Here is a 72,089-nt window from a genome sequence, read left to right as displayed (position 1 = left end):
CATCCCCTTGTCATCAGCCCCCCCCCCTTCATCATCACCACATGTCAATGTCTGATACAGTGGTCTTCAACCTGCGGACCGCCAGATGTTTCAAAACTACAACTCCCAGCAAGCCCAGACAGCCATCGGCTGTCCGGGCTTGCTGGGAGTTGTAGTTTTGAAACATCTGGAGGTCCGCAGGTTGAAGACCACTGCAGCCTTCGACATCATCCAGCCCCCCACTTACCCCCTTTAGTTCTGTACTCACCTCCGCTCGGCGGGACGCTAGGGTGCGCTGGTCCGGGCCATCTATGCTGCAGGACCATCCGGTGGGGAGGGATAGTTGTTCCGGTCTGTCCATCTTCACCGGGGGGCCTCTTCTCCACGCTTTGGGCCCGGAATAGAGGCGTTGCCTTGACGACAACGCACAGGGACGTTGCTAATGAACTGTGCGTCGTCGTCAAGGCAACGTGACTATTCCGGGGCCGGGCCCGAAGTGCGGAGAAGAGGCCCCCCCGGTGAAGATGGTCAGCCCGGAACGACTATCCCTCCCCACCGGACGGTCCTGCAGCACCGGACCAGCACAGCCTAACGTCCTGCCGAGCGGAGGTGAGTACAAAACTAAAGGGGGTGAGAGGGTGTGCGTGTGGGGGGGGGGGGGGGGGGAGGGTGGCTGGATGATGTAGAAGGCCGCAGTGGTCTTCAACCTGCGAACCTCCAGAGGTTTCAAAACTACAACTCCCAGCAAGCCCGGACAGCCGATGGCTGCCCGGCTTGCTGGGAGTTGTAGTTTTGAAACATCTGGAGGTCCGCAGGTTGAAGACCATTGAGGGCGGAGAGTTCACTCGAGTATAAGCCGAGGGGGGTGTTTTCAGCACGAAAAATCGTGTTGAAAAACTCGGCTTATACTCGAGTATATACGGTAATCTCTATTTAAATCAATATGCAACCGTAGGGCCCTGCGGCTGCATTTCTTTTGATTTATTTTTCACAATTTTAACATTGTCTAATCTTTTAGTATTAAAGAATTTTAATTATTATATTGGTCTGGAAGTTTACAATTCTTTCCCATACTAGACCACATATCCACTGTACAGTCTTTTTTGGAGTGGTTATGCTGATGACTGAGTAATCATTTTTTGGCATAATTTACAAATCTGTTACAAATCTTTCTGGCACCAGTGCTCGCTCACCCGGGGATCTGGGACAAGTGTCCTTGATCCCCATTAGTGGAGCAAGCGCCTCTCCGACCGGAGCAAGCCCCGCGTGCCACTCAAAAGCACCCCGCGTGCCATGAGTGCCATGCGTGCCGGGGGTTGCCAACCCCTGGTCTAATCCAAAATCATTTTAACAAAAGCATATGACTCAAGAAGTGTACTAGTCTAAAATTAAATGTAACATCTCTACCCTTCAAAATTTTACATTTTGCAAAGGATAGTGGATAGTTCTCAAAATGTACGGTACTTTAATTTTCATGAAAAATAATGCAAAATCTTTTGGCAGAAAATAGCATTTTCTAATTTTAACATATTACTTCTCGGTTATCTCTCGGAATCACTCGGAGTTTGTGTGACACAATTGAATAGTGCGACAGAAAAAAAAATGCGACAGATTAGTAAATAAGCCAGAATAAAAAGACGAGTGATATTGAAATCACTCCAGAATAAACACTCCACTTTTAGTAAATCGGGGCCAATGTTTCCCAACCAGTGTTCCTCCAGTTGTTGAAAAACTACAACTCCCAGCATGCCCAGACAGCCGAAGAGCATGTTAGGAGTTGTAGTTATGCAACAACTGGAGGAGAACAGTTTGGAGACCACTGTGTAGTGGTCTTCAAACTGTAGCCCTCCAGATGTTGCAAAACTTCAACTACAAGCATGCCCAGACTGCCCAGGCATGCTGGGAGTTGTAGTTTGGCAACATCTGAAGGGCCAGATGTTACAGAACTACAACTCCCAGCATGCCTGGCAACATCTGGAAGGGCACTCATTGGAAACCCCTGCACAGTGGTGTCCAAACCGTGGCCCTCAGGATGTTGCTAAACTACCACTCCCAGCATGCCCAGACAGCCAAAGACTGGAGTTGTAGTTTTGAAATTCCTAGAAGCAGCAGTGAAGATCACTTCACAGCGATGTTCACTGCTGCCTCTGACATTGCCGCCGCTGCATCCACTTGCCTGCACCTACTTTCTGCTGCCGGTCCCCAGTCCAGGTATCTGCCACCAGTCCCCCCCCGCATCAACGGCTTCCGCAGCCATCGCCCCCAACTTCCCCCACTCTGCCCGAACTTCTAGGGGTGGGCAGAGTGGGGGAAATGAATTTTAACCCCCCCCCGCACATGCCCTGCGATTCGCAGCACATAGGAGGAGGGGACACCCCTGCCACCTCGCTCCTATCCTTTAGGATCCCTATTTTTCGGGCGATCGGGTCACCAGAGACCTGATCAGCCCAGAATCGCCGCAAACCGCTGACCTGACTTGATCGGCAATTTGTGGCGATCACCGACATGGGGGGGTCTCAGGACCCCCAGGGGTTTGCATGGGTTGCCTGCTGAACGATTTCAGCAGGCATCTCGGTCCAGTCCCCGCCCGGCAAGCGGCGGGGACCAGAATTCCAATGAGTGTACAGGTATGCCCTGGGTCCTTAAGGGGTTAAAACTAGGTATAAAAGGGAGCCCACTTTAGCTCGGGCACTCAAGCCTGACTTAAAGATGCAGATGGTATAGGGGATAGTCATAGAACATGTATATAAAACAATATTTATTGGCAGTTAAAATAGCTTGAATACGTGGAAATTTAGGTCTGTACATGGAACAATAGAGCTTCTCAGCCTCCTGTCCAGACATAATTCCCCCTCTTTTCTTCAGTCATGGGTGCAAAATCTAGGAACAACACAGGAAAGCCAAATTTCATGAATTGCAGCTGGAAAGTTACATTTAAGAACATAATATTGGTCTGTGGTCCCAAGGAATAATTCTAAATAATTGCAGTGATCTGCAGTTGATTTATGGGTTAATTAATATTATCCTCCCTGACCTGTGAATATTTTGGAATATACAAGTTATTATATAATTTCTGTGATTATGACTATGACTATGTTCAGTTAGAAATTAGGACTTTTTCAGACATATTTGGACATTATCTCAGTATATCTAGGCCAAAACCAGGAGTGGGGATCCCAAACACAGAAGTAAATGTGTTAATAACATTGTTCTTTTTGTGTTCTAGTGGGACTGAAGGGAGTCATAATAATATCTGTAAAGGTCTTATGTGGTAAAAGGATTAATTTGGGATGAACGAATCGAATCGTTACGAATTTCAGGAAAAATTTGATTTGCAACAAATGCGAATGTCACCGCAATTCGATTGCGGGAATCGCTTCATTAAACTCCATTTAGTGTAGTCAAGGCTCCAGGGCATCTAAAATGGTGGATCCACATGTTAGGATATGGGGCAAGGAATCCTGGGAAGGTGGGAACAAGGGTAGGCGGGATGACCCTGAATCACATACAGCATGTCATCCCTGTGATGTCACAGCCCTATGTAATTGGCAGCCATCTTGTGGCCAGTCACTTCATCCTTTAATTGCAGAGAGAGAACAGCGCTCTGTGTTGCACAGAAAGGATTTTTCCAGCAGCGATTCCCCTCCCAGTCACATCAGCGTTCTGTTGCACAAAGAGAGGGACAGAGAGCTGTGTGTGTTTCACAGAAAGCATTTTTACAGCAGCGATTCCCCTCCCAGTCACTACAGCGTTCCATTGCAGAGAGGGACAGAGAGCAGTGTGTTGCACAGAACAGCAGCGATACACCTCAAGCCCAAATCCTGCCTAGAAGCACTGATAGGGAAGGGAGTGAGACTGAGAAATAAAATGAAATTTTGGGTGTAGTACACAGCGACTGTGTGCTGCAACACTGGTGTGTACTGCTTGTGTTGTACACAAATACTTTTTAAGTGTTCTGGAGCACATTTTTCTCCACTCATAAGTGCATACCACATACGTACATTTAAGTGGTGTACTATTTTGTTCCTGTTAAAGTCTTAACGGCCTAGATGCTGTGAAAAGTCAGCCAAAAGTACACACCGACTGGTGTTGTTCACAAATACTTTTTTAAGCTTACCGGAGCGCATTGTCCTCCCTTCATCAGTGCAAACCCCGTACGAACATCTAAGTGGTGTACTATTTTGTTCCAGTTAAAGTCTTAAGGGCCTAGATACTGTGAAAGGCCAGGCAAAAGTACACACCGGCTGGTATTGTACACAAATACTGATTTAAGCGTACTGGAGTGCATTGTCCTCCCCATAAGTGCATACCACATACGTACATCTAAATGGTGTACTATTTTGTTCCTGTTAAAGTCTTAAGGGCCTAGATACTGTGAAAGGCCAGCAAAAAGTACACACGGCTGGTGTTGTACACAAATACTATTTTAAGCGTTGTGGAGCGATTTGTACTCCCCTCGTATATGCACTAAGTATGTCGTGCAGAGAAGTGCCAGGACGTGCACAGCGGAGGCCTAAATTCATCAGACAAAAGTCGCAGCAGACTAGGGGCGAGTGGCAGCAGGAATCTCAGTGAGAGGCCTGAGCTCCTGGTATCAGCTAGCGGTCGTGTCTCGACCAGCAGCCTATCAGCCATCATCGGTTGGTTAACACGGTCATCCACTTCATCACAAGTGACATCTGACACCCCCAGTCAACAGTCGGTGGGTTCCTCAGACACAACCCTCAGTTGGTATGGCCCGGGAGCAATCCCTGTCCTCCCATTACCTCTGTCCTTTGCTGTACCCTCCCCCACAGTAGTATCTTATGCTGTGGGTTCAGCTCCAATATTTAGTGAGGATGATCTAAAGGACAGTCAGCAGCTAATGTCGCTCCAGATACTCCTGCTCCTTATACTTCGAGTCAGTCATTCCACCAGCAATCCATCGGCAAAGCCATGTCCAAGAGACAACAGTATGCACCCACTCATCCAACGGCGCAGAAGCTGAATGTGCTCCTGTCTAAGTCGCTCGTGCTGAAGTCTCTCCCTTTTCAAGTGGTGGACTCTGCACCTTTCAGAGAACTGATGGCCTGTGCCGAGCCGAGGTGGAGAGTCCCAAGCCGTCATTTCTTTGTGAAGAAGGCAGTACCAGCCCTGCACAATTTTGTGGAACAGAAGGTGGGGCAGTCCTTGAGCCTGTCGGTGTGTACCAAAGTGCACTGCAGCGCCGACATGTGGAGCTGTAACTACTGTCAGGGACAATACATGTCCTTTATGGCCCACTGGGTGAATGTGGTTTCTGCACAGCCACAACACCAACTTGGACAGGTCACGTCACTTCCACCTCCACGCTCTCAGGCCGTTGGTCCTGTGACTGTGTGAGTGTGCGACTCCACCTTCTCATCCTCCACCGTGTCCTCAGCTTCCACTGCACGACAAGTCTCAGTGCCCCTCCAGCATACCATGTGTGCAGGGCACGGCGGTGTCATGCTGTTCTTCACATGGTTTGCCTTGGCGAATGGAGTCACACAGTGGTGGAACTGTTAAAAGTCATTCATGAAGAAATCGAATCATGGCTTACTCCATGAAAACTGGAAATGGGAACCATGGTGACTGACAATGGGAAGAACATCTTGTCTGCGCTGCGACAAGGAAGCCTGAGACATGCGCACTGTATGGCACACGTGTTTAATCTGGTTGTCAAGTGGTTCATGAAGTGTTCCCCCCATCTGCAAGACATCCTAACAATGGGAAGGAAACTTTGAGCTGCAGCGACAGAATGGCATCCCCCAACATAGTCTGATTTGCGATGTTTCCTCACGTTGGAATTCCACCCTCCATATGTTGGACCGACAATACGAACAGAGAAAAGCCATCACAGATTTCTTGATGATCCAAGGGGGGATTCCCCTGTGTAACTTCAAACTTAACCAGTGGCAGCTCATACGTGACACCTGTCGTTTGCTCTGGTCGTTTGAGGAAGCCACCTTATTAGTCACCAGGATTACGGGATGAACACCGTCATTCCACTGCTTCATTTACTACAACACATGTTGGAAACGATGGCTGGTCAGGGTACTGGAGACATGGTGCCTACATCTCATGGCCACATGAGCGATGTGGGGGCTGAACTGGAGGAGGAGGAGGAGGGGGAGGGGCACAGTTGAGCACAGATTTCGCGAGATGGGCGGTTTTTCCAGTCATCTGACAGGAGAGGAGTAGGAGCGGCTAGAGGAGCTAGAGGGTTATGAGGAAGGCGAGACAGAGGACCCAGACACACCGTGGCAGTATGCAGTGGAGATGGAGGCAGGGAGTCCCTTCGAGTCACTTGCACAAATGGCATGATGCATGTTCACTTGCTTGCGTAGTGACCAATGAATTGTCACCATTCTGTCATTGACTTCTGGCTCTCCACCGTATTGGACCCACGCTACCGGCACAAAATTGGGGCCTTTTTTACAGCCACTGAGAGGGAGGGCAAACTGACCTACTACAGAGACATCCTACGTAGTCAGTTGGCTGATGCCTATCTGCGCCATCGTCCATTCTCTTGCTGGTCTGACTCAGGGGGCCCTCTGCGCTCACCTTCCACTGCCATGGCTGCTGGAGAGGGGTGGGGTGGCAGGAGCAGTACCAGCTCCATCAACAGCAGCCTGAGTCTACAGTCGCTGAGGAGTAGCTTTCTTCACCCGCATAATGAAGCAACTCATCCACAGCAGGTAGACCTGGAGCAGGACCTGAACCAGCAGGTGGTGGCATACCTTGACATGACCGTGCCAACACACCTTCAAGATCCGCTGGACATCTGGGCAGCCAAACTTAATTTGTGGCCGCAACTAGCAGAGTTTGCCCTAGAAAAGCTGTCCTGCCCTGCCAGTAGTGTGCCATCAGAGTGGGTGTTTAGTGCAGCAGGGGCCATAGTAACCCCAAGGAGAACTCATCTGTCCACAAAAAATGTGGAGAGACTGACCTTTGTGAAGATGAATCAGGGATGGATCAGCCAGGATTTTCACCCAGCAATTCCTGATGCATCAGAGTAGACTGACCATGGTGCCACACCAACACTTCACAAATGTGGATAGTGCTAAACATATTTAAGGCTGCTCCCCAGGTACAGACATTACTCCACATCAGACCACAAGTAAGTATTGAGGATATGCATTATGTAAAACGTAACTTTTAATAATATGCTTAGGATAAAATATATGGACTCAAATTTTTTTTTTTAAACAAACAAAAGGTAAGGTGTGCAAAAATACCATGTGCCACCTACACCACCAAGTATTGATGTGATGCAAAGACCTCTAAAAGGTGGAAGGGAACAACCTATGCTCCATAGTAACCGGTGGGGGTAAAAACTTCCTCTGTAAGGCCCTACTCTCGCATTATTAATTCCGTTCTTGGCAAGTGTTACTCGCCCTAAAAAGGGCGTCACCACACAGGAACCTCCCCCTATTTCCCCATACAAACACTGCCATTTCCCAGTTTTTTTTGGTGGAAATAGAGTTTCCCATGTGGGGCCGCCCTTTTTGAGTAACAATTGCCAAGAAGGGAATTAATAGGCCTTACAAGGCAAGTTTTTACTCCCACCTGTTGCAATGGACAATACATTGCTCCCTTCCACCTTTTCTAGGAAAGTGTTACTCGTCTTAAAAAGTACGGTCCCACACAGGAACCAATCCCTATTTCTATCTAAAAACCCTGGGAAATGGCAGTGTTTGTAGGTGTAAATAGGATGAGGTTCCTGTGTGGGGTCGCCCTTTTTAGGGTGAGTAACACTTGCCAAGAAGGGAATTAATAATGCGAGAGTAGGGCCTTACAGGGGAAGTTTTTACCCCTACCGGTTACAATGGACCATTTGTTGTTCCCTTCCACCTTTTAGAGGTCTTTGCATCACATCAATGCTTGGTGGTGTAGGTGCCACATGGTGTTTTTTGCACACCTTTTCTTTTGTTTGATTAAAAAATATATATTTGGGTTCATATATTGTATTCGAAACATATTATTAAAAGTTAAGTTTTACGTAATGCATATCCTCAATAGTTACTTTTGCACACTAACACTTTTATAAAAGAGACTATTTTCTTCTGCCTACCTGCCTCAGCTATTATTCTGATCCTGCCACTGGCCTGATGCCACACATCTGATGCCAAGTTCTCCTTTTTTCACCCACCTTTGTCACCGAATAACCCACCTTTGTCACCCACTTTTGTCACCGGTGCTACCCACTGCACCACTCTGTCACTGGGTCACTTTCAGGACTCCTGATGCTGTTGCTGCCACCTCCAGGCTGTCTCATTCTGCCACCATATGTTCTCCTCATGCTGATGCCAGCTCCAGGCTGTCTCATTCTGCCACCAAATGTTCTCCTCATGCTGCTGCCACCTCCAGGCAGTGTCATTCTGCCACTATATGGTCTCCTCATGCTGCTGCCACCTCTACGCTGTGTCATTCAGCCGCTATATGGTCTCCTCATGCTTCCGCCACCTCCAGGCTGTGTCATACAGCCATTATATGTTATGCAGGCTGTGTCATTAAGCCACTATATGGTCTCCTCATGCTGCTACCAACTCAAGCCTGTGTCATTAAGCCACTATATGGTCTCTTCATGCTGCCACCAACTCCAGGATGTGTCAATCAGCCACTATATGGTGTCCTCATGCTGCTGCCACCTCTACGCTGTGTCATTCAGCCGCTATATGGTCTCTTCATGCTTCCGCCACCTCCAGGCTGTGTCATACAGCCATTATATGTTATCCAGGCTTTGTCATTAAGCCACTATATGGTCTCTTCATGCTGCCACCCACTCCAGGCTGTGTGATTCAGCCACTATATGGTAACCTCCAGGCTGTGTCATTCTGCCACTATATGGTCTCCTCATCTTGCCGCCACCTCCATGCTGTTTCATTCTGCCACTATAGGGTCTCCTCATGCTGCCGCCACCTCCATGCTGTGTCATTCAGCCACTATATGGTCTCCTCATGCTTCTGCCACCTCCAGGCTGTGCCATTCAGCCACTATATGTTCTCCAGGCTGTGTCATTAAGCCCCTATATGGTCTCCTTATGCTGCCGCCAACTCCAGGCTGTGTTATTCAGCCACTATATGGTCTCCTCATGCTGCTGCCAACTCCAGGCTGTGTTATTCAGCCACTATATGGTCTCCTCATGCTGCCGCCACCTCCATGTTGTGTCATTCAGCAACTATATGATCTCCTCATGCTGCTGCCACCACCACACTGTGTCATTCATTATGCTTACGGCACTCCAGGCTGTGTCATTCAGCCACTATATGGTCTCCTCATGCTGCTGCCAACTCCAGGATGTTTCATTCAGCCACTATATGTTCTCCCCATGCTGCTGCCACCTCCATGTTGTGTCATTCAGCAACTATAGGATCTCCTCATGCTGCTGCCACCTCCACACTGTGTCATTCCTTATGCTTACGGCACTACATGCTGTGTTATTCAGCCACTATATGGTCTCCTCATGCTGCCGCCAACTCCAGGCTGTGTTATTCAGCCACTATATGGTCTCCTCATGCTGCCGCCACCTCCATGTTGTGTCCTTCAGCAACTATATGATCTCCTCATGCTGCTGCCGCCACCACACTGTGTCATTCATTATGCTTACGGCACTCCAGGCTGTGTCAATCAGCCACTATATGGTCTCCTCATGCTGCCGCCAACTCCAGGATGTGTCATTCAGCCACTATATGTTCTCCACATGCTGCTGCCACCTCCATGTTGTGTAATTCAGCGACTATATGATCTCCTCTTGCTGCTTCCACTTCCATACTGTGTCATTCCTTATGCTTCTGCCACTCCAGACTGTGTCATTAAGCCACTATATGGTCTCCTTATGCTGCTGCCAACTCCAGGATGTTTCATTCAGCAACTATATGTTCTCCCCATGTGGCCGCCACATCCATGTTGTGTCATTCAGCAACTATATGATCTCCTCATGCTGCTGCCACCTCCACACTGTGTCATTCCTTATGCTTCCGCCACTCCAGGCTGTGTCATTCAGCCACTAGATGTTCTCCTCATGCTCCCGACAACACCAGGCTTTGTCATTCAGCCGCTATATGGTCTCCTCATGCTGCCGCCAACTCCAGAATGTGTCATTCAGCCACTATTTGTTCTCCCCATGCTGCCGCCACCTTCATGTTTTGTCATTCGGCGACTATATGATCTCCTATGCTGTTGCCACCTCCACACTGTGTCATTCCTTATGCTTCCGCCACTCCAAGCTCTGTCACTCAGCCATAATATGTTCTCCTTATGCTGCCGCCAGCTCCAAGCTGTGTTATTCAGCCACTATATGGTTTCCTCATGCTGCCACCACCTCCATGCTGTGTCATTCAGCTACTATATGCTCTCCTCATGCTTCCGCCACCTCCAGGCTGTGTCATTCAGACACTATATGCTCTCCAGGCTATGTCATTAAGCCACTATATGGTCTCCTCATGCTGCCGCCAACTCCAGGCTGTGTCATTCAGCCACTGCATGGTCTCCTCATGCTGCCACCAACTCCAGGCTGTGTCATTCAGCCACTATATGGACTCCTCAAGCTGCCGACAACTCCAGGCTGTGTCATTCAGCCACTATATGTTCTCCTCATACTGCTGGTCAACTCCAAGCTGTGTGATTAAGCCACTATATGGTGTCCTCATGCTGCCTCCTACTCCAGGCTGTGTCATTAAGCCATTATATGTTCCCCCATGCTGCTGCCACCTCCACACTGTGTCATTCAGCCACTATATTTTCTCCTCATGCTGCGGCCACCTCCACGCTGTGTCATTCCTCATGCTTCTGTAACTTCAGGCTGTGTCATTCAGCCACTATATAGTCTCCTCTTGTTGCCGCCACCTCCAGGCTGTGTCATTCAGCCACTATATGTTCTCCTCATGCTGCCACCAACTCCTGGCTGTGTCATTTAGCCAGTATATGGTCTCCTCATGCTTCCGCCACCTCCAGGCTGTGTCCTTCTTTTTATAAAAATGTATTGCAGCCAGCCTTTTTATGCGCACTATTATGTATTCTATGTGCACCGAGTGGCACCGCTTACACCATGCGATATTTCAGGAGTCCCGGCTCCATCTAATAGCATCCTAGTTTGCTTAATTATTTAGAAGCTCTATCTGTTGAACTAAAGTATTCATGTGCACTTATCATTTTTCCAAGTTATTATTGTCATTATTTATCTCTTTGAAAGTACCCTATTCCTTGTGCGCATAAGGACTTTTAACTAATTTGACAGCAGAATATTAGAATGTATCATGTATCTTGCACATATTCGACTTATCGTTCTTAGCATGAAATCCAATATATTTTATCTTATTGTCACTCTATGTGCACATATAGATATACGTCTTACTGCTACATTGAGCACACGAACCTCTTAAATGGAATGACGCATCCTAGACATTAATATATCCTGTGCTAAATCTGCATACATGTTAATGCTGTATATATGTTAATTTTGGATTTTTGATTTTCACTGTATTCTATAGGTCTTTCATGTCATTACTACATTCTGCCCTTTTTAAGCATATCGTATGTGTATCAATGCGGTCTTATAGCAGCATAAATAGCCTTTTGCATGCTACCGCACATACACTGCTCCCACTATGCGTTCTTCTCTTACCTTTTCAAATTGAGGATGTACAGGATAGCCCTTGTTCAGTCCGTGTTTTACTGGTGATCCTATGTCCAGCTCACGGTTTACTGATGACTCTACCTATCTCCACTACCGCAAATCTGACCACTGTCACTTTAAGCATTAATAACTGCTTTTACTTATAAATAAAGCTTTTACTTATAAATTTGATTCTGAGATTGTTTTTTTCATGACATATTCTACTTTATGGTAGTGGTAAATTTTCGTCAATACTTGTATCATTTCTTGGTGAAAATTCAAAAATTTGATGAAAAATTAGAAAATTTTGCATTTTTCTAACTTTGAAGCTCTCTGCTTGTAAGGAATATAGACATTCCAAATAAATTATATATTGATTCACATATACAATATGTCTACTTTATATTTGTATCATAAAGTTGACATGTTTTTACTTTTGGAAGACATCAGAGGGCTTCAAAGTTCAGCAGCAATTTTCCAATTTTTCACAAAATTTTCAAAATCGGAATTTTTCAGGGAACAGTTCAGTTTTGAAGTGGATTTGAAGGGCCTTCATATTAGAAATACCCCACAAATTAACCAATTATTAAATCTGCACCCCTCAAAGTATCCAAAATGACATTCAGTAAGTGTGTTAACCCTTTAGGTGTTTCACAGGAATGGCAGCAAAGCGAAGCAGAAAATTCAAAATCTTCATTTTTTACACTCGCATGTTCTTGTAGGCCCAGTTTTTGAATTTTTACAAGGGGTAATAGGAGAAAAAGCTCCCCAAAATTTGTAACCCAATTTCTCTCGAGTAAGGAAATACCTCATATGTGTATGTCAAGTGTTTGGCGGGCGCAGTAGAGGGCTTAGAAGGGAAGGAGCAACAATGGGATTTTGGAGAGTGAATTATGCTGAAATGGTTTTTGGGGGGCAGGTCACATTTAGAAAGCCCCTATGATGCCAGAACAGCAGAAACCCCCACATGGCATACCATTATGGAAACTACACCCCTCAAGGCACGTAACAAGGGGTCCAGTGAGCCTTAACACCCCACAGATGTTTGACGACTTTTCATTAAAATCGGATGTGTAAATGAAAAAAAAAAATTTTCACTAAAGTGCATTTTTCCCCTCAAATTTACCATTTTTAAAAAGGGTAATGGGAGAAAATGCCCCCAAAATTTGTAACCCCATCTCTTCTGAGTATGGAAATACCCCATGTTAGGACGTAAAATGCTCTGTGGGCGAACTACAATGCTCAGAAGAGAAGGAGCGCCATTGAGCTTTTGGAAAGAAAATTCATTTGGAATGGTAGTCAGGGGCCATGTGCGTTTACAAAGCCCCCCGTGGTGCCAGAACAGTGGACCCCCCCCCACATGTGACCCCATTTTGGAAACTACACCCCTCACAGAATTTAATAAGGGGTGCAGTGAGTATTTACACCCCACTGGCGTTTGACAGATCTTTGGAACAGTGGGCTGTGCAAATGCAAAATTAAATTTTTCATTTTCACGGACCACTGTTCCAAAAATCTGTCAGACACCTGTGGGGCGTAAATGCTCACTACACCCCTTAATACATTACATGAGGGGTGTAGTTTCCAAAATGGGGTCACATGGGTGGGGGTCAATTGTTCTGGCACTATGGGGGCTTTGTAAACTTGGCATTCAATTCCGGACAAATTTTCTCTTCAAAATCCCAATGGCGCTCCTTCTCTTCTGAGCATTGTAGTTCGCCCGCAGAGCACTTTACATCCACATATGGGGTATGTTCTTACTCAGAAGAAATTACGTCCACATATTGGGTATTTCCGTACTCAGGAGAAATTACAAATTACAAATTTTGGGGGTCTTTTTTTCCTATTACTGCTTGTGAAAATCAAAAGTATGGGGCCACACGAGCATGTTAGTGTAAATGTTTTTTATTTTTTCATAAGGGGTAAAAGGAGAAAAAGCCCCCCAAAATTTGTAGTGCAATCTCTCCTGAGTACGGAAATATCCGATATGTAGCCCTAAACAGTTTCCTTGAAATACGACAGGGCTCCGAAATGAGAGAGCGCCATGCGCATTTGAGGATTAGATTAGGGATTGCATAGGGGTGGACGCAGGGCCGGATTAACGTAGGGGCTGATGGAGCTGCAGCTCCAGGCCCCTACAGTAAAATAGGCCCAGCCAGCCGCCAAAAAGGCCGCCGAGGAGCGGCCCCCCTCCCTGCCTCTACACTATGCTACATGCTGCAGCAACAGGCAGGGACCTCGGGCGCGGCCTGGGCCCGCCGCTGCCAGCACTATTACCTTCAAATGGCGCGGGCTCTTTAAAAATAATTTCCGGGTTGGATTGACATGCTGCTCTTGTCACTCTCGCGTTGCAGGGGTCAGAGGCTGTGACACGTCATACAGAGGCTTGGCGCAGACGTGCGTGCCTACACGGTGCACGTCTACTCCCATAAGCCCCTGGCCTGTCAATCCAACCCAGAAATGATTTTTAAAGAGCCCGTGCCGTTTGCAGGTAATAGTGCTGGCAGCGGCGGGCCCTTTAAAAATAATTTCCGTGTTGGATTGACAGGCCAGGGGCACCGCGTAGGCACGCACGATTGCGGCAAGCCTCTGTCTGACGTGCCACAGCCTCTGACCCCTGCAACGCGAGAGTGACACGAGCAGCAGCCTTCCTCGCATCCTCACACTGCAGCACCGCCGATCTCCATGAAGGTAAGGAGATCGAGGATCGGGTGCAGGAGAATGAGGACAGGGAACGGGGGGGGGGGGATTGCATTGATGATGAGGTGGAGGGGTGTGCTGGGGGGGCAGTTGCAATGATGAGGAGACTGAGGATGGGGCTGGGGGGGTTGCAATGATGAGGAGACTGAGGATGGGGCTGGGGGGTGGTTGCAATGATGAGGAGACTGAGGATGGGGTGGGGGGGATGCGATGATGAGGAAGAGGGGATGCTGGAGGGTGCAATGATGAGGAGGAGGGTGGAATGATGAGGAGACTGAGGATGGGGTGTGTGTGGGGGGTGCAATGATGATCATGAGGAGGAGGAGGGTGGAATGATGAGGAGACCGATGATGGGGTGTTGGGGGGGGATGGAATGATAATGAGGAGGAGGAGGAGGGGAAGCTGGGGGGCGTGCAATGATGAGGAGACTGAGGATGGGGTGGGGGGGTGCAATGATGATGATAATGATGAGGGGGGAATGATGAGGAGACTGAGGATGGGGTGTGTGGGGGTTGCAATGATGATGATGATGAGGAGGAGGAGGGTGGAATGATGAGGAGACTGAGGATGGGGTGTGGGGGGGGTGCAATGATGATGATGAGGAGGAGGAGGAGGATGAGGAGGAGGGTGGAATGATGAGGAAACTGAGGATGGGGTGTGGGGGGGGGGTGCAATGATGATGATGATGAGGGTGGAATGATGAGGAGACTGAGGATGGGGTATGGGGGGTTCAATGATGATGACGAAGAGTCTGAGGATGAGGTGCGGGGGGGGGGTTTGCAATGATGAGACTGAGGATGGGGGGTTGTGTGGCAGTATTATATGCAGGGGGTACAGTGTGTGGCAGCATTATATTCAGAGGGTACAATGTGTGGCAGTATTATGTTCAGACGTACAGTGTGTGGCAGTATTATATTCAGGGGTACAGTGTGTGGCAGTATTATATTCAGGGGTACAGGGTGTGGCATTAATATATTTAGAGGGTACAGTGTGTGGCAGTATTCTATTCAGGAGGTACAGTGTATGGCAGTAATATATTAAGGGGGTACAGTATGTGGCAATAATATATTTAGAGGGTACAGTGCATGGCAGTATTATATTCAGGGGGTACAGTGTGTGGCAATAATATATTTAGAGGGTACAGTGTATGGCAGTATTATATTCAGGGGGTACAGTGTGTGGAAATATTATATTTAGAGGGTACAGTGGTAGGCAGTATTATATTCAGGGGGTAGAGTGTGTTGCAATAATATATTTAGAGGGTACAGTGCGTGGCAGTATTATATTCAGGTGGTACAGTGTGTGGTAGTATTATATTCAGGGGTACAGTGAGTGGCAATAATATATTTAGAGGGTACAGTGGTAGGCAGTATTATATTCAGGTGGTACAGTATTTGGCAGAATTATAATGTGTTATTATGAATATTGTCTTTATATAGAGGATGAGGATCTGCTGACAATGTAAGGAGCCTATGATGTCCGGGCATCAGACTCTGCAGAGAAGATGGAGCTGGAAGAAGTCCTGGCGTCTGGACCAGATAAAGAAGGAAAGGAAAGACAACAGAGAAGACATCACTCAGGTCACTGATATAATTTTGTGTTCTCCTGACAGTCCCATCAGCTCTGGAGTCACTTGTAAGTTCCGTAGTGATGATGGTTGACAATTTACCCCATTCTGTGGCTCTGCAGCTGTTTCAAAACGGCAACTTCCTTAATTCCTGAGTCTCTTCAGACATGATGGGAGTTGCAGCTTAGCAACAGCTCGAGAGCCACTTGAACCGAGGGGATTGGTGGGGGTCCCAGCAGTCTGACCCCCACCATAAAAATGGGCTGCTTATTTTAAAATGCCCGGGCCTATTTTTGGTCCCTGTCCAGCCCTGCCTGTCAGTCACTTTAATCCCTGTGTATTCTCCTGACTGTGTCCCATCAGTGCTGTAGTCCCTGATATCTTTGTGCGGCCGAGTAATAAAATTGCTTTGCGTTTTCATTTTATATATTATGTAAATATTTTCATAAAAAGGCCCAGAAAAATTCTCAGCACCAGGCCCATGATGCTCTTAATCCGGCCCTGGGTGGACGTAGGGGTATTCTACGCCAGTGATTCTCAAACAGGGTGCCTCCAGCTGTTGCTAAACTCCCAGCATGCCTGGACAGTCAGTGGCTGTCCAGAAATGCTGGGAGTTGTTGTTTTGCAACAGCTGGAGGCTCCATTTTGGAAACACGGCCGTACAATATGTTTTTAATTTTTATTTGGGGGGACAATGTAAGGGGGTGTTTATGTAGTGTTGTACCCTGTATTTTGTGTTTGTGTAGTGTAATATTTTTAGGGTACATTCACACTGGCGTGTTATGGTGAATTTCCCGCTAGGAGTTTGCGCTGCGGTGAAATATTTGCCGCAGCCCAAACTTGAAACAGGAAATTTACTGTAAACCTGACTGTGTGAATGTACCCTGTACATTCACATGGGGGGGCAAACCTCCAGCTGTTTCAAAACTACAACTCCCAGCATGTACTGACAGACCGTGCATGCTGGGAGTTGTACTTTTGCAACAGCTGGAGGCACACTGGTTGGAAAACCTTCAGTTAGGTTCTGTTACCTAACTCAGTATTTTCCAACCAGTGTGCCTCCAGCTGTTGCAAAACTACAACTCCCAGCATGTACTGATTGCCGAGGGGCATGCTGGGAGATGTAGTTATGCAACAGCTGGAGGTACGCAACTACAACTCCCAGCATGCCGAGACAGCTGTTTGCTGTTTGGGCATGCTGGGATTTGCAGTTTTGACATCGCCGCCCGTCGACATCGCCGCCCGCCGATCACCGTCAACCGCTGCCTCCGGATGGGTAGGTGGATCTTCTGCCGTTGGTCCTCTTCGGTTTCCCCGTTCTGCCCCAGCTATTGTGGGTGGGCAGGACGGGGAAAACGAAAATATATCCCCCCGCCCCCCGTCCCCGATCTGCTATTGGTCGTCTCTTCTGACGACCAAAAGCAGGGATAGGAGGGGTGGCACCCCTGCCACCTCACTCCTATCCCTTCAGGGGGATCGTAGGTGTCTTAGACAACCGCGATCCCCCTTATATTCCGGGTTACCATTGATCCCGTATGACCCGGAATCGGCATTTGCGATTTGCGCCGATCGCCGACATGGGGGGGGGGGGGGGTTCTGATGACCCCCCTGGGCATTTGCGCGGGGTGCCTGCTGATCGATATCAGCAGTCACCCCGGTCTGGTCCCCCCACGGGTGTATGCATACGCCCTTCATCCCCAACAGGTTAAGAGATTCCATTAAAGCCTGAATTTTAACAGTTTTCCTTGCTGAGAAGCTGGACCTACCATTGTTTGTTACATGATCCGTACAGGGAGGCGGCCCGCTTTGTCCGAGCTCCAACGCTTCAAAATTTGAGCAAGTCTGTATATCATTATATATCTATCGTTAGCAATATCTATTGTTTCTGTTTCATTCAGCGACTATATGTTTTCCAGCCTGTGTCATTAAGCCACTATATGGTCTCCTCATGCTGCCGCCAACTCCAGGCTCTGTCATTCAGCCATTATATGGTCTCCTCATGCTGCCGCCAACTCCAGGCTGTGTCATTCAGCCACCATATCGTCTCCTCATGCTGCTGCCAACTCCAGGCTGTGTCATTAAGCCACTTTATAGTCTCCTCATGCTGCCGCCAACTCCAGGCTGTGTCATTCAGCTACTATATGGTCACATTCAGGCTGTCATTCTGTCACTATATGGTCTCCTCATGGTGCTGCCACCTCCGTGCTGTGTAATTCAGCCACTATATGGTCTCCTCATGCTTCCGCCATCTCCAGGCTGTGTCATTCAGCCACTATATGTTCTCCAGATTGTGTCATTATCCCCTTGGGGATGGAGGATTTTCCAGTTTTTGCACTTTCGTTTTTTCTTCCTTACCTTTTAAAAATCATAACCCTTTCAATTTTGCAGCTAAAAATCCATATGATGGCTTATTTTTTGCGCCACTAAATCTACTTTGTACTGACATCAGTCATTTTACGGAACAATCTACGGCGAAATGGGAAAAAAAATCATTGTGAGACAAAATTGAAGAAAAATGCCATTTTGTAACTTTTGGGGGCTTCCGTTTCTACACAGTACATTTTTTGGTAAAATGACACCTCATCTTTTTTTCTGTAGGTCCATACGTTTAAAATGATACCCTACTTATATAGGTTTGATTTTGTCGTACTTCTGGAAAAAATCCTAACTACATGCAGGAAAATGTATACGTTTAAAATTGTCATCTTCTGACCCCTTTAACTTTTTTATTTTTCTGCGTATGGGGCGGTATGAAGGCTAATTTTTTGTGCCGTGAACTGAAGTTTTTTGTGGTACCATTTATGTATTGATTGGACTTTTTGATCACTTTTTATAAATTTTTTTTATGATATAAAAAGTGACCAAAAATACGCTATTTTGGACTTTGGAATTTTTTTGCGCGTACGCCATTGACCGTGTGGCTTAATTAACAATATATTTTTATAACTCGGACATTTCCGCATGCAGTGATACCATATATGTTGATTTTTATTCTTATTTACACAGTTTTTTTTATTGGGAAAAGGGGGGGTGATTTCAACTTTTATTAGGGAAGAGGTTAAATGATTTTTTCCACTTTTTTTTTTGCAATGTTATAGCTCCCATAGGGACCTATAACACTGCACACACTGATCTTTTACATTGATCATTGGTTTCTCATAGAAAAGCATTGATCAATGATTCTGCCGCTTGACTGCTCATGCCTGGATCTCAGGCACTGAGCAGTCATTCGGCGATCAGACAGCACTATTTCACCGCGGCGATCCTGAACAGCACCCTGAGCTAACCGGCACTGATTTACTTTCACTTTAGACGTGGCGTTCAACTTTGAATGCCGCGTCTAAAGGGTTAATAGCGTGCGGCACCGTGATCATTGCCACGCGCTATTAGCCACGGGTCCCGACTGTTGTTAGAGGACGGGCCCGACCCGCGTGGTCACGCGTTATAGACAGGGAGCGGGCTTAGGGCGTATAGGTACGCCCTCCGTCCCCAAGGAGTTAAGCCACTATATGGTCTCCTCATGATGCTGCTAACTCCAGGCTGTGTCATTCTGCCACTATATGGTCTCCTTATGCTTCCGCCACCTCCAGGCTGTGTCATTTAGCCACTATAGGTCCTCCTTATGCTGCCGCCAACTCCAGGATGTGTCATTAAGCCACTATATGGTCTCCTCATGCTGCTGCTAACTCCAGACTGTGTCATTCAGCCACTATATTGTCTCCTCTTGCTGCCGCCACCTCCACGGTGTGTCATTCCTCATGCTTCCACCACTCAAGACTGCGTCATTCAGCCACTATATGTTCTCCTCATGCTGTCGCCAAGTCCAGGCTATGTCATTAAGCCACTATATGGTCTCTTAAAAAAGGTTAGAATCTGTGTAGCTCACTTAGCATTAGTAGATATACCCGAGGTGAACTGGTGTTACCTTCACCCAAAGGTCTAACATGTATTAAATAGTAAAGTTGAAGAATCAACTGTGAACCAGTCCTCAGGGTATATTGGATGTAAATAGAAAAAAAGAGAGAAAAAAAGAGATGGAAAAAGGAGTGATCCTGATATAAATAAATATTTATTATATGTTAATTAATCACTGATAATCGCTGTCCCTGCAGGGCCCTAGCATGGGACATAGAAGTCAGCGACAATAAAAATAAAACTTCAATTAAAAATGACATTAATAAAAATGAGATAAAACTTGCAACTAAATGGGTGATGTATGGAATAGTCAATATTGCGCTATAAAAATAGCAGAGTTCTGTATTTATTCAATAGCTGGAAAGTTCCGAATTCAAAATGTAACAGTGTTTGTAATTCCAATAGCTAGGTAGTAACACAGTTCAGCAGAGTTCCGATGTATCAATCTTAATAATAGTCATTGGTGGTACAATGTAGCAAGTTATCACTTCAAGTTATTACTTCAGAACACTTAGTATACTGAATGGATACGACGTCTGATGCACAGCACCACTCACCGCTCCTGACGCCGTCTATGGTAGCTGGCTGGACGGGCTGGTGTGGAGTTGTCAACCTCCGGCGATGCCCGATGTCTGTGCGGATCTCCTTCTCCTTTGGTCCTCGGCTGGCACGGATAGCACCGGCCTTTCAGGTGTGCTGTGGATCGTGAGTTGGTCCGGGGAGACAGCAGTGGTGGCAGAAAATGGAAATGCAGCAGCAGCAGTGGCGATGTAGTGGCGGCAGTGAGGGTAGGTGCGGTGAGCCTCGTGTGAACTGAGCGCTGTGCACGCGTAGTGCAGCATGGTCCCGAAACTAGGGACTTCCAGCAGTTGCAAGGAGATTGTTCAATAGCGCTATATTGATGGATTCAGATGAATTTAGGTATATGCAAGTCTATGGCTAGATTGTAGACGCGTTTCAATGCCTCGGGCATTTTCCTCAGTAGAAATATAGTTGCATCTATATTTCTACTGAGGAAAATGCCCGAGGCATTGAAACGCGTCTAGAATCTAGCCATAGACTTGCATATGCCTAAATTCATCTGAATACATCACCCATTTAGTTGCAAGTTTTATCTAATTTTTATCAATGTAATTTTTAATTGAATTTTTATTTTTATTGTCGCTGACTTCTATGTCCCATGCTAGGGCCCTGCAGGGACAGCGATTATCAGTGATTAATTAACATATAATAAATATTTATTTATATCAGGATCACTCCTTTTTCCATCTCTTTTTTTTTCTCTCTTTTTTCTATTTACATCCAATATACCCTGAGGACTGGTTCACAGTTGATTCTTCAACTTTACTATTTAACACTATATGGTCTCCTCATGCTGCCGCCAACTCCAGGCTACGTCATTCAGCCTCTATATGGTCTCCTCATGCTGCCGCAAACTCCAGGCTGTGTCATTCAGCCACTATTTGGTCTCATCATGCTGCCGCCACCTCCACGCTGTGTCATTCAGCCACTATATGGTCTCCTCATGCTTCCGCCACGACCAGGCTGTGTCATTCAGCCACTATATGTTCTCCTCATGCTGGCACCACCTCCACGCTGTGTCATTCACCCACTATGTGGTCTTCTCAAGCTGCTGCCACCTCCACGCTGTGTCATTCCCCCACTATATGGTCTCCTCATACTGATGCCTCCTCCAGGCTCTGTCATTGTACCGCTCTGCGACAGTGATTCTAATAGTGATGCCTCTGATCTGCATGTCATACAGTATTATTTCACTAACTCAGCACACACCCTATGCGTGTTACAGCAAGGCATAGTGTTCTACACCCCTATTGTGGCTCTCTGCAGGCCAGAAATAGCCGTTTTTAATAGCGGACCGAAACTAATTTTTTGTAAAAATTTGCCGAATCGGCCAAATTAAATTTTTCAAAAAATTTGTTCATCTCTACATAGAATGTGTCGGCAGATAAGAACCATTTGGCCCATCTAGTCCGCCCAATAAACTGAATCCTATCAATAGTCCTTCACTGTATTTGTAGCTACCACTTCTGCAGGAAGGCTATTCCATGCATCCACTACTCTCTCAGTTAAGTAATACTTCCGGATATTACTGCATAAACCTTTGCCCCTCTAATTTAAAACTATGTCCTTTTGTGGTAGTTTTTCTTTTTTTAAATATACTCTCCTCCTTTACTGTGTTTATTCCCTTAATGTATTTAAAAGTTTCTATCATATTCCCTCTGTCTCTTCTTTCTTCCAAGCTATACATGTTAAGGTCCTTTAACCTTTCCTGGTAAGAGAGTTCTGACCATTCTTCTAGTTTTCCTAAATCCTTTTCCATTTGGCGTATCCCTCCAGAAACATCAACCCTCTTACATATCTTTGTGTCATCAGCAAAAAGACACACCTCACCATTGAGACCTTTTGCAATTTCCCTAATGAAGATATTAATCAAAATTGGTCCCAGTACAGATCCCTGAGGTACCCCACTGGTAACAAGACCTTGCTCTGAATATTCCCCATTGACTACAACCCTCTGTTGTCTGTCACTCAGCCACTGCCTAATCCACTCAACAATATCAGAGTCAAAGCTCAATGACTGCATTCTATTGATAAGTCTTCTATGTGGGACAGTGTCAAAAATCAAGATATGCAATTTCTACTGCCCCTACACGATCTATTATTTTTGTCACCCAATCAAAAAAATCAATAAGATTTGTTTGACATGATCTCCCTGAAGTAAACTCATGTTGTTTTTTATCTTGCAAACCATGGGATTTTAGATGTTCCACAATCCTATGCTTTAGTAGGGTTTCCATAAATGTTCCCACTATTGATGTCAGACTTACTGGCACATAGTTGCTTAATTTTTCCCTACTAACTTTCACGTGAGTGGGTACGACATTTGCTAATTTCCAATCCTCCAGGACGACTCCTGTTACCACTGATTGGTTAAATAAATCTGTTAATGGTTTTGCTAGTTCTCCACTAAGCTCTTTTAATAATTTTGGGTATATCCCATCAGGCCCCTGTGACTTACTTGATGCACAACTAAACTAATAAAGGGCATGGAACATGATCTACCGGATATGTCTATAATATCCGCAACATCCAAAGATATGATTCTGCAAATTAATATTTCTACATGCAGCTGAGTGATTGCTTTAGTAATATTTATATACCGTATTTATCGGCGTATAACACGCACCCCCATTTTAACGGGAAATTTAAGTAAAAAAAAAAAAAAGTAAAATAAATGACTTGGACTAAATGCCACATCATCCCTCCAACTTCGTTTTCTTCTGCACTTCAGTTCGGTCCCATCCCCTCCAGTGCCACATCATTCCTTCCCTTTTATCAGTCCCTATGCCACATTTACCCCTCTCATCGCCACCCCCCATGTCTCATCATTTCCCCCTGTCATAGACCACCACTAGCCATACAGATATTAAGCATTTAGTGCCTCCCCCACCATCATTACCCCCTGTCTCATCATCCCCCACCCTGTCTCATCATGTCCCCCATCATTACCCCCTCATCATTTCCCCCTGCCTCATCATCCCCCACCCTGTCTCATCATGTCCCCCATCATTCCCCCCCTCATCATTTCCCCCTGTCTCATCATCCCCCACCCTGTCTCATCATGTCCCCCATCATTCCCCCCTCATCATTTCCCGCTGTCTCATCATCTCCCCACGCTGTCTCATCATGTCCCCCCCTTATAATTTCCCCCTGTCTCATCATGTCCCCCCATCATTCCCCCCCTCATCATTTCCCCTTGTCTCATCATCCCCCACCCTGTCTCATCATGCCCCCCACCCTGTTTCATCATGCCCCCATCATTCCCCCCCCCTCATCATTTCCCCCTGTCTCATAGTGTCCCCCATCATTATCCCCCACACCCTGTCTCATCATGTCCCCATCATTTCCTCCTCCTCATCCCTCACCCTGTCTCATCACCCCCCCCTCAACATTTCCCCCTGTCTCATCCCCCCCATCATTCCCCCCCCCCCTCATCATTTACCATCGCATCATCCCCCCAGTGGTCTTCAACCTGCGGACCTCCAGATGTTGCAAAACTAGAACTCCCAGCATGTCCGGACAGCAGTTGGCTGTCCGGGCATGCAGGGAGTTGTAGTTTTGCAACATCTGGAGGTCCGCAGGTTGAAGACCACTCTTCCCCTTTCCTTACCTGTCTGCACTTCGGCAGGTCAGGTCAGGCGGGGGGGTCTTGCGGGCTGCGGTCAGTGAAGCTGATGATTGACTTGCCGGCTTCTCTGCGCGCCGCGCCATCACGGATCTCACTTTTCGGCGGCAACTACAGGAAATGAAAAGTGAGATCCGTGATGCCGTGCAGAGAAGCCGGCAGAGGACGTCACTCATCAGCTTCACTGACCGCAGCCTGCAAGACCCTCCCGCCTGACCTGTCCTGACCCACCGAAGCACAGACAGGTAAGGAAAATAAACAAATCTATAAAAAGCAGGCAAAAGGGGGAATGATGAGGGAGGGGGGAGGTAGGGAAAAGGGGGAATGAAAAGTGAAACTCACTTGTTTCCTCCCGCACTATCCACAGGTACTGGTGTGGTGAATAGTGCGGGAGACGCTGATTAAAATGTAGGGCAGATCCGGACAAGGTAGGGCTCAGCGTCTTCCACACTATCCACCACACCAGTACCTGTGGATAGTGCGGGAGAAAACAAGTGACAGTGCGGGGAGGAGACGCCGCTGGTCACTGATTTAAAGTGGCCGCGGCAGTGCTGTTAAAGGGGTAGTCCAGTGGGGAAAAACGTATCCCCTATCCTCTCCGCCAAGATAGCGGGTGTCGACCTCCGCACGAAGTGGCGGCCGACACGCCCCCTCAATACATCTCTATGGCAGAGCCGGAGATTGCCGAAGGCAGCGCTTCGGCTCTGCCATAGAGTTGTATTGAGGGGGCGTGTCGGCTGCCGCCTCGTGCGGAGGTCGACACGCCCCCTTCCCGCGGGCTGTCGGGGCTCCGTACAGGAGATCGCGGGGGGCCCCAGCGGTCGGACCCCCCGCGATCTGCAACTTATCCCCTATCCTTAGGATAGGGGATAAGTTGCTCACCACTGTGTCACCACTGGACTACTCCTTTAATACTTAACAAGCAGCCGCTGCTGCGGCCTCTTTAAATCAGTGACCAGAATACTTATCAGCGTATAACACGCAGGCAGACTTATTGCCTTAAATTTAAGTTTTAAAAGTGCGTGTTATACGCCGATAAATACGGTAACTGTGTTTTATTTGTTATGTATTGTTCCTTGGCCACGTTGTTTTTCTTTGACCAATCTTTCCTTTGTTGTAAATTTCTCAAAAATAAACCAATAAAAATGATTTAAACCAAAATAAGTGCATTTAGTTTTTAGTCTGATAAATCATGAGAAAAGTGAAACATAATCAACTTGTTTATAATACAAATGCACTTTTCAAAACATATTTGGAAAAATAGTTCTAGGTAAAACCCCCTCAAAAGATAAAGGGGCACTCCCTCTGTCGAGAGAAAAAAGGTTTAATCTCCAGGGGTGACAGGCCTTCCTTACCATAAGAACTGTGAATTTTATGGAAAAGGCTACCTGAGGAACTGGTCACAGCAAATACAGTTGGTGGCTATAAAACACACTTAGATACAGTGTTAGAACAATATAACATTAATAAGCTTGTAGAAATATAGAATGGCATCCCCGCCTCTTCATAAACTCATACACCTTCTATTTATCTTCTCCCCTTCTTGGTTGAACTTGATGAACCTGTGTCATTTTTCAACCATACTATGTAACCTGTTCTGTCTAAACTGTCTGTGCATACACCTTGTTCCAAATTATTATGCAAATTCTATGTTTCTCATTTACCTAAATAATTGATGTAAATAACACTCAGCATAATTCTCATGTTATGAACTATTAAGAGTACAATTCAAATTTTATTGAACAAACCTCCTAATGATAACAGTATTTTTTTTAAACATATAAAACTTACAATGCACTGTTCCAGGGGCGGACACAGACAACAGAGGGCCCCTGTGCAAAGAATATGCCTAGGCCCCCCCCCCACCCAGGTAATATGTTTGCTAGGTAAGCAGGTAGTACGTTTGCAAGTAGTAAATTAGGTAAGTAGAACATTCTCTAAGTAGGTAGGCAAGTAGTAAGTTTGCAAGTTATTTAGGCAGGTTGTAAGTTCAGTTGGTAGGAAGGCAAGTAAAAGGTTTGCCGCTAGGTAGGTAGGTTACCGTATATACTTGAGTATAAGCCGACCCGAATATAAGCCGAGGCCCCTAATTTCACCCCAAAATCCCAGGAAAAGTTATTGACTCGAGTATAAGCCTAGGGTGGGAAATACATTATCCCCCCTGTCATCATCCAGACCCCCATCATTAACACCCTCATCATCATCACCCTGTCATCATCACCCTGTCATCATCCCCCCTTCATCATCATCCCCTTCATCATCACCGCCTGTCATCATCCCCCCTTCATCATCGCACACCCCCCTTCATCATCCCCTTGTCATCATCCCCTTGTCATCATCCCACACCCCCCCTTCATCATCCCCTTGTCATCATCCCCACCCCCCTTCATCGTCCCCTTGTCATCATCCCACACACCCCCTTCATCATCCCCTTGTCATCATCCCCTTGTCATCATCCCACACCCCCCCCCCTTCATCATCCCCTTGTCATCATCCCCACCCCCTTCATCATCCCCTTGTCATCATCCCACACACCCCCTTCATCATCCCCTTGTCATCATCCCCTTGTCATCATCCCCACCCCCCTTCATCATCCCCTTGTCATCATCCTCTTGTCATCATCCTCCTGTCATCATCCCACACCCCCCTTCATCATCCCCTTGTCATAATCCCACACCCCCCCCCCCTTCATCATCCCCTTGTCATCATCACCACATGTCATCATCATCACCGCTTGTCAATGTCTGATACAGTGGTCTTCAACCTGCGGACCTCCAGATGTTTCAAAACTACAACTCCCAGCAAGCCCGGGCAGCCATCAGCTGTCCGGGCTTGCTGGGAGTTGTAGTTTTGAAACCTGAAGACCACTGCAGCCTTCGATATCATCGTCGTCCGGTGGGATAGTGGTTCCGGGCTGCCATCTTCACCGGGGGGGCCTCTTTTCCGCGCTTCGGGTCCGGAATAGAGGCATTGCCTTGACGATGACGCAGAGGGACGTTGGTAATGAACGTACCTCTGCGTCGTCGTCAAGGCAACGTGACTATTCCGGGGCCAGGCCCGAAGCGAGGAGAAGAGGACCCCCCGATGAAGATGGCAGCCCAGAACCACTATCCCACCGGACGACCTCCCCACCAGACAGTCCTGCAGCACCGGACCAGCGCCGAGAGGATATGAGTACAGAACTAAAGGGGGTGAGAGGGGCTGGATGATGTCGAAGGCCGCAGTGGTCTTCAACCTGCGGACCTCCAGAGGTTTCAAAACTACAACTCCCAGCAAGCCCGGACAGCCGATGGCTGCCCGGGCTTGCTGGGAGTTGTAGTTTTGAAACCTATGGAGGTCCGCAGGTTGAAGACCACTGAGGGTGGAGAGTTCACTCGAGTATGAGCCGAGGGGGGTGTTTTCAGCACGAAAAATCGTGCTGAAAAACTCGGCTTATACTCAAGTATATACGGTATACGTTTGTTAGGTAGGCAGGAAAAGCATTTGCTAGGTAGGTAATATGTTTGGTTGGTAGGTGGGTGGCCACGTTACATTTGGTAGGTAGGCCCTTAGTCCAGTGTTTTCCAAACAGGCTTTGGCTGTTTGGGCATGCTGGGAGTTGTAGTTTTGCAACAGCTGGAGGCACTCAGGTTGGGAAACACTGGACTAAGGGCCCAACTACCCACCAAAATGCCACCTTCTGCTGCAAAACTCTAACTTCCAGCTTAAGACTGTCCGAGCATGCTGGGAGTTGTAGTTTTGCAACAGATGGAGAGACAATGTTTCGAAAACACTGCCGTAGTTAGTGTTTCCCAACCTGGGGGCCTCCAGCTGTTGCAAAACTACAACTCCCAGCATGCCCGGACAGTCTTAAGCTGGGAGTTAGAGTTTTTCAACAGCTGGAGGCACCCAGGTTGGAAAACAATGGACTAAGGACCTACCTACCAAACCTGAGTGTTTCCAGCTGTTGCAGAACTATAGCTCCCAGCATGCCTGGACAGCTTAAGACTGTCAGGGGAATGCTGGGAGTTGTAGTTTTGCAACAGCTGGAAGTCCCCAGGTTGGAAAATACTGACTAAAGCAGTGTTTTCAAAACAGTGTCTCTCCAGGTGGTCCAAAACTACAACTCCCAGCATTCCCGGACAGTCTCTAGCTGTCAAGGCATGCTGGAAGTTATAGTTTTGCAACAGCTGGAGGCACACTTATTTGTAAACACTGGTGTAACACTGGAGGCACACTGATTTGTAAAACTGGTGCTGAAACAATGATGACACTGAGCGCACCGTGATTTACTGACCTGCAGGAAAAGCAGAAGGCGGCGAACAGAGAACGGGACACCAATATTGGAGCAACGGGGGAGCATAGACAGTTGAGTTAGTTTCTTTTGGAATAATTTTCATCCCTGGCACAGTGGATAAAACTAAACTAAAATACTAAAAAAGCCAGCAAGTAGAAGTAAAACGTCCGTCTTTATTCAGGTTTCTTCCTTAAAAGCCTTCACGGTGGCAGACAAACCATGAACATATCAAAAATATGAAATATTGCACAAACAGAGGGGGGTCCCAAGCATGGCTGACGCGTTTCTGATCTATCGATCCTTACTCATAGCCTGTAGATCCTCAAATGAGGCACCCTTATATACTCCAGGGCTTATTCCCCATTCCCACAGGAAGGGGAGGGACAGGTCCACATCACATGTGCGTGTGATTAAAACAAAAACATGGGACCAAACACAGATGTTACGCCGAGCGCTCCGGGTCCCTGCTCCTCCCCGGAGCGCTCACGGCGTCTCTCTCCCTGCAGCGCCCCGGTCAGTCCCGCTGACTGGGAGCGCTGCACTGACATGGCCGTCGGGGATGCGATTCGCACAGCGGGACGCGCCCGCTCGCGAATCGCATCCCAAGTCACTTACCCGTCCCGGTCCCCGGCTGTCATGTGCTGGCACGCGCGGCTCCGCTCTCTAGGGCGCGCGCGCGCCAGCTCTCTGAGACTTAAAGGGCCAGTGCACCAATGATTGGTGCCTGGCCCAATTAGCTTAATTGGCTTCCACCTGCTCCCTGGCTATATCACATCACTTCCCCTGCACTCCCTGGCCGGATCTTGTTGCCTTGTGCCAGTGAAAGCGTTTAGTGTTGTCCAAAGCCTGTGTTACCTGAACTCCTGCTATCCATCTTGACTACGAACCTTGCCGCCTGCCCCGACCTTCTGCTACGTCTGACCTTGCCTCTGCCTAGTCCTTCTGTCCCACGCCTTCGCAGCAGTCAGCGAGGTTGAGCCGTTGCTAGTGGATACGACCTGGTTGCTACTGCCGCAGCAAGACCATCCCGCTTTGCGGCGGGCTCTGGTGAACACCAGTAGCCTCTTAGAACCGGTCCACCAGCACGGTCCACGCCAATCCCTCGCTGACACAGAGGATCCACAACCTGTAAGCCGAATCGTGACAACAGATAAATTATTCGGAGACATATCAGTAATGTAATATTAAATCTGTTTTGCTATTTAGACCATGGGGTTGAATGCAATTCAAAAGATAAATCCACATGATTTCCCTATTGTGGAGGGATCGAATATGGTCACCTCCCCTTTTATTTAGGTTCACCTTCTCAATGCCTGAGAACCTGAGGGAAGTGGTGTCTGAATTATGATATATTAGAAAATGTTTAGATACATTAGAAATGTTCGAGCTTAAAGGGCCAGCAGCATGTCCAATGTGCTCTTTCATGCGTTTTTTAAGGGACCTTTTGGTGGAACCCACATATGTTAAGTGACATTGTGTGCACATGATTTTATATACAACAAAAGTGCTATCACAGTTTATAAAGTTGTGAATGACATGGCATTTGCCATCCACCGTACCTTCTTTTTCTGGCATTTTTCGGCAAAGGGACATACCACACACCGCGATTTACCGCACTTGTGGAAGCCCTTGGTGCTAATCCACTGGGTGGTAACACTAGCCGTGTCCACCATACTGGGAACAAGGAGATTGGATAGAGTAGGTGCCCGCCTCGCTGCAAATCTCACACCTGACTTTATAATCTCCCCTATCGTGGGATCTGTTGATAGCAAAGGTAAGTGTTTAATTACAATGCGTTTGATGTCATTAAATTCTGGGCTGTACGTGGTGACAAATGTAGGACAATCTTGTGATTCAGTTGGTTGCTTACTTGTAAAAAGGGATTTTCGATCCATAGGATCCACTCTCGACCGAGCTTTTTTCAAGAGCCATCCAGGGTAACCTCGAGCCGCCAGGCGTGTGCATGCTGCATCAGCTTCCCTGCGGTACACCTCGGCGGAAGAATTGTTCCGCTTAATTCGTATAAGTTCACCTACTGGTATGGCTCTTACTGTTTGTTTGGAATGGCATGAATTCGCCCTTCGGATGGTATTGCCTGATATCTTTTTTCTGTAAGGATCAACCTCAATTTTATTTGTATCAGGGTTGCCACGTAATATGACATCCAAAAAGGGGGTTTCACTTTTACACCCTATGTGGGTAAACGTAAGATTGAACCGATTATTATTGATATATGTCATGAATGCATCAACGGTCAGATGGTCGGACGACCAAATGATGAACACATCGTCTACATACCTCCCATAGCATGCGAGGCATGTGGAAAATGGATTGGTGTCACAAAAAATGCTCCTCCCACCAAAAAACAAAAAGCTTAGCCCGAGCTGGTGATGACTTTGCTCCCATTGAAGTACCCGTGCGCTGCAAATAAAAATTGTTACCAAACATAAAATAATTGTGTTTTAACACAAAATCTACCACCTCAATAATGTAATGTCTCAAATCCACAGAATATTTAGAAAATCTCATCAGTATATCCGAGATAGCTGATAATGCCAGGTTTTGCGGAATACTGGAATAGAGCGATTCAATGTCGCAAGTAAGCCACGACAGAGAATCGGTCCATGTGAATTCATCCTTGATTTTTAGCAAGTGCTTAGTGTCCTTGATATAACTTGGGCATTGCATAACCAGAGGTTGCAGTACTGAGTCCAACCACTCGCATAGGTGCTCGTTATGGGATCCGATCCCCGCCACGATCGGACGCATCGGCGGCGGGAATCGGTCCTTATGCAGCTTGGGTAGCGAGTGGAAGATAGGAATAATTGGAGCAGGCACAAAAATATAATACACTTCTTTTTGGGTCAAAATAGATCTGGCTTTCCCCTCTTCCAACAGAGTCAACAGTTCTTTTTTAAAAGGTTCAGTGGGGTCCCCACAAAGTTTAAGGTAAGTTTTATCATCAGATAGTAGATTTTCATTTAAATTGATATACAGTCCCGTGTCCATACATACTACCGCCTTTATCGGCGGATCGGATCGTCAAATTTTTGTTTTTCTTTAATTTCTTTATGGCAGCAGCCTCCTTTTTATTCAAATTAGGACGAGCTGTATTGGACATTACTTTTGATTGTAGATTAACCAAATCTTTCATGATAAGGTCCTGGAACCAATCAAAAATTGCTGGTCTGGTCTGTATGGGGTAAAAATTTAGGTTTTTAGTGGAAAAGGTATGTGCAGTATTCACTTCATCACAAATTGATATCCCACTATTTTCAAGGAGACAGAGATCTCTAAAAGCAATTTGTTCTGCTAACGTATGCATTAGTGGTAAATCAGGGTTTATAGAAAGTTGAGGTGGATCCGATGGTTCATCAGCATTTTCCACAAAAAAATGTTTCTTAACTGTTAAAGTTCTCACAGATTTATTTATATCCAAAATTGTCCGGTAAACATCAAAATGATGTGTAGGAGAGAAACCCAGTCCTTTCCACAGGACCGAGGTTTCTTCATCTGTAATGATTTGTGCAGAAATGTTAATGACTTGAAAATCCTCTTTTATTACTTTTTCTGTTTGTCCTTGTTACGCTCCGAAGCTCTTCTTCCTATGTTTTCTGCCACCGCGCCTTCCTCGTTTTTTGACTGTCTTCTCGCATTGCGATTCTTGTGAGTGTTCACATATTGCGGTTCTGAGTCCCCGCTAGTGTCCGTGGTATCTGAACAATCTGAATTTTCAGTAAACTCCTGGTCAGAAGAACTAAATTCACATGGAGCGATTCTCTGTCGTGGCTTACTTGTGACATTGAATCGCTCTATTCCAGTATTCCGAAAAACCTGGCATTATCAGCTATCTCGGATATACTGATGAGATTTTCTAAATATTCTGTGGATTTGAGACATTACATTATTGAGGTGATAGATTTTGTGTTAAAACACAATTATTTTATGTTTGGTAACAATTTTTATTTGCAGCGCACGGGTACTTCAATGGGAGCAAAGTCATCACCAGCTCGGGCTAAGCTTTTTGTTTTTTGGTGGGAGGAGCAGTTTATTTTTTCTGACACCAATCCATTTTCCACATGCCTTGCATGGTATGGGAGGTATGTATAAGATGTGGTCATCATTTGGTCGTCCGACCATCTGACCGTTGATGGATTCATGACATATATCAATAATAATCGGTTCAATCTTAAAGGGGTATTCCAGGCAAAAACTTTTATATATATATATATATATATATATATATATATATATATATATATATATCAACTGGCTCCAGAAAGTTAAACAGATTTGTAAATTACTTCTATTAAAAAATCTTAACCCTTTCAGTACTTATGAGCTTCTGAAGTTAAGGTTGCTATTTTCTGTCTAAGTGCTCTCTGATGACACCTGTCTCGGGAAACGCCCAGTTTAGAAGAGGTTTGCTATGGGGATTTGCTTCTAAACTGGGCGTTGCCCGAGACAGGTGTCATCAGAGAGCACTTAGACAGAAAAAAACAACCTTAACTTCAGAAGGTCATAAGTACTGAAAGGATTAAGATTTTTTAATAGAAGTAATTTACAAATCTGTTTAACTTTCTGGAGCCAGTTGATATATAAAAAAAAGTTTTGGCCTGGAATACCCCTTTAAGTCCCAGGATACCCTTGGTCCTAGTGGGGTTAAAAGGTCAAAAGATTAAAATATATAAACTAAGAAGACACTGTAAAGTACGGGGATATACTCGGCAGGCCTGGAGAAATATTTTTCTAAAAGATGTTTTTATGTACTTGATGTATTTCTAGGTGTATATTAATATATATACATATATATATATATATATATATATATATATATATATATATATATGTCAAAGAAGAAAGCAGCACTCCTAAAGCGTGAGTAGCTGCCTCCGGCTAGGGTCCGTGTCCAGGATTCTGCATACGTAGTTCCAAGGAAAATCCTGTGGCACTCAAGGTATGGTGAAAAAATGAAAACTATTTATTCATCCCAAATGTGCAAAGAGCAACGTTTCAATGGTCTCACACCATCATTATCAAGCCACTTGATAATGATGGTGTGAGACCATTGAAACGTTGCTCTTTGCACATTTGGGATGAATAAATAGTTTTCATTTTTTCACCATACCTTGAGTGCCACAGGATTTTCCTTGGAACTACGTATGCAGAATCCTGGACACGGACCCTAGCTAGAGGCACCTACTCACGCTTGGAACTATATATATATATATATATATATATATATATATATATATATACACACAAATCAAAAAATATGTTGCAGTCTCTTGTAATACCTTTTTTATTGGACTAACAGAATTTTGTAGAGACAAGCTTTCAGGATTCTTCCCTTTATCAAGTCCAATAGACAAGGACTAATGATCAAAGGACTTTCTAAATTATCAGGGAGGAATCCCGAAAGTTTGTCTCTACAAAATTCTGTTAGTCCAATAAAAAAGGTATTACAATCTGCATCACTGGACTAATACGGCTACTCACATTTACTATACAGATATACACATACCTGAAGATGGTTTAGAACCCTGTGATGTCACACATGCTTGTGATGATGTCACCGTAAGCTGTACAAGGAGGTGCGCGCCGGCTGCAGTCTCTTCAGTGTGTTTTGCAATCACAACCTGTGGTGCAAAGTGTTTGTTAGAGAGTTTCTATTTGCGATAGAGAATTCAAGATTTTGACTGTTCCTTGTCTGAAGAGAGAACCACAAGGTAAGTCTCAGCCTCTTCTATTCATACATACACAGGGCTTTTTGTTTGACAGTTTTTTTTTTATTGCTGTTGCTTTTTTTTTTAGCAAAAAAAACCAAGAAATTAATTTCCAAAAGAAATAACAAAAGTTATATTTCTCATAACATTGTGACAATACTTGGCTTAGGCATTAAACATAATAAAACGCACAGATAGTATCATGACCAGAGCTTTTTCTTGCAAAACTGCTAAAATGCAATTATGCCCAAAAAAGCCCCTAAGAAAAAGAGTCCTAATTCATGAAGTTCTAAAAGATATAAGTCTATGAGAAAGATTTGGTGGTGTAGTAAAAGAATAACAGAAAGATTAGGGCAGAAATATAAGATTACCGTATTTTTCGCCATATAAGACGCTCCGGCATATAAGACGCACCCAATTTTAAAGGAGGAAAATCTAGAAAAAAAAGATTCTGAACCAAATACTGTAGTAAAATATTTTATATCAGTATAGCTCCCTCACAATAGTTGTCAGTATAGTTCCCCCACAATAGTTGGCAGCTCCTCCCCCCTCCCCCCCACAATAGTTGGCAGTATAGTTCCCCCACAATGGTAGGCAGCTCCTCCCCCCTGCCCCCCACAATGGTTGGCAGTATAGTTCCCCCACAATAGTTGGCAGTATAGTTCCCCCACAATGGTAGGCAACTCCTCCCCCCTCCCCCCCACAATGGTTGGCAGTATAGTTCCCCCACAATAGTTGGCAGTATAGTTCCCCCACAATGGTTGGCACTATAGTTTCCCCACAATAGTTGGCAGTATAGTTCCCCCACAATGGTAGACAGCTCCCCCCCCCCTCCACAATGGTTGGCAGTATAGTTCCCCCACAATAGTTGGCAGTATAGTTCCCCCACAATGGTTGGCAGTATAGTTCCCCCACAATAGTTGGCAGTATAGTTCCCCCACAATAGTTGGCAGTATAGTTCCCCCACAATGGTAGGCAGCTCCTCCCCCCCCCCACAATAGTTGGCAGTATAGTTCCCCCACAATGGTAGGCAGCTCCCCCCCACAGACATACAGCTTCCAGCCATATACAGTGTATGGCTGGAGGCTGTATGTCTGTACTGCTGCCCCCACAGTGTTCCAGTCACCGCTCCTCTGGCCCGGGGTCACATCTACTGCCATGGCCTATGGACCATAGCAGTAGGTGCCGGGACCGGAGGAGCGGTGACCGGAACGCTGAAGATTACACACCGCCGGTCACTCACCAGGCCCCGGTCGGCGCGCGTCTTCCTCCGATCCTCCGGCGCCTCTATGGTTGTACGCACAGGACGTCACTGAGGTCCCGTGCGTACAACCATAGAGAGGCGGAGGATCGCAGTAAGACCGCAGGAGGACCGGAGGAGGGCGCGCATCGGCCGGGGAATGGTTAGTGACCCGCGGACATCCTTATGTCCCGAAAAGATTTTCTGGGACACAGGGATGTCCGGCATAGGAATACCTATGATTTTATCTGCCCGGGCCGGCTCCTGTGTGCGGCTGCAGACGGGGGCCGGCCAGAGCAGGTAAAAACTAATACTGTATATTAAAAACCAGGGGGCCTCCAGCTGTTGTGAAACTACAACTACCAGCATGCCCAGACAGCCTTTGCCGGTCCGGGCATGCTGGGAGTTGTAGTTTCAGAACAGCTGGAGGCACCCTGGTTTTTAGTATACAGTTATTAGTAATTCACCTGCCCGGCACCCTGAACTGTATGTTCCAGGCGTAGGGTAATAAACATAGCCGGTGTGAGGGGAAAAATTCACCGGCGGTCATGAGGCTGCTGCGGGTGGGGAGCGGGTAGTCAGCGCTGTACCGCACCGCAACAGCCTCTGTACTTACCGCTGACTTCCCACTCTCACCCGCAGCAGCCTCAGGCGTATATTCGCCGTATAAGACGCACCAACTTTTCCCCCCACGTTTTGTTGAAGAAAAAGTGCATCTTATATGGCGAAAAAATATGGTATATAATAGAATTCTGTGTGTACTAACAAAAGAAATACTCCGGGTACTCCGAAAGGGAAAATTTTCAAATCAACTAGTGGCAGAAAGTCATATAGGGGACGGATAGATCCCAATGAGGTGGGGTAGGTTCATTATTAGTAAATGTATATAGCAGGATAGCCCAATTGTATCTACAGTATGAAGTTCACATGGCCCAGTGACCATACAGCCAAGCCCTTATAATCCACCATTACTGGGACAGGTTCAGGGTTATCAGATATTACTAGGACCGGAGAGGTTTAGGGTTATCAGATATTACTAGGACCGGACAGGTTCAGGGTTATCAGATATTACTAGGACCGGACAGGTTCAGGGTTATCAGATATTACTAGGACCGGACAGGTTCAGGGTTATCAGATATTACTAGGACCGGACAGGTTCAGGGTTATCAGATATTACTAGGACCGGACAGGTTCGGGGTTATCAGATATTACTATGACCGGAGAGGTTCAGGTTTATCAGATATTACTAGGACCGGACAGGTTCAGGGTTATCAGATATTACTAGGACCGGACAGGTTCAGGGTTATCAGATATTACTAGGACCGGACAGGTTCAGGGTTATCAGATATTACTAGGACCGGACAGGTTCAGGGTTATCAGATATTACTAGGACCGGACAGGTTCAGGGTTATCAGATATTACTAGGACCGGACAGGTTCAGGGTTATCAGACATTGGTAACCTCAGGGAAGACATCTCCATATAAAACACTTATAGAGAAGCGTCTTCTTCTGAGGCTGCGATGGTCTTAGTGTTATCTTGTGGTTCTGTGCTGGACATTTCTGCTCTGTATGAAGGATCTATTGTATAATGACAGGAATGATGACAAGTTGTCTAATGTGTTCACTTATCTCTCTCTCTCTAGTGTTTTCAGGCTCTGACCTGTGACCATGGCCTCTCCACAAGACCCATTGCTGAAGGAGGAGGAAGAAGCAATGGAGGACCATAGTGATATGGATGTAGAAAAGGGCGATATCCCTGAGAGGCAGAACCTGCCATCTCTAAGCGTGATGTCCACCGCACGTTCCATCATCACCGTAGTGATCCTCGCCTTTGTTAATTTGCTCATCTATGCAAATCGCTCCAGCGTGGCGGGGGTGCTGCCTTATATACAGAAAGCATATGACACCAATGCTAGTCTGTCCGGCTTATTGAATACATTGTTCATTGGAAGCTACGTGCTGGTCGCACCAATTGCCGGATATTTGGGCGACCACTGTAATAAGAAATATACTGTTTGCGCAGGAGTCATCGTTTGGCTGAGCATGACATTTACCCTGTCATTCATCCCTGACGGGTACTTCCTGCTCTTCCTGCTGACAAGTGGACTGGTTGGGGCCGGAGAGGCGACTTTCTGCACCATCGCCCCCTCCATCATTGCAGACCTTTTTACAAGTGACCAGCGGACCCGCATGCTGAACGTGTTTTACTCCGTCATACCTGTAGGCTGCGGACTAGGATACGTCATCGGGCCCAAAGTGACTGATGCAGCAAGGGGCGATTGGCACTGGGCATTTCGGGTCACCCCTGGCCTGGGCCTCATAGCTGTGGCTTTGATGATTTTGGTCACAAAGGAGCTTCCAAGAACGACTACAAACGGGAAGAAGAACAACAAATCCCAGAAGTTTGCCAAATGGGCGACAGATCTGAAAAAACTATTTAAAAATCGAAGCTTCATGTTAACCACCATGGGATCGACGGCTGTATCCTTCATAGTGGGAGCCATAGGTGTATGGGGTCCGTCATACCTGACCCATGCACGAACACTCCTACAAGAGAAGGACCCTTGCCGTGCTGAACCGTGTGACTATCACGACATCTTAATATTTGGTGTGGTTACAGTCGTTTCCGGCATTCTGGGAGTTGTAGCAGGGACGGAGATAAGTAAAAGATATCGCAAATCAACCCACGGGCAGACCCGCTTGTGTGTGGATGTGCGATGATGCTCTCCGCCCCTTTTCTTCTGTTGGCATTGACTTTTGGCAACATCAGCCTCGTTGCCACCAACATCTTCATCTTCATCGGAGAGACGCTTCTGTCAGTAAATTTCACCCTCATATCTGACATTATACTAAAAGTAGTAACTCCGTGGAGGAGATCTTCAGCTCTGGCTGTGCAGATGACAATCTATCACCTCCTAGGTGATGCCGGCAGCCCGTACCTCATCGGCCTGATATCTGACACCTACGAACGAGGATATGCCAAATCCCCTCTTCTGAAGTACCGCAGCCTGGAGTATGCCCTCATGACCTGCACCATAATGGCAGTCATCGGAGGGGCCTTCTTCATGGCCACGGCCCTATATATAGAGAGGGACGAAAAAGAAGCAGAGATGGAATCAGAACCTCCGTCATCCTCCTCCTCCTCACTGCTTCCTGCCGATGAGGACCGCGCTTCAGACTGAGGAAAAGGCATTGCTTACCTTTATCTCGTTTACTTCATTAAAAAAAATTAAGAAAAAAATAACTGCATTTGTTCTATGTTCCACTTTACCCCTTATTCTCTACCCAGGGGCGGACACAGACAGCAGAGGGCCCTTGTGCAAAGAATGTGCCTGTGCCCCCCCCCCCCTACATCAATTGTTCAGCACCCCCCCTCCATGTGTCACTTACTCAGGTGGACCCCCATATGTCACTTGCTGTATAAGTTTCTAATTATTTATTAAGGCCTCCCATATGCCGCAGCTCATTCAAGCCCCCCACATTAGGTAGCATAGATTCCCAACATTAGGTAGAATAGATTCCCCACATTAGGTAGCATAGTTTCCTCACATTAGGTAGCATAGTTTCCCCACATTAGGTAGCATAGATTCCCTACAATAGGTAGCACAGATTCCCCACATTAGGTAACATAGTTTCCCCACATTAGGTAGCATAGTTTCCCCACATTAGGTAGCACAGATTCCCCACATTAGGTAACATAGTTTCCCCACATTAGGTAGCATAGTTTCCCCACATTAGGTAGCACAGATTCCCCATATCAGGTAACATAGTTTCCCCACATTAGGTAACATAGTTTCCCCACATTAGGTAGCATAGTTTGCCCACATTAGGTAGCACAGATTCCCCACATTAGGTAACATAGTTTCCCCACATTAGGTAGCATAGTTTCCCCACATTAGGTAGCACAGATTCCCCACATTAAGTAACATAGTTTCCCCACATTAGGTAGCATAGCTTCCCCACATTAGGTAGCATACTTTCCCCACATTAGGTAGCATAGTTTCCCCACATTAGGTAGCACAGATTCCCCACATTAGGTAGCATAGATTCCTCACATTAGGTAGCCATAGCCTCCCCAAACACACAGACAGACACAGACACACACAGAGACACACTTACCTGCCCTGCACAGCACTTCTCCTCTCCGGCAGCGGCCTGACGAGTGACGTCACTGATGTCCTCCTGAGCGGGTCTGCAGAAATACGTCACTTGTGGGACGTCCCTCGTCAGACCCCGGTCGGCCGGAGGCAGACTCACTGTCTAAAGTGCCCGCTGCGCTATTATACCCCGCAGCTGCTTTAGAACAGTGAGCAGAGGCGGCGCCAACCCTACCATGAACCTACTAGGCACAAAAAAAAAAGGGGGCAGCAAAATGCCGCCCCTGAAAAGTGCCACCTGGGACTTATGGTCCCACCGGGTCCCATGGTAGGGCCGACCAGAGGCGGCTCTAGACTTTGTGAGGCCTTAGGCGAAACATGAACATGAGCCCCTGCTTTATTTTCTGCTGAAATTACATGGTGGTCCGGCTGTGAGATGGTTATACTGTGACATCACTGTGTATTATCCCTGTACTGTGACATCACTGTGTATTATCTCTGTATTGTGCCATCACTCTGTGTATTATCCCTGTAATGTGACATCACTGTGTATTAACTATGTACTGTGCCATCACTGTGTATTATCCCTGTACTGTGACGTCACTGTGTATTATCTCTGTACTGTGCCATCACTCTGTGTATTATCCCTGTACTGTGACATCACTGTGTGTATTATCCCTGTACTGTGACATCACTGTGTATTATCCCTGTACTGTGACATCACTGTGTGTATTATCCCTGTACTGTGACATCACTGTGTATTATCTCTGTACTGTGCCATCACTCTGTGTATTATCCCTGTAATGTGACATCACTGTGTATTAACTCTGTACTGTGCCATCACTGTGTATTATCCCTGTACTGTGACGTCACTGTGTATTATCTCTGTACTGTGCCATCACTCTGTGTATTATCCCTGTACTGTGACATCACTGTGTGTATTATCCCTGTACTGTGACATCACTGTGTATTATCCCTGTACTGTGACCTCACTGTGTATTATCTCTGTACTGTGACATCACTGTGTATTGTCCCTGTACTGTGACATCACTGTGTGTATTATCCCTGCACTGTGACATCACTCTGTATATTATCCCTGTACTGTGACATCACTCTGTATATTATCCCTGTACTGTGACATCACTCTGTATATTATCCCTGTACTGTGACATCACTGTGTGTATTGTCCCTGTACTGTGACATCACTGTGTATTATCCCTGTACTGTGACATCACTGTGTATGATCTCTGTACTGTGACATCACTGTGTATTATCCCTGTACTGTGACATCACTCTGTATATTATCCCTGTACTGTGACATCACTCTGTATATTATCCCTGTACTGTGACATCACTGTGTATTATTCCTGTACTGTGACATCACTGTGTATTATTCCTGTACTGTGACATCACTGTGTATTATCCCTGTACTGTGACGTCACTGTGTATTATCCCTGTACTGTGACGTCACTGTGTATTATCCCTGTACTATGACATCACTGTGTATATTATCCCTCCCTGTACTGTGACATCACTGTGTGTATTATCTCTGTACTGTGACATCACTGTGTATTATCCCTGTACTGTGACATCACTGTGTATTATCTCTGTACTGTGACATCACTGTGTATTATCCCTGTACTGTGACATCACTCTGTATATTATCCCTGTACTGTGACATCACTCTGTATATTATCCCTGTACTGTGACATCACTGTGTATTATTCCTGTACTGTGACATCACTGTGTATTATTCCTGTACTGTGACATCACTGTGTATTATCCCTGTACTGTGACGTCACTGTGTATTATCCCTGTACTGTGACGTCACTGTGTATTATCCCTGTACTATGACATCACTGTGTATATTATCCCTCCCTGTACTGTGAGATCACTGTGTGTATTATCTCTGTACTGTGACATCACTGTGTATTATCCCTGTACTGTGACATCGCTGTGTGTATTATCTCTGTACTGTGACATCACTGTGTATTATCCCTGTACTGTGACATCACTGTGTGTATTAGCTCTGTACTGTGACATCACTGTGTGTATTATCTCTGTACTGTGACATCACTGTGTGTATTATCCCTGTACTGTGACATCACTGTGTATTATCCCTGTACTGTGACATCACTGTGTATTATCCCTGTACTGTGACATCACTGTGTATATTATCCCTGTACTGTGACATCACTGTGTATATTATCCCTGTACTGTGACATCACTGTGTGTATTATCCCTGTACTGTGACATCACTGTGTATATTATCCCTGTACTGTGACATCACTGTGTGTATTATCCCTGTACTGTGACATCACTGTGTATATTATCCCAGTACTGTGACATCACTGTGTGTATTATCCCTGTACTGTGACCTCACTGTGTGTATTATCCCTGTACTGTGACATCACTGTGTGTATTATCTCTGTACTGTGACATCACTGTGTGTATTATCCCTGTACTGTGACATCACTGTGTATTATCCCTGTACTGTGACATCACTCTGTATATTATCCCTGTACTGTGACATCACTCTGTATATTATACCTGTACTGTGACATCACTCTGTATTTTTCCTGTACTGTGACATCACTGTGTATTATCCCTGTACTGTGACGTCACTGTGTATTATTCCTGTACTGTGACATCACTGTGTATTATCCCTGTACTGTGACATCACTCTGTATATTATACCTGTACTGTGACATCACTGTGTATTTTTCCTGTACTGTGACATCACTGTGTATTATTCCTGTACTGTGACATCACTGTGTATTATCCCTGTACTGTGACATCACTCTGTATATTATCCCTGTACTGTGACATCACTCTGTATATTATACCTGTACTGTGACATCACTCTGTATATTATACCTGTACTGTGACATCACTGTGTATTTTTCCTGTACTGTGACATCACTGTGTATTATTCCTGTACTGTGACATCACTGTGTATTATTCCTGTACTGTGACATCACTGTGTGTATTATCCCTGTACTGTAACATCACTGTGTATTATCCCTGTACTGTGACATCACTGTGTATTATCCCTGTACTGTGACATCACTGTGTGTATTATCCCTGTACTGTGACATCACTGTGTATGTTATCCCTGTACTGTGACATCACTGTGTGTATTATCCCTGTACTGTGACCTCACTGTGTGTATTATCTCTGTACTGTGACATCACTGTGTGTATTATCCCTGTACTGTGACATCACTGTGTATTATCCCTGTACTGTGACATCACTCTGTATATTATCCCTGTACTGTGACATCACTCTGTATATTATACCTGTACTGTGACATCACTGTGTATTTTTCCTGTACTGTGACATCACTGTGTATTATTCCTGTACTGTGACATCACTGTGTATTATCCCTGTACTGTGACATCACTCTGTATATTATCCCTGTACTGTGACATCACTCTGTATATTATACCTGTACTGTGACATCACTGTGTATTTTTCCTGTACTGTGACATCACTGTGTATTATTCCTGTACTGTGACATCACTGTGTATTATTCCTGTACTGTGACATCACTGTGTATTATTCCTGTACTGTGACATCACGGTGTGTATTATCCCTGTACTGTGAAGTCACTGTGTATTATCTCTGTACTATGACATCACTGTGTATATTATCCCTCCCTGTACTGTGACATCACTGTGTGTATTATCTCTGTACTGTGACATCACTGTGTATTATCCCTGTACTGTGACATCACTGTGTGTATTATCTCTGTACTGTGACATCACTGTGTGTATTATCTCTGTACTGTGACATCACTGTGTGTATTATCCCTGTACTGTGACATCACTGTGTATATTATCCCTGTACTGTGACATCACTGTGTGTATTATCCCTGTACTGTGACATCACTGTGTATGTTATCCCTGTACTGTGACATCACTGTGTGTATTATCCCTGTACTGTGACATCACTGTGTATATTATCCCAGTACTGTGACATCACTGTGTGTATTATCCCTGTACTGTGACCTCACTGTGTGTATTATCTCTGTACTGTGACATCACTGTGTGTATTATCCCTGTACTGTGACATCACTGTGTATTATCCCTGTACTGTGACATCACTCTGTATATTATCCCTGTACTGTGACATCACTCTGTATATTATACCTGTACTGTGACATCACTGTGTATTTTTCCTGTACTGTGACATCACTGTGTATTATTCCTGTACTGTGACATCACTGTGTATTATTCCTGTACTGTGACATCACTGTGTATTATTCCTGTACTGTGACATCACTGTGTGTATTATCCCTGTACTGTGACGTCACTGTGTATTATCTCTGTACTATGACATCACTGTGTATATTATCCCTCCCTGTACTGTGACATCACTGTGTGTATTATCTCTGTACTGTGACATCACTGTGTATTATCCCTGTACTGTGACATCACTGTGTGTATTATCTCTGTACTGTGACATCACTGTGTGTATTATCTCTGTACTGTGACATCACTGTGTGTATTATCCCTGTACTGTGACATCACTGTGTATTATCCCTGTACTGTGACATCACTGTGTATTATCCCTGTACTGTGACATCACTGTGTATATTAACCCTGTACTGTGACATCACTGTGTATATTATCCCTGTACTGTGACATCACTGTGTATTATCCCTGTACTGTGACATCACTGTGTGTATTATCCCTGTACTGTGACATCACTGTGTATATTATCTCTGAACTATAACATCACTGTGTGTTATCTCTATACTGCAACATCACTGTTGATACTTACACTGCACTGTGACATCACTGTATATATTAAGCCTGTATACCCTAATGCCACTGTACATATTTACCTTGCACTGCGAGTGACAATACAGGGTAAATATGCACAGTGACATCACAGTTCAGAGTTAATATAAACAGTAATGTCTCTGTACAGGGACAATAAACAGTTTTGCCACTACAGGGTTAATAAACGCAGTGTTGTCACAGTAGAGGGTAACTATACAGTGATGTCATTGTACCGGGAAAATATACACAGTGAAGTCAGCATTCAAGAATAATAAACTGTGATGTCACTACAGGGTTGTTATACACAATGACATCAAATTACAGGATGAAGCACAGTGATGTCAGTTTATTATGAAGCACAGTGATGTCACTACAGGGTTGTTATACACAGTGACATCAAATTACAGGATGAAGCACAGTGATGTCAGTTTATTATGAAGCTCAGTGATGTCACAGTTTATTATGAAGCACAGTGATGTCACAGTTTATTATGAAGCACAGTGATGTCACAGTTTATTATGAAGCACAGTGATGTCACAGTTTATTATGAAGCACAGTGATGTCACAGTTTATTATGAAGCACAGTGATGTCACAGTTTATTATGAAGCACAGTGATGTCACAGTTTATTATGAAGCACAGTGATGTCACAGTTTATTATGAAGCACAGTGATGTCACAGTTTATTATGAAGCACAGTGATGTCACAGTTTATTATGAAGCACAGTGATGTCACAGTTTATTATGAAGCACAGTGATGTCACAGTTTATTATGAAGCACAGTGATGTCACAGTTTATTATGAAGCACAGTGATGTCACAGTTTATTATGAAGCACAGTGATGTCACAGTTTATGATGAAGCACAGTGATGTCACAGTTTATGATGAAGCACAGTGATGTCACAGTTTATTATGAAGCACAGTGATGTCACAATTTATTATGAAGCACAGTGATGTCACAGTTTATTATGAAGCACAGTGATGTCACAGTTTATTATGAAGCACAGTGATGTCACAGTTTATTATGAAGCACAGTGATGTCAGTTTATTATGAAGCACAGTGATGTCACAGTTTATTATGAAGCACAGTGATGTCACAGTTTATTATGAAGCACAGTGATGTCACAGTTTATTATGAAGCACAGTGATGTCACAGTTTATTATGAAGCACAGTGATGTCACAGTTTATTATGAAGCACAGTGATGTCACAGTTTATTATGAAGCACAGTGATGTCACAGTTTATTATGAAGCACAGTGATGTCACAGTTTATTATGAAGCACAGTGATGTCACAGTTTATGATGAAGCACAGTGATGTCACAGTTTATTATGAAGCACAGTGATGTCACAGTTTATTATGAAGCACAGTGATGTCACAGAGACTACAGAATGTATAACTGTACGTATGATGAAGATGGCGGGATGCTATCGAAATGTCACACATACATGGGGGAATAAAACACTTTGTTTTTGCACCTTATCTGGGAGTGCCGCTGTAGATAGATAGATAGATGATATATAGATAGATAGATAGATAATAGAAATGAGATAGATAGATAGATATGAGATAGATAGATAGATCAGTTTATCCCAACCAGGGGGCCTCTAGCTATTCCAAAACGACAACTCCCAGCATGTCTTTGGCTTTATGAGCATACTGGGAGTTGTTGTTTTGCAACAGCTGGAGGCCCCCTGGTTGGGAAACACTGATCTATCTATCTATCAATCATCTATCTATCTCCTCTCTATCTATCTATATCATATCTATCTATCATCTATCTATCTATCTATATCATATCTATCTATCATCTATCTATCATCTATCTATCTATCATCTATCTATCTCTCATATCTATCTATCTATATCATATCTATCTATCATCTATCTATCATCTAATAATCTATCTTTCTATCTCATATCTATCTATATATCTATATATCATCTATCTATCTATCTCTCATATCTATCTATCTTTCATCTATCTCTCATCTATCTGAGATAGATATGAGATAGATAGATAAATAGAAATAGATAGATAGATACATAAATAGATGGATATAGATAGATGGATAGATATGATATAGATATGATTATGATATAGATAGATATGAGATAGATAGATATGAGATAGATAGGAGATAGATAGATGAAAGATAGATATGATATAGATAGATAGATAGATATGAGTTAGATAGATATGAGATAGATAGATAGATAGATAGGAGATAGATGGATAGATAGATAGGAGATAGATGGATAATAAAAAAAACTCCAGAAGAGCAGCAGAACAAAATGAAGAAAACCAATGCAATGGTGCACGCTGGGTGTGGACCTTGGTGAGAGCTTCACTTGTACTAGAAAAAAGCAAGAGACCAGCAGCACACAGAAAAATGAGTGCAGAAAAGGTGGAGATTTATTGCATTATCCCAGTGTACAAGCTCCTTGAGAACGACGACGAGAGGTCGCTGAAACGTCGCTTCTTTTCTACACTGGGATAATGCAATAAATCTCCACCTTTTTTGCACTAATTTTTCTGTGTGCTGCTGGACTCTTGATTTATTTTTATTTTTTTTCATAGATAGATAGATAATAGATAGATGATTGATATAGATCAGTGTTTCCCAACTAGGGGGGCCTCCAGCTGTTGCAAAACTACAACTCCCAGTATGCTCATAAAGCCAAAGGAATGCTGGGAGTTGTAGTTTTGCAAAAGCTGGAGGCCTCCTGGTTGGGAAACTGATCTATCTATATCATATAAATGTATCTATATCATATCCATCTATCTATATCATATCCATCTATCTCCTATCCATCTATCTATCTATCTATCCAATCTATCTATCTGTCTATATCATATCTATCTCTCATCTATCCATATCATATCTATGTATCTATCATCTATCTATCGATCTGCCTATCATCTATCTATCCATCTATTTATGTATCTTTCTATATATCATCTCTCTATCTATATATCATCTATTTATTTATCTTTCTATCTATCTATCTATCTATCTATCTATATATATATATATATATATATATATATTTATGTATCTATCTATCTATATATCATCCATCTACCTATCTATCTCTCATATCTATTTATCTATCTATCTCTCATCTATCTGAGTTAGATAGATAGATAGATAGATAGATATGAGATAGATAGATATGAGATAGATAGATAGATATGAGATAGATAGATATGAGATAGATAGATAGATAGATAGATATGAGATGGATAGATAGATATGAGATAGATAGATATGAGATAGATAGATATGAGATAGATAGATAGATATGAGATAGATAGATAGATATGAGATAGATAGATAGATAGATATGAGATAGATAGATAGATAGATAGATATGAGATAGATATGAGGATAGATAGATATGAGATAGATAGATATGAGATAGATAGATAGATATGAGATAGATATGAGATAGATAGATAGATAGATATGAGATAGATAGATAGATAGATAGATAGATAGATATGAGATAGAAAGATAGATAGATAGATAGATATGAGATAGATATGAGGATAGATAGATATGAGAAAGAGAGATAGATAGATAGATAGATGCATAAATAGATGGATATAGATAGATGGATGGATGGATAGATATGAGAGATAGATAGATAGATAGATAGATAGATAGGAGATATATATCTAATAGATTGATAGATAGATAGATAGATAGATAGATAGATAGATCAGTGTTTCCCAACCTGGGGGCCTCCAGCTGTTGCAAAACTACAACTCCCAGTATGCTCATAAAGCCAAAGGAATGCTGGGAGTGGTAGTTTTGAAACAGCTGGAGGCCCTCTGGTTGGGAAACACTGAACTACCTCCCACTGTCTCCTACAACTTTCCCCCTCTCCCCCAAGCAAGTTACTTACTTTAAAAGGGCATCAGCAGTGGGCAGTGGGCAGGTAAGTCTTCCATACTGGTGGTGTCCGGGCCTGTATACACACAGCGGGCCTGCTCCACAAGGTCCAGTATACAGGGGAGTGAGAGAGGGGGAGGAGCTTCCTGTCTGCTCTTCCCAGTCTGCATAGCGCGGCCCCTGCATGGTGACAGGGCTGCAGGCTGAAGATTTATTTTAAAAAAGGATGGCGGAGTAGATGGCTCCGGGGGGACGTCGGGTGCAGCGGGGGCTCGGGCCCCTTACTGGTGGCCATGAGAGCTGCTAGTGACCTACTGCTGCTAGGGGGGGGGGGCACAAGGGGGGCGGGGGTGTAATCATGATGTAGCCCCCTCTGGCCCCCTCCTGCCCCCCTAACCCCGCCCCTCCCCCCCCCCCAGAGACGCCACTGGCTGCAGGGGTGGTTGAACGCAGCGTCCATCCGGGTGCTGTCAAACTTGCTGTGGTCGGGGAGTATGCGGTGGTATGTGGCCTAAAGCTCGCCTCTGGGGCCGGACCTGGAGAGGGCAGCGGGCCCCCTCTCACGCTGGGCCCCTGTGCAGCTGAACCGGCTGCACAGGCGATATGTCCGCCCCTGCACTGTTCAATTATTAAGCACAGTAAGTTTCAAAACACTTTATAGATTGTAAAAAACTGGAAATTGTAATTTGTTTTGTTTGCAGCAAAAATCTAAAGCTATTTCAATCAAACTTTTAACAACATTTAACTTTTTTAAAATTTGTACAGGACACGTTACATTTTAACATAGGACTCCTTATTTGATAACAGCTTCACAAGTCTTGCATACATTGAACTTGTGAGTTTTTGGACAGTTTCTGCTTGAATTTGTGTGCAAGATGTTAGAATAGCCTCCTAGAGCTGCTGTTTGGATGTAAACTGCTTCCCACCCTCATAGATCTTTTGCTTGAGGATGCTCCAAAGGTTCTCAATAGGATGGAGGCCAAACTTTCTCTTCTTTTATCCCCATAGCAGCCATTGATGCAGAGATAATCTTTGCAGCATGAGATGATGCATTGTCTTGCATGACGATGATTTTATTACGGAAAGCACAGTTCTTCCTTCTGTACCAGGGAAGAAAGTGGTCAGTCAGAAGCCTTACATAATTTGCAGAGGTCATCTTTACACCTTCAGGGATGCTAAAGGGGCCTACCAGCTCTCTTCCCATGATTCTGGCCCAAAACATGACTTCACTACCGCCTTGCTGATGATGCAGCCTTGTTGGAACAGGGTGGCCGTCCACTTACCATCCACTACTCCATCCATCTGGACCATCCAGGGTTGCACGGCACTCATCAGTGAACAGGACTGTTTGAAAATTAGTCTTCATGTATTTTTCTGCCCAATGCAGTTGTTTCTGCTTGTGAGCATTGGTTAGTGGTGGCCGAATAGAAGGTTTATGCACAGTTGCAAGACTCTGGAGGACTCTAAATTATTGATTTCTGTGGGACCAGCAGCTTCAAATATCTGTTTGCTGCTATGTAATGGTATTTTAGCAGTTGATCTCTTGATCCGATGCATGGATCTGGCAGAAATCTTCCTCAATGTGCCTCTATCTGCACGAACCCGTCTGTGCTCTGAATCAGCCACAAATCTCTTAATAGTGCGATGATCACGCTTACGTTTTCGTGAAATATCTAATGTTTTCATACCTCGTCAAAGGCATTGAACTATTTGACTCTTTTCAGCAGCAGAGAGATCTTTTCTCTTCCCCATATTGCTTGAAAATGGTGTCTGCTTAATAATGTGGAACACAAACCTTTAGTAGTTTTTCCTTAAATTGGGCTCACCTGGCAATCTAATTATCACATGTGTCCGAGATTGTTTTCAGTGATCAAAAGAGCTCTGAGACACAATACCATCGATGAGATAAAATGAAAAACAAAATATTTAATCTACGTGACACTGAACCCCTTAAGGACTCTGGAATGCTTTTACTTATGAATTTGATTCTGAGATGTTTTTTTCGTGACATATTCTTCTTTAACATAGTGGTACATTTTTGTCAATACTTGCATCATTTCTTGGTGAAGAATTCCAAAACTTCATGCAAAATTTTTAAAATTTAGCATTTTTCTAACTTTGAAGCTCTCTGCTTGTAAGTAAAATAGACATTCCAAATAAATTATATATTGATTCACATATAAAATATGTCTACTTTATGTTTGCATCAGAAAGTTGACATGTTTTTACTTTTGGAAGACATCAGAGGGCTTCAAAGTTCAGCAGCAATTTTCGAATTTTTTACAACATTTTCAAAATCGCAATTTTCCAGGAACCAATTCAGTTTTGAAGTGGATTTGAAGGGCTTCCTTATATTAGAAATACCCCATAAATGACCCCATTATACAAACTGCACCCCTCAAAGTATTCAAAATGACATTCAGAAAGTTTGTTAGCCCTTTAGGTGTTTCACAGGAATAGCAGCAAAGTGAAGCAGAAAATTCTAAATCTTCATTTTTTACACTCGAATGTTCTTGTAGACCCAGTTTTGAATTTTTTACAAAGGGTAATAGGAGAAAAAGCCCCCCAAAATTTGTAACCCAATTTCTCTCGAGTAAGAAAATACCTCATATGTGGATATAAAGTGCTCTGTGGGTGTACTAGAGGACTCAGAAGGGAAGGAGTGACAATGGGATTTTGGAGAGTGAATTTTGCTGAAATGGTTTTTGGGGGGAATGTCGCATTTTTTGTGAAAATGATTTTAAGGGGGCAAAAGTGCAGTTTTTAGGGGGCAAAAGTGCATTTTTTCCCTAAATTTACAAAGGTTAATGGGAGAAAATGCCCCCCAAAATTTGAAATACCCCATGTAAGGATGTAAAATGCTCTGCGGGCAAACTACAATGCTCAGAAGAGCACATTTGGCTTTTAGAAAGTAAATTTAGCTGAAATGGTTTTTGGGGGGCATGTCACATTTAGGAAGCCCCTATGGTGCCAGAACAGCAAAAAAATAAATAAATAAACCCACATGGCATACTATTTTGGAAACTACACCCCTCAAGGAGCGTAACAAGAGGTACAGTGAACCTTAACATCCCACAGGTGTCTGATGACTTATCGTTAAAGTCGGATGTGTAAATTACATTTTTATTTTTCACAAAAATGCAGTTTTTTTCCCAAATTTTACATTTTTACAGGGGGTAATAGGAGAAAATGCCCCCCAAAATGTGTAACATCATTTCGTCTGAGAAAGGAAATACCCAATGTGTGGACGTCAAGTGCTCTGCTGGCGCACTACAATGCTCACAAGAGAAAGAGCACATTGAGCTTTTGTAGAGTGAAATCGTTTGAAATGGAAGTCAGGGGCCATGTGCGTCAGACACCTGTGGGGCGTAAATGCTCACTGTACCCCTTATTACATTACGTGAGGGGCTTAGTTTCCAAAATGAGGTCACATGTGGGGGGGGGGTCCATTGTTCTGGCACCATGGGGGCTTTGTAAACACATGTGGCCTTCAATTCAGACAAATTCTCTCTCCAAAAGCACAATGGTGCTCCTTTTCTTCTGAGCATTGTAGTTCGCCCGCAGAGCACTTTACATCCACATATGGGGTATGTTCTTAATCAGAAGAAGTGGGGTTCCAAATTTTGGGGGGCTTTTTTTTCCTATTTTCCCTTGTGAAAATGAAAAATGTAGGGTAATTTGCACGGTTTTAGGTTTGGTGGGAAAACGGCATACGGGGCAAAAATGAGCCGACCAGAGGCAGCGTTTTACTCTGGTCGGCTTATTGAAATGCATTACATACGGGCCGAATACGGGAGCGCCAGGTTTTCGCTCCCTCCAGCCATATGCAGTCCCGTATTGCTTAAAATGTAATGTAAACTAGGGATCGACTGATCATCGGTTTGGCCGATATTATCGGCCAATATTCACGATTTTGGACATTATCGGTATCGGCAATTACCTTGCCGATAATCCGATAATGCCCCCCGCACCACCCCCACCGCACCGCGCCACCCCCCACCGCGCCGCACTGCAAAACCCCCACCACCACCGCGCCGCCCCGGCCGCTGCCCCATTTCCTCCCCCATCCCTGGTTTTATAATTACCTGTTCCCAGGGCCCAGGGTCCATGCTATTTCTGGCTCCTGCGCGTCCTGTGTTACGCTGCGCTGAACAGCGCAATGACGAGTGACGTTCTCAACGCGACATCACCGTCATTGCACACAGTGACAGCTCAGGAGGACAGCGCCGGAGACAGAAGTAGAGCGGACCCCGGGAGGCAATGGGGCAGGGACGGCGGTCTCTGGCCGGTGCGGTGCGGGGGGGGGGGGGGGGGGGTGGTGCCGATTGCAGTGCGGAGGGGTGTGCGGTGCGCCGGGTGGTGTTAATTTATACCGGTATAAGTTATCGGCTATCACCCCTAACCTCCACAGAATATCGGTATCGGCCCTAAAAAAACGATATTGGTCGATCCCTAATGTAAACCCAGCTTTACTATGCTTCTGCCTTCATCTAGTGCTCTCCCATGTTTTGGTTTGTTTAACCATGTTCAAATGCGTCACTTGCTATATAAATAGTAGTCTCTACTCACAATAAACAATTACTGCAAAGTCCTGACAGTATACCAGCCTTATAACTCAATGTCCACTCATCTACAACATAAATCCAAGTAAACTGTGCTTATTGAATGATGATGTCCCACAATGTTCTGCCCAGTGAACAGGATATAATATTGTTCCAAAGATATGTTCTGTTATCTACCAAGTGCAATGCGCCAGAGCACAAGGCCCATGATTTCTCCTACGTGATGTCAGTGTAGATTTGTTTCAATTGTGAATCTACAGAAAAATAAGTTTCTTTATGGGCTTTTCCAAGACATGACTGGTGTTGCTCAGCTTCTGTACACTTTGGGGCTTATTCACTATTGCAAACACTGAAAAACTGTGATGCAATTTGTGCCAAAACACTAGCATTTACTCTGCTTCTCATCATTTACTATGTATTTAACCCCTTAAGGACACAGTCCATTTTAACTTTAAGGACCAGGCCAATTTTAGTTTTTTCATTTTTGTTTTCTCCTCCTCACCTTCTAAAATCCATAACTCTTTTATATTTCCATTCACAGACCTTTATGAGATCTTGTTTCTTGCGTAACCAATTGCACTTTGTAATGACATCACTCATTTTACCCTAAAATGTATGGTAAACTAAAAAAAAAAAAATTTGTGCAAGGAAAGGGGGGGGGGGGGGGGGTTGTTTTCACGCTGTACACTTTACAGTATAAATGACATGTTTGTTTTATTTTGTGGGTCAATATGATTAAAATGATACTCATGGTTACATGCTTTTCTATTATTGTACTGCTTTTAATATATCTCAAACTTTTTTTTACAAAAAAAGCATGTTTAACCCCTTAACGACGCAGGACGTATATTTACGTCCTGCGCCGGCTCCCGCGATATGAAGCAGGATCGCACCACGATCCTGCATGATATTGCGTCAGTCCCGGCGCTCATCAACGGCCGGGACCCGCGGCTAATACCACACATCGCCGATCGCGGCGATGTGCATTATTAACCCTTTAGAAGCGGCGGTCAAAGCTGACCGCCGCTTCTAAAGTGAAACTGAAAGTGACCCGGCTGCTCAGTCGGGCTGTTCGGGACAGCCGCGGTGAAATCGCGGCATCCCGAACAGCTGACCGGACACCGGGAGGGCCCTTACCTGCCTCCTCGGTGTCCGATCGACAAATGACTGCTCCGTGCCTGAGATCCAGGCAGGAAGCAGTCAAGCGCCGATAATGCTGATCACAGGCGTGTTAATACACGCCAGTGATCATCATAGGAGATCAGTGTGTGCAGTGTTATAGGTCCCTATGGGAGCTATAACACTGCAAAAAAAATGTTAAAAAAAAGTGTTAATAAAGGTCATTTAACCCCTTCCCTAATAAAAGTTTGAATCACCCCCCTTTTCCCATAAAAAATAAATAAAACAGTGTAAAAAATAAATAAATATATGTGGTATCGCCGCGTGCGTAAATGTCCGAACTATAAAAATATATCATTAATTAAACTGCATGGTCAATGGCGTACGCGCAAAAAAATTCCAAAGTCCAAAAAAGCGTATTTTGGTCACTTTTTATATCATTAAAAAAATGAATAAAAAGTGATCAAAAAGTCCGATCAAAACAAAAATCATACTGATAAAAACTTCAGATCACGGCGCAAAAAATTTGATTTTACTACGTACCTGGCAGACAGTAATGGACATGCTTAGGAAGGATCTGCGCTTGTCTTGGGGCTAAATGACTATGTTGTGAGATTACCGTACTACTGTGGCTAGCTTTTTGTGAACTGTTATTTCCTGTTTGACTTTTCTTTTTTTACTACAAATCCCACAATTCCATTTTCCTCCCTCCCACACATCAACTACCCCACCCATTTAAATATAAATGAGCTGCATCCATTAAAAAGACCTGTGGATTTCAATCAGGGTGCCTGCAGCTGTTGCATTAGTTGCAGATTGATCTCTCTCCCACCAAGCGATCACTCCACCCATTGAAGCCGACAGTTTCCCTGTCATCAGCTGACTAGTGAGGTCAGGTCTCGGCCGCATTGCAACCTGGGAAAAATCTGAAACAACAGTCATTTTGTATGCTGTTAAAAATAAATATTGGGGCAAAAATCACGGAATAATTGTGAGAAAACCGTCACACACAGGTACAGACATTATATTATGAACTACACTAACTTTACAGCTCCTGTAGCATAGTCAAATAAGAAAAAAATCCTGGAATTCCCCTTTAATGGGGGTGGGGCTTTTTCAAAATAGAATTTTACTTTTGTTTAACTTTCTTTACATTTATTTTACACTTTTTTTTTAGTCCCTACAGGGGAATATTTATAGCAATCATCAGATTGCTAATACTATTTAGTGCTATGCATAGGCATAGCACTGATTAGTATTATCGGCGATCTTCTGCTCTGGTCTGCTGGAAGGCAGATCAGTGCAGAAGACCCTGAGAGAGCGGCCTAGGCAGGTGAGGGGACCTCCAGCCGCCATCTTGGCTGATCTAATCCCTGTGGCAGTGCCGTGGGCAACCCCATCAGCCATTTTAAGTGCCAAACTGCCGCAGATGCTGTGATCTGTATTGATCGCGGCATCTGAGGGGTTAATGGTGGACATCAGCGTTACCGCTGACGTCTGTCATTACATATGGGTCCGTGGCTACTGACAGCCACCGGAACCCGCCATACACAAGTGTACATGAAGTTACTCGTTGTACATTTACGGCGCATGTCATTAAGGGGCTAAAACACCTGGGGGAACATGTACTAAGGCTGGTGCGCCTGTAAATATGGACTGGCTTTTAAACTGGCTTATGTGCACATGTCGCATTTACTATGCAACTTTTTGCACGTGCACAGGCTTTTCTTTCTGTGTGTGCGAAGAGGGTGTGGTTAGGGGTAAAGGGGGTGGGGTTTCACTGGAGTACCTTTTTGTGCAGAATTTATGAAGTGTGTCTTTTAAAAAAAGTTGCACATAATTTCACAAAGCTTACTCCACAGGAGCATTGGAGCCCGCACTCTCATTAATTTAATGACTGGAGTCTCTGCTCCTAAGATGGGCCTGCTGGGCCCCAACATTTTTTTTTTTAAATGTCATGTGAGTGAATGTCACTCACTGACTGGCCGTCACTATACACTACTTGACTGTACTCATAGCATAGCTACTTAAAGCCTTCCTGGCTGGGCAGGATGCATATAATGTACGCCTCCTGCTGAGACTAAGCTGCACCCGCTGCTGTATTGCCACAAGCCCAACTCATAGCAGGAACTTCGGACACTAAAGTGACCAGAGTCCGGGCTCCTGTAAAGAACATAGTTGTGTGCTATCCCTGAAATGTGCTATGGTGTTTCGACACCGAAGGTAAGTAGTTAACATTTGTTAACCTGAGGACTAGCCTGTCCTTTTTCACGTTTCAGTATTACCCTGCTTTAAGCAAGTCAAAAGGACTGTTCTAGTTGCAAGTTACATCATCTGAGAAAGATCTAGGCAACGGGTGCAGTGATCGCTATCCGGAGCTCAGAGGATTTTGCCTAAACGGTCATCTTCAGTTCATGCTGTGAAGGCAACATGCTCAAAATTTCACAGAAATTTCCCTACATACACCCTACACATAGGGTATCATGTTGCAAACCTGTGAATAAAAAGTTATGTCTTTGCACTACGATCAGCCAACCTGTCTAGGCCTTCCACAGCAGAATGGCCAGCCCCAAATGTTCCTCTGTGAACTCCATTCTGTCAAATGAGGCTGTTCACGTATGCACAGCACAGGAATGAGACTTCTCAAATCCATATTACTAAGACTACTATACTTAGATCCTCACAAGTTGGTTAAACGTGGTGTAAGGTGCAATGTAGGACTCCAATTTACTCACATTTTTGGCTTTAATCTGTGGCATAACTCTCGGAAAGGCGCATCCAGGGAATTCCCCCTGACTTGACAGACAGGCTGGCGCTAACCCAGCTGTAGGCCCAAAGAACACAACTGAAACACAGAAAGGCCACATATAGAACATGTCTCCTTCTTGGAGGCAAAGACAATGTAGAACAAATCCTTGCAGCATGGACTAGGAACAGGAACAGCAACTGAGGGTACATGTGGCCCAAAAGTATGTAGGCCTAACAATGACTGGTGCAGCAGAAGTACTTGGGACTTGAGCAAAGGCCAAACTCTGACTCCCTAGAACTGGTTTAGGTCCACCCATTTCCCCAGGAGAGGAAGGTGGAACCAGGGACAATTTTCTGCAAATATTGGACAGGAGCTGACATGTGATTAAATCATTCAGCGTCAGACATTTACCTCATTGTATGCCATAGATTTTAATGCAAATATATTTGCAATATAGAAAAATTTTAACCTTAATGCAAAACACTCATAGTTTAAAGGTGTATTTCCATCTTAAAGTGTAAGGTGTATCAACAGACTATGATCAATGGGGTCTAACACCCCTGCTGAGTTTAAGAACAAATGAACTGAGATCCCCTCTCTGCAGAACACTGTTCTCAGACACTTGTGCTCCATTTATTTCAAGGTAGTACAGAGGTTCGTAGTACAGAGGGTGACTGGGAAGGTCACTGTTCTGGGAAAGTATCATTCGGAAGATCAAAGGGGTCATAGCAGTAAAACTTACATTGATCAGTAGATTCTAGCATACCCTAACTATTTAAAGTGAAACTATAACCCCTTAAGGAACAAGCCCATTTTAACCTTAAGGACGAGGCCAATTTTAATTTAGCATTTTTGCGTTTTTTCCTCCTCGCCTTCTAAAATCCATAACTTTTTTTATATATCCATCTACAGACCCATATAAGGCTTGTTTTTTGCATTACCAATTGTTATTTATAATGACAGCTCAAATTTTTCCATAGAATGTATGGCGAACACCAAAAATAATTTTTTTAGGGAGGAAATTTTTATGACAATTTTGCAAATTTTAGAGGGTTTTGTTTTCACACTGCATACTTAACGGTAAAAATGACATGTGTTCTTTATTCTGTGGGTCAAAACAATTAAAATGATACCCATGGTTACATACTTTTCTATTATTGTACCGCTTAAAAAAAATCTCTAACTTTATGTACAAAATCAGTATGTTTAAAATCGCCCTATTTTGACCACCTATATCTTTTTCATTTTTCCATATACAGCACAGACCCAAAAGTTTGGACACACCTTCTCATTCAGAGTTTTCTTTATTTTCATGCCTATGTTTATAATCTTACATGTTTTTCATTGAACTGTGTACTTACTATTATGTACATTTCAAAGCAAATATCGCGCATTTGCAATAACTTTTTTTTGTATATTCACCACATTTATTGTTGTATATAGTATACTGGTGCAATTTTTTTCAATGTGTATTGTACATTTAGTCTGTGTCTGTGTGGGAGGGGAGTGGCCCCACCCACACCACTCAGGTGTTTTCCCATATATAGACCAGAAGGATCTTATTCTTTCTTTGTATGACTAAGGCGAGAGAGCTCGCCGAAACGCGTCACTTGTGATCCACACTGAAGGCATCAAAACTATGAATTAACACATGTGAAATTATATACATAACAAAAAAGTGTGAAAATATGTCATATTCTAGGTTCTAGCCACCTTTTGCTTTGATTACTGCTTTGCACACTCTTGGCATTCTCTTGATGAGCTTCAAGAGGTAGTCACCTGAAATGGTCTTCCAACAGTCTTGAAGGAGTTCCCAGAGATGCTTAGCACTTGTTGGCCCTTTTTGCCTTCACTCTGCGGTCCAGCTCACCCCAAACCATCTCGATTGGGTTCAGGTCCGGTGACTGTGGAGGTCCAGGTCATCTGGCGCAGCACCCCATCACTCTCCTTCTTGGTCAAATAGCCCTTACACAGCCTGGAGGTGTGTTTGGGGTCATTGTCCTGTTGAAAAATAAAGGATGGTCCAACTAAACGCAAACCGGATGGAATAGCATGCCGCTGCAAGATGCTGTGGTAGCCATGCTGGTTCAGTATGCCTTCAATTTTGAACAAATCCCCAACAGTTGTCACCGGCAAAGCACCCCCACACCATCACACCTCCTCCTCCACACCAGCACACCTGTGAAGTGAAAACCATTTCAGGTGACTACCTCTTGAAGCTCAACAAGAGAATGCCAAGAGTGTGCAAAGCAGTAATCAAAGCAAAAGGTGGCTACTTTGAAGAACCTAAAATATGACCTATTTTCAGTTGTTTCACACTTTTTTGTTATGTTTATAATTCCACATGTGTTAATTCATAGTTTTGATGCCTTCAATGTAAATCTACAATTTTCATAGTCATGAAAATAAAGAAAACTCTGAAGAGAAGGTGTGTCCAAACTTTTGGTCTGTACCATATATGAGGCAGTATGAGGGCTAATTTTTTGCACCATGATCTGTACTTTTTTTTTATACCACATTTGCTTATTTAAAACTTTGAAATCACTTTTTATTAATTTTTGGGGGAATAAAATGTGACAAAAGAGCAGCAATTTTTGACTTTTTAAAAAATATTTTATGGTTACGCCATTCACCATATGGGATCATTAACATTATATTTTGATCGTTTGGACATTTACACACGCAGCAATACCAAATATGTTTATTAATCTTTTTTTAGGGGGTAAAATGGGAAAAAGGGACAATTTCCATTTTTATTGGGGGAGGGGATTTTCTATTTTTTTTTACTTTTGATTTTTAAATTTTTTAACTTTTGCTTAACACTTTTGATGTCCCCAAAGGAGACTATCTATAGCAATCACTTGATTGCTAATACTGTTCAGTGCTATGCATATGCAGTGCTAGGGCATAGCACTGATCAGTATTATTGGCGATCTTCTGCTCTGGTCTGTTCGATCTCAGACCAGAGCAGAAAACCCCAGGAGAAGGCCGGAGGCAGGTGAGGGGACTTCTGGCCGCCAGCTTAGTTGATCGGATCCCTGCGGCAGCGCCGCGGCGATCCGAACATCTATTTAAACATGCGCATTGCTACAGATGCTGTGATCTGTATTGATCACGGCATCTGCTGGGTTAATGGCGGACATCGGCGCCATCGCTGATGTCCGCCATTATCGGTGGGTCCCTGGCTGCTGATAGCAGCCAGGACCTGCAGTGCATGATGTGTACATGTACAGGACGTAAATGTACATCCTGGTGTACAAAGTACCTACGCACCAGGGCGTACATTTATGTCCGTGGTTGTTAAGGGGATAATGTCAAAACCCTAAAGAGTCTGATCTTTTATACCTCTTATGTATTACCAAATTAGGGCAAACATTAAATGGGGGTTCCAATGGCGTAACTATAGACTATGGAGCAGTCTCAGCTGCTGAAGGGCCCAATAGGCCATATATTGCGTTCTGGGTGCAAGGACAATTGTGATGCAGGCTAGCTGGGAGTTGTAGCCAGAAAAATGAATATTTGGTCACTGTCCCTTTAATTTGTGCTTTTAAAAACAGTTTAACTGGATTTAGAGTACTTGAGGTTCTTCTTTAGTAAGTATACATGTATTGCCCAATGCAGATTTACGTGCTCTCTGGTTCTTAAGTTCTTAGCCCAATATTATTGAAACTACTGTTGATGATCCTCACAGGTTGGCTCAATGTGGTGCAAGGTGCAATCTAGACTTCTCTTTACTCACTCAGCAGTGGTCCTGCAACACAACACTTAGAAAGGCGCATCCAGGGAAGTCTCCCTTATGTGGCAAACAGGCAGCACTAACTCAGACCATAGGTCGACAAAGAGATTAGTGTATTCAGAGAGGTCCTTGTTCAACTAAGTAATTTTAACGTGCATTGTGGGTAAATTGTTTGAAGGACTTATAAGGGACTACATACAGGAATACATAGGGGATAATTGTATTATAAGTGATAGCCAGCATGGGTTTACTAAGGATAGAAGTTGTCAAACCAATCTAATTTGCTTTTATGAAGAGGTGAGTAGAAGCCTTGACAGAGGAATGGCTGTGGATATAGTGTTTCTGGATTTTGCTAAAGCGTTTGATACTGTCCCTCATAGTCGTCTGACAGGTAAGTTAAGGTCTTTGGGTTTGGAAACTTTAGTTTGTAACTGGATTGAACACTGGCTCATGGATCGTACCCAGAGAGTGGTGGTCAATGATTCGTACTCTGATTGGTCCCCGGTAATTAGTGGTGTACCCCAAGGTTCAGTACTGGGCCCGCTGCTGTTTAATTTATTTATCAATGATATAGAGGATGGTATTAACAGCTCTGTTTCTATCTTTGCAGATGACACCAAGCTTTGTAGCACGGTACAGTCTATAGAGGATGTGTATAGGTTACAAGATGACTTGGATAGACTAAGTGTCTGGGCATCCACTTGGCAAATGAGGTTCAATGTGGATAAATGTAAAGTTATGCATCTGGGTACTAATAACCTGCATGCGTCGTATGTCTTAGGGGGGATCAAACTGGCAGAGTCACTGGTAGAGAAGAATCTGGGTGTACTTGTAGATCACAGACTACAGAATAGCATGCAATGTCAGGCTGCTGCTTCCAAAGCCGGCAGGATATTGTCATGTATAAAAAGAGGCATGGACTCAAGGGACAGGGACATAATACTCCCCCTTTATAAAGCATTGGTACGGCCTCACCTGGAATATGCTGTTCAGTTTTGGTCGCCTGTCCATAAAAGGGACACTGCAGAGTTGGAAAGGGTGCAGAGACGCGCGACTAAACTAATATGGGGCATGGAACATCTTAGCTATGAGGAGCGATTAAAGGAGTTACAATTGTTTAGTCTTGAGAAAAGACGTTTAAGGGGATATGATAAACGTATATAAGTATATAAATGGCCCATACAAAAAATATGGAGAAAAACTGTTCCAGGTTAAACCCCCCCAAAGGACGAGGGGGCACTCCCTCCGTCTGGAGAAGAAAAGGTTTAGTCTAAAGGGGCGACACGCCTTCTTTACCGTGAGGACTGTGAATTTATGGAACGGTCTACCTCAGGAAATGGTCACAGCAGGAACAATTAACAGCTTTAAAACAGGATTAGATACATTCCTGGAACAAAATAACATTAATGCTTATGCAGAATTATAAAACTACATCCCTTTCCCTTATCCCCTTACACCCTTCACTTCAATTCCCTGGTTGGACTTGATGGACGTATGTCTTTTTTCAAAAATACTAACTATGTAACTATGTAACTTTCTCCTCTCTGCGTGTGGATTTCCTGCTGTGCATCTGCATCATAAGAGTGACTGGAGCTGCAGGGGAATCAAGGTTTTTGTACCCCTCCCCCCCCCCATAGAACTGTGGGAAAAGCATACTATTCTTTGGCAGTAACGTTTGCGGCCTAATAATCTATAGGGGCAATAAAAGGGGCCTAATGCTATATGGGGCAATGATTGGGGCCTAATACTCTATGAGGCAATGTTGGGGCTTAATGATATATGGGGGCAATATTTGGGGTCTAAAATTCTATTGGAGCAATGATTGGGGCCTAATACTATATGGGGTAATGTTTTGGCCCTAAGACTCTATGGGGGCAATGTTTGGGGCCTAATGCTCTATAAGGGCAATGTTTGGAGCCTAATACTCTTTAGAGTAATGTTTGGGGCCTAATACTCTATGGAGGTAATGATTGGGGCCAAATGCTATATGGGGGTTATATTTGGGGTCTTAAATTCTCTGTGGGCAATGTCTGGGGCCTAGTACTATATGGGGGTAATGTTTGGTGCCTAATTCTATATGGGGGCAATGTTTGGTTGCCTAATACTCTATACTCTATAAGGGCAATGTTTTGAGCCTAATATTCTATGGGGGCATTGTTTGGGGTCTAATACTCTATGGGGGTAATGTTTGTGGCCTAATCTTATATGGGGGCAATGTTGAAAGGGGCATTCAAGGAAAAAAACATTTTTTTTTATGTCAACTGGCTCCAATAAGTTCAACAGATTTATAAATTTCTTCTATTAAAAAATCTTAATCATTTTAATAATTATCAGCTGCTGAAGTTGAGTTGTTGTTTTCTGTCTGCTGACATCTCTGCTTGTCTCGGGAACTGCACAGAGTAGAAGAGCTTTGTTATGGGGATTTGCTTCTAAACTGGGAGGTTCCCGAGACACATGTCATCAGAGAGCACTTAGACAGAAAAGAATAACTCAACTTCAGCAGCTCATAAGTACTGAAAGGATTAAGATTTTTTTAATAGAAGTAATTTACAAATCTGTTTACATTTCTGGAGCCAGTTGACATATAAAAAAAAGTTTTTTCCTGGATAACCCCTTTAAGGGCCTAATTGTCACGCATGGGCATGGAAGGAGTGCACACTAATCTCGCCAGCTCCCCTATCCCTGCCTACTTACGTATCTGCCCTAAACGACAGGTCCATAACCACGAAGACAGTCCCTTCCTGTATACGTGAGGGGCGTAATTGTCAAAATAATAAACTACAATGACATTGACTAGGTCCGGGGACAGTGGGACAACAGACAGACTAACAAAATACGACTGCACACTCACACAATAGTCCAGAGTCAACTAACCGCGTCAAAGCCAGGACAAGTCAAAGTACCAAGTCGCTTATACCAGAGAGAAGTCAAGATGAAAGCCAAAAGTCAAAGATGCCGGGTAATACAGGAGAAATAGGGAATACACGCTAGCTACTAGAGCAAAAAGACTCTTTCACAGGCGCTGACTGAGAGCCAACTGCCCGGTTAAATAGGCAACTCACAGGTGCCCTCATCAAGCGGTCAGCTGACCAGCTAGACAGCTAGGTGTAACCTTGCAACAAAAGAAAACAAAGAACCTGTCAGAACCTTTTAACCCTATAGGTTCTGACACTAATACTCTATGAGGGCAATGTTTGGGACCTAATGCTTTATGGGAGCAATATTTGGGGCCTAATACTCTATGTGGCAATGCCTGGGGCCTAATACTCTATGGGGCAATGTGTCTGGCCTAATACTCTATGGAGGCAATGATTGGGGCCTAATACTCTATGGAGGCAATGTTTGGGGCCTAATACTCTATGACGGCAATGTGAGAGGGCCTGATGCTTTATGGGGGGAATGTGAGGGGGACCTAATACTATACAGAGACAAAGAGGGGCCTAATTCTATATGGGGTAATGTAAGGAGGCCTAATGCTGTATGTGGGCCTAATACACGGGGATACAGAGGAGACTGACACTATACAGGGGCACAGAGAGGACCAATACTAAAAGGGGCAGTGTAATACACATAGAGGATTTGTTGCTGTAAAAAAGAATCCTAAAATGTTTGCCTGGCAGATTCGGTGGAGACAAGTCTGATCATCATGTGTCTTTGTCCTAGCCCCAGTATCATCAGTATGTATGATGACGCATATCCCTGATCAATATGGATCATCATACCTGGAATTAGTGATCCCAGTATTGACCTCCCATGTCCTTCCTACTTGTCAGGGGATTTGGGAGGATGAGAAGGTCACTGCTAATTAAACAACTAAGAGGGTCCCAGGTGGAAGTAGTGAGAAATCCACTCTGTATGTGACTAGTAACTCTTTATTTTCCAGACATACCTCCACACAGGATAACAATGCCACTTGTGACCTGGTCTCCCTTGCCTGCTACAGTCTGTCACTGTAACCCTTGCTAGCCCTCATCTAAATCCTTTTTCATCTGTGTTTTCATAGTTGGAGAGAAAGTATCCCCTCAAACTATTGCATACAGAACTCACCATCACAGGGTTAACAACCCATCGCTTAAGAAAACTAGCTGAAAAAATATTTTAATAACCCTAAACATGTCACTTTTATCTTCCCACGCTCCCACACGGGAAGGAGAGCGTCACTCACACGGCACTGCGGCATACTGTCTTTTATCTGAGATGTTAAGAGCTCAGGGGGAGATGGGGAGGAGGGAGGGCAGGCCCTGGAATAAATGAGGAAAATGTGACCAAGATAGAAGAGGAAAGGAGAGGCTCAGAAGAGAAGAGAGAATGGAAAAAAGTGGGATAGAAGTGTTTGTAAAAGAAGCCAGATGATAACCCCTTAAGGACACAGTCCATTTTGGCCTTGAAGACATTGGAAATTTTCATTTTTGAAATTTCGTTTTTTTCTCTTCACCTGCTAATGACTCTTTTATTTATATATTGTTTTTTTTATCCAAAGACATATATGGGGGCTTGTTTTTTGCATGACCAATTGTACTTTGTAATTACCTTTTTCATTTTACCATAAAATGCATGACACAACCGAAAATATTATTTGTGGCAGGAAATTGAAAAGTAAACTTTTGTTTTTATCGATACAACTTTTGAGTATTTGTGACTTTTTGATTTTAATAGTTCGGACATTTCTGCATGTGACGTTACCAAATGTGTTTTTTTTAATGTGTAAAATGGAAAAAGGGGGATTTCCAATGCCGATTGATGGGTCCCAGCAGGGCCAGATTAAGGCTGCCTGGAAGACGGAGCACTTCAGTATGATGGGGCCCCCAAACAATACCCCCCCCCCCAAGACAGTCCCCCCTCCCCTCCCACTGAGACTTGTTCCCCTCCCACTGAGACTTGTTGCTGGCTAGCAGGGGTGGACTGACAACTCATGGGGCCCCCATGCACCCATATAGATGCCCTGCCTACATATAATAAATACATTTTTCAATTGATAAAGAAAAAAAATTGCAAAATAACGCAATTTTGCTAAGTTTTTGGGGGTGTGGGATCGTTACTACGCAATATATTTTACGGTAAAAATTACAACGATACCTAATTAATGTAGGTTTTGTTATATTTTTCTACTTTTTGTGATCAAATTAACATGCATAAAATTTTCCATTCTGAACCCTATAACACTTATTTTTCTGTATACAAGGCTATATGAGGGACCATTTTTTTATGCCATGATCTGTAGTTTTTATCGGTTTCATTTTTGTTTAGATGTGAATTTTTTTTTTCGCTTTTTATTAATTTTTTTACATTCACACCATTCACTGTCGTCTCCTAATCTGACCACTGAGTGCTCACTGACATCACCCCCCGACATCACCACTGAGTGCTCAGATATAACCCCCTGACTTCATCGGTAACATCATCCCCGATAGCACCACTAAGTGCTCACTGACATCAACCCCCAACAAGTAATGTAAAATATGTACACAGTGACCCCACCAGCAGAATAGTGAGTACAGCTCTGGAGTATAATACAGGATATAACTCAGGATCAGTACAGGATAAATAATGTAATGTATGTACACAGTGACCGCACCAGCAGAATAGTGCATACGGCTCTGAAGTGCAGACCAATTAGTTGTTGGTGTGGTTCTCTTTCAGCTGTGCTGTGTCTGCTGTGTCTGCTGTGCCTCCTGAGCCCCAGGCGATTTCCATCTGTTCCACCTGGAGCGTGCTTCCTCCTCCTCAGGGAGGGAGTGGATTTCCAGGGATGAGTGAGGCCCAGGCTTCTGCTCCCTGGAGTAGGCCGCAGGGAACCAGGAGAGGCCAGTAAGCGGCCTGTACATCGGAGGATTTGGGGGTGAGGCGCTCCACCCGGAATCGCAGCAATGTGGCTCCAACTCCCCCCACTGAGGCGAGAAGCCGCAAGGTTGACTCAACCTCAGGAAAGTTGGGTGCTGCTGGCAGAAAGCTGGGTTTTTAAGAGAAAAGGCAGAGTGCTCATGGAGGTGAAGCCGACCTCAGTGAGGAAGGCTGGAGAATGCTGAGGAGTTTATTTCCACCTATGGCTCCCGGATAATGAGTCACCTCCGTGAGTATGAAGACGTCTGTAAAGCCGTCAGGAGACTCATAGAGGAACTGCGGTGTGCCTGTTCTAGGTCTGATGTTACCCCTAAACAGTAAAGGGCAGAAATTCAGGGACGGATAAAGAGACGAATGTCTGAAGTTGAATCTTTGGAGGAAAGAAAAGCGGTGTTATGAGAGATGAGTGTCCCATTTAAGGAAAAACTGGAAAATGAAGACCGCACAGAGAACAACAGCTAGATTCACCTGGTAGCCTGCAGCAAGACCAGCAGGCCCCATACTGTGGGCCCCTGCACAGCAGCCAGTAGTGTCACCTGCCGACTCATGGGAGGACAGCGACAGCAGTGGCCAGGGAGGGGCACTGATGGCCCAGATCAGATTGCTGGAATCCCCAGTGTGTTCTCAGAACCTGGTATTCGGAGATGAACTCCCAGATGAGGCACCTGGGGGAAAAGAAGAAGAAAAAGAAGACCAAACCAAAGCAGCAAGAAGAGGTGAATTACATCTATACTCCCCTCCCTGTAAATCCTGAGTCGGCTGCAGGGTCAGCTCATTGTGTGAGCCCCGTTACCCAGCCCAGCCCGTGTTCTCTGGTGGACTTGGTGTAAAGGTGCGGGGAGAGTACAGGTACTAAAAGGGCGCAGAGCTCCATGTCTGTTTGCAGTAACAGGGATGGAGCAGTGAAGGCATCGGCCAAAAGGCTGGACAGTGAGTGCTGCCCAGCGGTGGGCAGAGAGGCAGACTCTGTTGCTGTAGTTAGCTCCCCTGTGGGAGGGAGGTGACTCAGCCTCGGACGTAGTCGCGGTGGCCAAGGACATTGTAACAGACACTCCCAAGAATAAAGGAAAAATATTGTTTTGCATTGGTGCCGCTGATCCTATTGATCAGCGGCGCCCTGATAGGACTGGACAAATATGCTGATGGGGCGGAGGGCACCAATAAGAACAGGGCTGGGAACTCCTCTAGACTGGGTAAGCATGCTGCCCGGTCCCTTAAAGGGCCAGCAGAGGTTGTTCCAGCCCTAGTGTCCCAAGATGCCGAGGCAAAACAGATTGAAAATTCATCATTGTCATCATCATCATCATCACCTGCTGCTGACGGTTTATCTGTTTCTTGTCCAGCCAGTGTGAATGAGAAGGTAAATGGGGGTGCGGGGTGTATGACTGGAGAGAGGATGGAAGTTGATGTTACCAGGGAAAGTGTTTTTGGGGGAGGTGGTGGTGGTGTTGTTCTTGTTAAGGGTGGTGGTAATGGGGCTAGGAAAAATGTAGTTGGGGACCATGTTATTGGGATTGGTGCTGACGTTGAAGAGGATGGAATATGGGTAACTGTATTTCCAAACTGACTCCCCTTTGATTGGCCTTTCCAATCGATTCTGACCCCTCAAGGACATCTCTTTTTCTTCTTCAGAAGGGGAGGCTGAGGGTGAGGTTCTGAAGGTGACAGTGGGGCTTCAAGGGGGCACCGAGTCCTCTCCTCCCTGGGAGGTTATGTCCTCGGGGGAAGGGACTGGCCTATAGTCTGGAGACAAGGAAAGTAAAAATGTGTTTGGTGTGATGATACTTCAGTATCTCTTAAGAGGGTAAAGAGTTCTTCTGATGTGGAGGGTGAGAAGGGATGTGGGAAAAAGAAAGCTGTCTAACTTTATCAACCTCTGTGGCGGCACCCTCTCAGTTGATGCTGGCGTCCATTAATATCGCCAGCATTAAGTCAGATACGGCTCGATTTACAGCCTTTGATTTATTTAGCCGTGTGAATGCTGACATTTTATTTTTGCAGGAGACCAGGTTAATAGATATGTCATCTATATTTAAAGCCAGAAGGGAGTAGAGACATGGCCCCTCTACAGGTCTCTTGCGGAAGAGCCGTATAGCTGAGTGTCGGTCCTTTTTACCGCAGCGGTAGAATACCGACGGGTTATCGAGTTAGAAATGGGGGAGGTGCCTGATATTAGATGTCCTCATGAAGGGACAAGAAATTCGCCTTATTAACATCTACGGCCCACAGTCTAAATGGAACAGGAAATGTTTCTTTATGAGGATCAAGAGCTATATTTTTACAATTCGGCACTTGATCTTTGGAGGGGACTTTAATGCTGTCACAAGGCCCCAAGACAAGGGAGATTCCAGAGACAAGCTGACTTATGATAGTGTCGCCCTTAATAGCATAGCGAGTGAGACTTGCCTGGTGGATGTCCTCATCGGGCACACCCCAGGCCACGCGGGATTCACCTATCATAGGGGTAGTTGTAGGTCCAGAATAGATAGGTTTTTATTTAAAGGAGGAAGCCGTCTCTGCAGCAGTGTCGGTTGTTGAGGTGGAATTCTCCAATCACTGTTTAATTTTGTTTTCTCTGAATGTTACAGAGACCCGCCGGATGGGCAGAGGCTATTGGAAACTCAATTCGTCTCTCTTGGAAGAAGCGGCGATAAGAAAGTCCTTTAACCACTTAAGGACCATGGTCGTACAGGTAGACCTTTGCTCCCTGGTACTTAAGGACCAAGGGCGTACCTGTACGCGGTGATCCGGAATATATGAGGGAACTCGCAGTTATCAAAGATACCTACGATCCCCCTGAAGGGATAGGAGTGAGGTGGCAGGGGTGCCACCGTTCCTATCCCTGCTATTGGTCGCCAGAAGCGACGACCAATAGCAGATCGGGGGCGGGAGGGTAAATTTTCGGTTTCCCCGTTCTGCCCACCCACAATAAGCGGGGCAGGATGGGGAAACTGAAGAGGACCGATGGCAGAAGATCCACTTACCCATCCGGAGTCTGCGGGCGACTGTGATCAGCGGGCGGCGATGTCGTGCATCTGGCTCGCTGGATCGTACAGAAGCCGATGAGTTGCCTAGCAACATCTGGAGGGCTACAATCTGAGACCACTATACAGTGGTCTCTATACTGTAGCCCTCCAGATGTTGCAAAACTACAACTCCCAGCATGTCCAGACAGCTGTTTGGGCATGCTGGGATTTGTAGTTTTGCAACAGCTGGAGGGCCACAGTTTGAGACCACTACACAGTGGTCACTAAACTGTAGCCCTCCAGATCTTACAAAACTACAACTCCTACCATGCCCACACAGCAGTTTGCTGTCTGTGCATGCTAGGATTTAGAGTTTTGCAATATCTGGAGGGCCACAGTTTGGAGATCACTGTGCAGTGGGCTCTAAACTGTAGCTCTCCAGATGTTGCAAAACTGCAAATCCAAGCATGCCCAAACAGCAAACAGCTGTCTCGGCATGCTGAGAGTTGTAGTTGCGTACCTCCAACTGTAGCATAACTACATCTCCCAGCATGCCCTTCGGCGATCAGTACATGCTGGGAGTTGTAGTTTTGCAACAGCTGGAGGCACACTGGTTTGAAAATACTGAGTTAGGTAACAGAACCTAACTGAAGGTTTTCCACCCAGTATGCCTCCAGCTCTTGCAAACAACTCCCAGCATGCATGGTCTGTCAGTACATGCTGGGAGTTGTAATTTTGAAACAGCTGGAGGTTTGCCCCCCCATGTCAGTACAGGGTACATTCACAGGCAGGCAGGTTTACAGTGAGTTTCTTGCTTCAAGTTTGAGCTGCGGTAAATTTTTCGCCACAGCGCAAACTCCTCCCCGTAACCCGCCAGTGCGAATGTACCCTAAAAACACTACACTACACTAACACATAATAAAGGGTAAAACACTACATATACACCCCCTTACACTGTCCCCCCCCCCGCCCAATAAAAATGAAAAAGGTATTGTACGGCAGTGTTTCCAAAATGAAGCCTCCAGCTGTTGCAAAACAACTACTCCCAGCATTTCCGGACAGCCACTGACTGTCCAGGCATGCTGGGAGTTTAGCAACAGCTGTAGGCACCCTGTTTGGGAATCACTGGCGTAGAATATCCCTATGTCCACCCCTATGCAATCCCTAATTTAGTCCTCAAAGGCACATGGCGCTCTCTCAATTCGGAGCCCTGTCGTATTTCAAGGAAACAGTTTAGGGCCACATATGGGGTATTTCCGTACTCGGGAAAAAATGCACTACAAATTTTGGGGGGCTTTTTCTCCTTTTACCCCTTATGAAAAGGAAAAGTTAGGGTCTACACCAGCCTGTTAGTGTAAAAAAATTTAAAGTTTTACAATAACATGATGGTGTTTCCCCATACTTTATATTTTCACAAGAGGTAAAAGGAAAAAAAGACCCCCAAAATTTGTAACGCAATTTCTCCCGAGTACGGAAATACCCCATATGTGGGCATAAAATGCTCTGCGGGCGCACAACAAGGCTCAGGAGTGAGAACGCACTATGTACATTTGAGGCCTAAATTTGTGATTTGCACAGGGGTGTCTGATTTTACAGTGGTTCTGACATAAACGCCAAAAAATAAATACCCACATGTGACCCATTTTGGAAACTACACTCCTCACGGAATGTAATAATTGGTAAAGTGAGCCTTAACACCCCACAGGTGTTTGACGAATTTTCGTTAAAGCTGGATGGGAAAATGAGAAAAAAAAATGTTTTCGCTAAAATGCTGGTGTTACCCTAAATTTTTCATTTTCACTAGGGAAAATAGGAAAAAAAAATGTGTAACCCCATTTCTTCTGAGTATATAGATACCCCATATATGGATGTAAAGTGCTCTGCTGGCGAACTTCAATGCTCAGAAGAGAAGGAGCGCCATTGGGCTTTTGAAGAGAAAATTTGTCCGGAATTGAAGGCCATGTGTGTAAATGCTTACTGCACCCATCTTAAATTCTGTGAGGGGTCTAGTTTCCAAAATGGGGTCACATGTGTGTGGGGGGGTCCACTGTTCTGGCACCATGGGGGCTTTGTTAATGCACATGGCCCCCGACTTCCATTCCAAACAAATTCTCTCTCCCATAAGCTCAATGGCACTTCTCCTCTTCTGAGTATTGTAGTGCTCCAGCAGAGCACTTGACGTCCACACATGGAGTATTTTCATACTCAGAAGAAATGGGGTTACAAATTTTGGGGGTAATTTTCTCCTATTAAACCTTATAAAAATGTAAAATTTGGGAAAAAACAGCATTTTAGTGAAAAAAAATTTTTTTTTCATTTACACATCCAACTTTAACAAAAAGTCGTGAAATACCTGTGAGGTGTTAAGGCTCACTGTACCCCTTTTTATGTTCCTCGAGGGGTGTAGTTTCCAAAATAGTATGCTATGTTGTTTTTTTTTTTTTTTTTTTGCTGTTGTGGCACCATAGGGGCTTCCTAAATGTGACCTGCCCCCCAAAAACCATTTCAGCTAAATATGCTTTCCAAAAGCCAAATGTGACTCCTTCTCTTCTGAGCATTGTAGTTCACCCGCAGAGCATTGGAGTATTTCCATATTCAGAAGAGATGGGATTACAAATTTTGGGGGGCATTTTCTCCCATTACCCTTTATAAAAATGGTAAATTTTGGGGAAAAAACTGCACTTTAGTGAAAAAAATTTTTTTTTCATTTACACATCCGACTTTAATGAAAAGTCGTCAAACACCTGTGGGGTGTTAAGGCTCACTGGACCCCTTGTTACGTGCCTTGAGGGGTGTAGTTTCCAAAATTGTATGCCATGTGGGGGGTTTCTGCTGTTTTGGCACCAAAGGGGCTTCCTAAATGTGACATGCCCCTCAAAAACCATTTCAGAAAAATTTACTCTCCAAAATCCCAATTTCGCTCCTACCCTTCTGAGCCCTCTACTGCGCCCGCCGAACACTTGACATACACATATGAGATATTTCCTTGCTCGAGAGAAATTGGGTTACAAATTATGAGGGGATTTTTCTCCTTTTAACTCTTGTAAAAATTTAAAAACTGGGTCTACAAGAACATGCGAGTGTAAAAAATGAAGATTTTGAATTTTC

At 44.5% G+C, this 72,089-nt stretch overlaps 1 protein-coding gene across 1 annotated transcript; it reads left to right on the top strand.

Annotated features, from left to right (window-relative positions):
* The first annotated feature begins 33,888 nt into the window (after positions 1–33,888).
* Positions 33,889–38,406, top strand: LOC130357896 (protein spinster homolog 1-like). The gene is made up of 2 exons (XM_056560642.1): positions 33,889–33,990; positions 36,872–38,406. The coding sequence occupies exon 2, from the start codon at positions 36,897–36,899 to the stop codon at positions 37,947–37,949; it is 1,053 nt and encodes a 350-aa protein (XP_056416617.1). The 5' UTR covers positions 33,889–33,990; positions 36,872–36,896; the 3' UTR covers positions 37,950–38,406.
* Positions 38,407–72,089: the final 33,683 nt, after the last annotated feature.

The sequence above is a fragment of the Hyla sarda genome, chromosome 2, assembly GCF_029499605.1.
Source record: "Hyla sarda isolate aHylSar1 chromosome 2, aHylSar1.hap1, whole genome shotgun sequence".
Taxonomy (NCBI): domain Eukaryota; kingdom Metazoa; phylum Chordata; class Amphibia; order Anura; family Hylidae; genus Hyla; species Hyla sarda.
Note: the sequence above shows the minus strand (reverse complement) of the source record. Positions and strands in the feature narration are given on the sequence as shown.

Excerpts from the sequence above, each read along its gene's own strand:
- LOC130357896 (XM_056560642.1), top strand. The coding sequence starts at position 36,897 with ATGGCCTCTCCACAAGACCCATTGCTGAAGGAGGAGGAAGAAGCAATG.